The following is a 72,089-nucleotide window of genomic DNA, read 5'->3' as shown; positions in this document are numbered from 1 at the left end:
CATTACGGGTGCTCCAATCCTAAGAGACAGATTATGCTGAGGAATTCCTGGAGGATTCAAAGAATTTAAAAATTCAACAGGGTAATGAACAGCATTATCAGCATCAGGAACAGAGTCGACCGATTTATAGGGAGACTTCTTAACCATCAAATGAGTTTAGCAATAAATTATTAATAGTGGTTGCTCTTTCATTTTTCGTTGTCAAAATGGCGCGCTCAGATAGCCAATCTAAGCTTTTACATGATATGTTGGAAATGTCAGGAAATATTTTGGATGTATGGTCTTTAACGTTTTTGACTACATTTCCTAAGCGTGATGTTATAACTATTTTTCCATCAACTGTTGGATGGACGCCATTCCCAATTTTTAAAAGAGTTTCGGCAAAAATTCCTGCAGAACTGTCTGCTTTTAAGTGCACTCGCATATTTTTCGTGAGCGCTAGTTTTTTTTATCTGTGGCCATAAAAATTAAGATTTTAAACATGCCTTTATTTCGTCAGCTCTTGTACCTCTTGGCACAACAGGAAGGGTTTGGCGAAAGTCTCCAGCTAGCAGGACTGTAATACCACCCATCAACATAGTATTCTCATTAATATCTTGCAGGGTTCTATTTATGGCTTCAAGCCCACCTTTATGTGACATTGTGCACTCATCCCAAACAATTAACTTACAATCTTTAAACACCGCAGCTATATTACATTGCTTCGAAATAGAGCAATGAGGTGTTTCTAAATTAACTAAATCCAAAGGAAGTTTAAATGTAGAATGAGCAGTTCGACCTCCATTGAGCAGGGTAGCAGCTATACCGGAAGATGCTACAGCTAGGGCCATTTTTTTTGAACTTCGATCTTTTGCCAACAATAAGTTTGTCAAGAAGGTTTTACCTGTCCCTCCAGGTGCATCCAAAAAAATATTTCACCCATCTCAGCCCCAACGCTTTGTAAAATTGTATTGTATACGACTTTTTGCTCGTTCGCTTAATATTAGTTTAGAGTTAGGAAATTAGGTTGTCAGGACTTTCTTATTTCTTATTTGCGCGTTTTTTGAAAACCTTTGTGTTAACAACCTTTGTAGAAGATCCTTCAAGAGAGAGAATCAGAAGGATACTGGCAGAGCTATATAATAAATGAAAGTGATCCAAGTAAAAGTCGTGAGCTAGTATACTTTTTATCAGTTACAATGTTATCAATGCAATTTAAATTTGCGCACAAATATGTATACTTGTTTGTAAATTGGAATTTGTTGTTTTCAAATTTCTTGTTTTGAATGAAACGAAAACCTTTGTACACACAGTAAAAGATTGGCATCCAATACAAAAACAGCAAAGTAACGTATTATTTTCAAATTCCACATTTGATCGATAAACGGGTATAATAAATCATTTTATTTGTATTTAAGCACATTATCTACTTTCGAATAGAAACATACACACACATTGTATGTATGTACATGTATTAAAAGTACATAGTAAGCAAATCATTCTTAAACATATCCAAATATACATATGTAGGCATACGTATTTGGTCAAAAGTTCGTAATCATTAAGATTAATATTTAACTTGGAAACATTTTGGCTTTGCTTACAGAATTTGTAGTAATTGTCTATTTTCGTCTATGGTGGAAAGGCTCTTACTTCTGCTACAAAATGAAAAAAGTTTAAAACCTAAGCATTTGATCCACAGGACTGACTATTGATCGAAAATCCTATTGATCGGGCAGCAGTTTAAGTTTTGTAAAATCCAAAAAAGAAATTTAACTTCAAAATTGCCTCTTTCCCCTCCCCTTGCTTGGCTGTTCCTCTCTCGGCCGTCGCTCTCTTGGCTTCTGGGTTTCGTTCTCTACGACAGGACTCCCGCAAAATGCAACGCAATGACTTAGAAAGATCTAAATAAATTCGTTAAAAATACTTAAAAACAATGTTAAAAACTTGAAAAATTAAACTTAAGCATTTGGGCCATAGAATAACTATTGAGCGAAAAATCATCTTGATCGGAGCAGCGTTTAGATTTTTAAATCGAAAAGTTAATTTTAAGATGTAGGCGCCAGTATTAACCCAAAATCAATTGGCAATGGTCTTATTTTTGACTTCTAAAAGAGAACAATCGCGCTATGAAGTGAAGAGTGAAAAATAAACCTTTTTCGTAACGACTCTAGAGGTTATGTACCTTTCCAAAATTTAAGGCAAAGAGCCCCGGTAAAAACAAAGAAAAACTTTTAAGAAAGAGGAGGATTGTCTTAAAGGTTTGGGGCTATTTTTTCTAAAAATGACGTTGTAAACATCGCATAGCCGATATTATGACCCGACTTTGGATATAAAGATTTACTGGACTAACGTATATGCTACCATATATCTGTGAAAACATGACTTTAAGCACTTTGGGTTTCTTTCAAAAAAAACGACCTAAAACTCACCAATCAAAGCCATATCGATCAACTGTAATTCTGTTTACCGAAAACGAGAGTAAATCTTTATGAGTTGGCCTTATTCTCAGTTCTTACAAGTAAAATCCGATTGAGATCCTATGCGAAACACTTAAAACTTCGTATTGGTCCGTCAATGGGATTCGAAACCAGGCCGCAGGAGTGTCAAAGACATTTGAATCCAAAAACCTGGTAATGACATTCCAATGGATAGTAGCAAAGACTATATGCTGGGGCTTTGCCAAAACGAATCAAAGTTGGTACAAAAAAGGGTGGCTATAACTGGTTACTAGTTACAGACTAAGAAAATCAAGAAATGTTGAAAATAAATTTTCTAAGATTTGAGTTTTTATGTGTTTAAATATAATCAACCACAAACTTTATAAATAAAGGGAAAAATCCTTTAGTCGTGCTAACTATTTCTTATAATCTGATATATATCAAAAAAGCTATAAAAAAATTTAAGCTTTTCTTTATGACCATTAAAGAAGTTTCAGCGAAAGAACGTTAAAGAAACCGTACAAGGGTGTACTTATTATCTTGGCTAGTCAGTACAGGGATTAGTACAATTTTAAGGTCAAATTTAAAAATATCCAAATATACAAAATATGTACATACGTATTTGGTCAAAAGTTCGAATCTTAAGATTAATATTTAACTTGAAAATATTTGGCTATGCTTCAAGAAAATATTTCTAGTAATTTTAGAAAATTTTCTTCTATATTGAAGAAAGGTCTCTACTTCTTAGGGTTATCGAAAAATAAAACCTAAGCATTTGATCCACAGGACTGACTATTTGATCGAAAATCCTTTTGATCGGAGCAGCATTTTAAGTTTTTAAAATCCAAAACAAATTTAACTAAAATTGCCTTTTTCCCCTCCCTTTCTATGGCTGTTGCTCTCTTGGCCTCTCTTGGCTTCTGGGTTTCGTTCTCTCGACAGGCTCCAGTCAAATGCAACGCAATGACTTGAGTAAAAATCTAAATAAATTCGTTAAAAATACTTAAAAAAATGTTAAAAACTTGAAAAATTAAACTTAAGCATTTGGGCCATAGAATAACTATTGAGCGAAAAATCATCTTGATCGGAGCAGCGGTTTAGATTTTTTAAATCGAAAAGTTAATTTTAAATGTAGCCGCCAAATTATGGGGGATATCAAAATTTCTTTTAGATTTCTAATTAGGCCTTTTCAAAACCTAAAATTCGGAAAAAACCAAATATCGAAATTCCAACCAGTTTAGAAGTTAAGCTTAAATACATCAACTTTTTTTTGCTCAGAATAATGGATGTTGGAGCTGTTTGGGGCCACTGGGGGGCATATCGGATCTTAGTGGGCGCCCACGCCCCCAATGGAATACTGTGAAAAAATTTGGCTGCTCTTGCTCTTACGGTTTGGGCTGTGGCCGTATCCCCTTAAAAATCAGTCTTTCATTTTATAATCTTTAGGGATGTGTAAATTTTCGCCTTCTTTAGTTGGGACTGGGGCTTCCCCAATTGGAATTTTAATAGGGTGTCTGTTATATTTGTTCTCATTGCAAATTTTTTATATATTCTTTTAGTTTTACAAATAGATTGGGCCAATAATATAATCTACTGATTTGTTTATGATTTTCGTCTATTCCTAGTGTTTCCTCTATTATTATAGCTCTATCTACGGCGTTTTCTACGTCTTGTAGAAATAATCGCGTAAAAAGAAATTTGTTAGTAAAACTATTTCTTAAAGAAACTTGAATATGATATAAATCTTCTAAACTACAATGAATTCCAACCGTTATGTTAGGTGAAAGATACTCTCTTAATATGCTTATTAAATTCTTAACTGTATCATATTCGATTATGTGTCTTTTCTTGTCAAAAATGTCCAGTGACTCATGTATTGTATACCTCCCCGTTGTTAATAACAATTGTTGTTTAAATTGATTTAACGGTTTACGGGTCTCTTGTATTACACTTTCAAAACTACTTTCAGCTGAATGCTGTGTGTCTTGGTCTGAGTTTGACTGTTCAGAGACGTCTATGTCGCTGTTTGTAATATTATTTATTTGTATTCATGATAATGCATCGGCTACAACATTTGTTGTTCCGGGTTTGTATATAATTCTTGGGGTAAAACTTTCAATGAAAGAATACCATCTTTTCATCTCTACGTTTGGATTTGTATCCGAAATTTTTTTTTTTTGTTCTCGCGGAGTCCTACGACCCACTTACCCGCCCAACAGACCGAGGGGCGCAGCCGTGTATCGTACGGCACGATTCGCGATAGGATAGACGCGAGATAGGAAAATAAAGGTAAAGGTCCGGGGAAAAAAGTAATAGTTAGATCAATCTTGTGCCAATGAAGCAAGTATTAATCGTTTTAGGAGCGGCAGAGAGTCAAGATTTGATATTACAGGAAAAAGTCTATTATAGTCAGAACATAATACTCTGAAAGGCTCATGCAAGGCATAGTTAGATCTACAATGATTTAAAATTAGGGGAATATAATTTCTAGTTAATCTACTTGGCACAGAAAAGTTTAGCCGACTTAACAAGTCGGGGCAGTCAATATCACCATGTATAAGGTTATAAATAAAGATAGTACCAAGCATCGTTCTACGGTTGGCTAGGGATGGTAAATTAATCAAAAGAAGTCTACTAGAATAAGAAGGTAAGATAAGATTTGCATCCCAGTTTAGGCGCCGTAAAGCAAAAAGAGAAGGAAGTTTTTTTGTACAGATTCAATACGACCAATATGTATTCCGTATTGTGGACTCCAGACGGGAGACCCATACTCAGAATCGGACGGACTAGCGAAATAAATAAAGTTTTAGTCAAATAAGGATCATCGAATTCTTTTGACCACCTTTTAATAAATCCAAGCACTCCTCTGGCTTTATTAACCATGGACGAAATGTGATTAGAAAATTTTAGTTTAGGGTCCAAGAGAACGATAAGGATTGATGATCCGTTTGTATTTCTATGCCAATTACTCCATATAAATAATTCCGAAGATTTTTTAAAGCCCATACTATAGCTAACAATTCTTTTTTATTTGTGTTTCCGTTTTATTTAATGTTTTTGAAATAAACGTAATTGGCTTATTATCTTGTGTTAGTACTGCCCCGATAGCTACGTCTGATGCGTCTGTAGTTAAAACGAATTTCTTACTATAATCTGGCTGAATTAATTCGACTTGTGCTATTAGATTCTCTTTTAGCTGTATTGAAACTTTAGTAGACATTCTTTTAGAAACCTTTCAATTTTCCCCTCCTAGATATTTTGTTAATGGTTTAGCAATTTTTGCATAGTTACGGACAAATTTTCTGTAATACCCTGTTAAACCTAGAAAACTTCGGAGTTCTCTAATATTACGTGGAATTGGATATTTTTTAATTGTGGCAATTTTTTCGGGATCCGTTTTAATTACATTATGAGAAACAATGTACCCTAGAAATGTGGTTTCTAATTTAAAGAATTTAGATTTTTCGAGAGAAATTTTCATATTTGCTCTTTGTAAAATTTTAATTATTTTAATTAAATCAGCATAGTGTTGTTCAATAGTGTTTGAAAAAATAATTATATCGTCCATATAAACATGACAAGTTTTTCCTAATAATCTATGTTTGAGACTGCCATCTTCATTTTGACCTTTTTTGGGTACCACTAACACTGAAGAATTATAAGGACTTCTACTAGGTCTTATAATATTTTCCTTAAGCATTCTATTGATTTCCATATTAACGAAATCTGATACTGATAAGGCATAAGGATATTGTTTACTATAAATTGGCCTGTCATTTTCGGTGTTTATTTCACTCCGAATATCGGTACGAAATGGAATTTGTAAATTTATTTTTGAGTGTTCCTCCTCGATTATGTCAATTATTTTCTTCTCCAGTACTTCTATTCGATTTGTACTGGTTTATTTCGCTTGGGCTCTTTAGTTTTAATATTTTTTATTCTTTTTTTGACGGAAAAATCGACGTCGGGGTGTTTAGGATTTTTAGATCCTAAACCAATAATTTTTTTGTTGACGGAAACTACATTGTCGGCGTGCTCAGGATTTGTTGATCCCAAACTATGTAATTTTTTGTTGACGTTCAGGATTTATTGATCCCAAACTATTTAATTTTTTGTTGACGGAAATATCATCGTCGGCGCGTTCAGGATTTGTTGATCCCAAACTTTTCTCGATTCTTTCCACAAATATAGAATCTGTGTTTTCGAAACTTATATAATCAAAATATTTTTTTAAAATAAATTCTTTTAATGGAAGAGTATTATTGACTTCCATTAAACTTGTTTCATTTTTTTCCTCACTGTCGTAATATAATAATTTTTCTGTATTCGCTTTATACTCCAACACTCTCTTTTCAATATTTATAATTGCTCCGATTTTTCTTAATAAATTAAACCCAATTAATAGGTCAGATTCCAATCCTTCTATTTCATAGAAAAAATGTCTTGTTCCAAATATATTTATATAATGGTAATATTTAATAATTGAATACCCATGAACTGTAGATACTTTTTTGTAAATTGATAATTCATTATACCCGTTACTCGTAGAGAAAAAGGGTATATTGTATTCGTGCAAAAGTATGTAACAGCTAGAAGGAAGCGTTTCCGACCCTATAAAGTATATATATTCTTGATCAGGGTCACTAGCCGAGTCGATATAGCCATGTCCGTCTGTCCGTCTGTCTGTCCGTCTGTCTGTCCGTCTGTCTGTCCGTATGAACGCTGAGATCTCGGAAACTATAAAAGCTAGAAGATTGGCATTTTGCATGCAGATTCTAGGAGTTCCTACGCAGCGCAAGTTTGTTTCAAAAAGGTGCCACGCCCCCTTTAACGCCCACAATCGCTAATATACGATTTTAAAAATTTAAATATTTCGGAAAAGTAAAAATGCAGTTTTATTGTGTTTATCAATACCTATCGAAATGTAGAAGAACTTTTTCAAGTTGGACCATTCGTTAAAAAGTTATGCGTGATCAAAGTTTCTATCTCCATCTCCCTCGCACTCCCTTTACCTGAGTAACGGGTATCTGATAGTCGGGGCACCCGACTATAGCGTTCTCTCTTGTTTTTATTCTCAAAAAGTCCCTTCTTTATATAGCAAGTAGTAGCTCCCGTGTCTATTAAAATATTTAACTCTTTCTTAGTTTTTCTGTCCACTCTTTTTAGATAAGGCATTCCCCTGTAGGGGTCTGATCTAAAAAATGATCTTCATTGATATTATTTAATCTTGTTAATTATTAACATGCTGATTAACTGTTCCTTCTAGTTCCCTTTTTATACCCTTGCAGAGGGTATTATAATTTTGGTCAACAGTGTGCAACGCAGTGAAGGAGACATCTCCGACCCTATAAAGTATATATATTCTTGATCAGGATCACCTCCTGAGTTGATATAGCCATGTCCGTCTGTCTGTTTCTACGCAAACTAGTCTCTCAGTTTTAAAGCTATCGAATTGAAACTTTGCACACACCCTTCTTTCCTTTGCATGCAGTATATATGTCCGAACGGCTATATCCTATAGCTGCCATATAACTGATTGATCGGGAATGCCATAACTTTGGTGTTTGTAAAGTTAGAAAGTTGGGATTTTCTATGGGTTTTATATTTGGCCAATCAATCCGACCTACCAAATTTCATAAGGATCGGCCGACTATATCCTATAGCTGCCATATAACTGAACGATTGGAAATGCCATAACTTTGGTGTTTTTAAATTTAGGAAGTTGGGATTTTTTATGAGTATTAAGAATGCATCATATTGATAATTTTGGAGAATATAATTTACAGAGTATTCTGCAAGGGTATATCAACTTCGGCTCCGCCCGAAGTTAGCTTTCCTTTCTTGTTAGAGCTTGAGTTTGCTCTTTGGTTTGATTTGGACGACAATAGTTTGTGCGATTATTGTTTTGATAATAATTATTATTATATCTACCTCAAATATTATTTGACTGCCAATTATTTCTGGGCTTATTTTGAAATTGGAGCGATGAATCTACATCCATTGGCTCGACAGGTTGTTGTTTTTGATTGGTATTCTGATTATTATTCTTATTCTTATAATTCCAATTATTTCCCTTCCCTTTAGTATTAGTGCTTTGTTTAGAATTAAATCTTAAATTATTTCCCTGATTTTTATTTTCATTTTTAAAGCCATAGTATCTGTTTGCAAATTGAGCTCGAAAATTGTTTGACTCTAATTCCTGGACCTTTGCCAACGCATTGGCCAAGTCCGGTGGATTTAATGAGAAAAGGGTTTCTGCTATCGGACCATTTAATCCAGAGATAAAAATTCGTAGAGCATTGCTCCTTATTGTTTTGTTTGTTTCTTTGGTAATTACGTTATCCTTTCCGTATGTCATTATAGTTTTGTTTATTAGTAAAGTCCTTTTTTTATTAACTTCATTATAGTATTCAGTAACTGTCATTCTACCTTGTCTAAGGATACTTAATTCGGACTCAAGAATATGGATTGGTTGTTTATCACTATATATAAAATCCAATCTAGATAAAATTCCTTGAAAATTTAGAACAGTGCCATGATTGGTAAGAGCGTCGTGGGCTGATCCCATGATTTTATTTCGTAAAATTGTTAACGCGATAAAATACTGCTGACTCTGAATTTTATAAAGGCTCATTGCAGTTTCTGCAGCTTCTCTCCAACCTACGTATTGTATTGGTTCCCCGGTGAACTTCGGTAATGATTTGATTACTTCAAGAGTGGTTTCACATTTTATATTTGGGTCAACTTCTAGAATTTAATAGTCCTCTACTATGTTTGCGTCTGTAGCTAACTTTTCTTCCAAACCATCTATTTTTTTGCTTACTTCGCTCAATTGAACATTAATTAATCTGTTGATTAATTCCACAGTTAGGTTACCGGCTGTGGCTAAACCACCTGCAGAAAAATTAGCTGAACTTCCAGTTGCCATTGTTAAATTTAATTCACCGAAACTATCTATTAAATTTTCCAGATTGTTCTCTTTTATTCTCACTGTTATTTCATAAAAAATTTGCTTGTCTTAAATTAATTTTCTTTTCAACCCCTTATTTAAAATAAAATTATATTTATCCTCACGATACTGTCCGGTGGGGTCTTCTTTCTATTTATGCGATGTTCTTCTTGTTGTCGATAGAGATTACAAATTTTTCCAGTGTTGGCGAGGGATTGCCCTAATGTCCTTCCTTCCAACCAATTTATCTGATTATTTCCTTGTTGTTTTTGGTTGGTTTTGTAGTTTTATTTGTTTTAGCGGTTTTCGGATTTATTTTATTTTTATAGTGTTCTTGATGTTTGAGATTTAGATCTTCAGTCCACCAACTAATCAACTTAATGGATTATTTCATTTATTGATTTCCATTACACGATCACTGTTTGGTGTTGGATGTTTAAATTTTTTCAATAAAAATTTGAGTTCTTGGCTGCGCGAGTTCCGTTGTAAATTTAACTTTGTTATACCCTTGCAGAGGGTATTATAATTTTGGTCAAAAGTGTGCAACGCAGTGAAGGAGACATCTCCGACCATATAAAGTATATATATTCTTGATCAGGATCACCTCCTGAGTTGATATAAGCATGTCCGTCTGTCCGTCTGTCCGTCTGTCCGTCCGTCCGTCTGTCCGTCTGTCCGTCTGTCCGTCTGCGCGTCTGTCCGTCTGTCTGTTTCTACGCGAACTAGTCTCTCAGTTTTAAAGATATCGAATTGAAACTTTGCACACACCCTTCTTTCCTTTGCACGCAGTATATAAGTCGGAACGGCCGGGATCGGCCGACTATATCCTATAGCTGCCATATAACTGAACGATCGGAAATGCCATAACTTTGGTGTTTGTAAAGTTAGGAAGTTGGGATTTTCTATGGGTTTTATTTTTGGCCAATCAATCCGACCTACCAAACTTCATAAGGATCGACCGACTATATCCTATAGCTGCCATATAACTGAACGATTGGAAATGCCATAACTTTGGTGTTTTTAAAGTTACGAAGTTGGGATTTTTTATGAGTATTAAGAATGCATCATATGAATAATTTTGGAAAATATAATTTACAGAGTATTCTGCAAGGGTATATCAACTTCGGCTCCGCCCGAAGTTAGTTTTCTTTTCTTGTTTTTCATTAAATTTTTATTTTTGGAACTTTTTAATGACACAGCCCCACGTTGGGCGAAAATTAAATTTGATCGTATTGGTTGATTAAAAAATATATAATTTTTAATTTTTAATTTCACTTTATTGGTGCAGACCTTAATTCACTAACTCTTTATTACATCATGAGACTTTCAATTATTATTATTTCTTATGACCGATCCCGATTTCAATCCGTATAAGACTGACTCCTTAATTCTAAAATCTTCTCCAACAAACCTCGGCCAGAAGCTTTTCTTTTTTAAGCTTCTAGAACTTTGATTTTTGTTTAAAATAAAAGCTTATGCTGAAACTTTCGCATTTCGTTGTGAAATTAAATTATGCTGACCGATGCAATTTTGATTGAAAATTGGAACGCAATACTTTTGGCTTTGAACGTGAGAGTTTGGCTTCGAACGGAAGCTGTTGTTTACTTTACGATAGGTTTCTTTATCTTAGCAGAACGGTCAAGCGCGGCAGAATCATAAGCAAAGGCAATGTAGCTGAGATTGAATTTAAAAATTTGTTTATTAATTCCATAAGTGGAACCGTTTCAGGGGTTGGATAACTTGCACTCACTTTTGCTCGCCATATCTACGTACATTTTTGTTTAAGTATAATTTTTAAGATATTTAAGGGGATGCAAAGAGGCTATTAAAATATTTTTATGAATATATACGAAGATTGACAGTAGGGTTGTTGATAATATAATATATCAAAATATCAATATATCGATATATTTTCATAAAAATGATATATTTATATCATGATTTTTTATTTGCCCAAATATTGGAATTCCGATATTTTTTTATATTTTTTGATATTTTTGTCTTTGGTCACTCTGAATTCCAAAGCGACATCGACTGAAAGAATTCAGGCGCGAAATAAAAAATTGAGTGTAAAATCAAACTATACGGATAAAAAAAACGGCGTCCGCCATCAAATGTGTTGTGTGCGACTCAAGAAGCAGGTTGACTGACGCACACATAACGCAAAGGGTGTTTTTAAAATTCCTAAACCCTGCATACTGGTCATAAAATATGTATAATAAAATACTATTGTTTTTAAAAAACAAGTTATTGTCTTTTTATTGTGGGCGGTCAATAATTTCATTTAACACAAAAAATATCAAATATATCGACATTTTTATGCGATATTTTAAATATTATCATTTTTTTTTTGATAAAAAAAAATATTATCGATACGATATTTTTAAAATTTTCGACAACCTTAATTGACTGCCTCGACTTGGTATATCGGCTTAGCTTTTCTGTGCCAAACAGAAATTATATTCCCCCATGTTTAATTAATATATCTAATCATGTTCTGACTATAATAGACTTTTTCCTATAATCTCAAATCTCTACTCTCTGCCGTTCTTAAAATGAATAATACTTACTTTATTAGCACAAAATTGATCTTACTTTTTTCCCCGGACTTGTATCTATACTTTCATATCTCGCGTCTATCTTCTAGCCAGTCGTGCCGTACGATACACGTCTGCGCCTCTCGATCGGTTGGGCGGATGTTGGTCCGTGAAATTCCGTGTGTACAAAAAAAACAACAAAACTGAATACTTAAAACTTTTTTTTATCAATATATTAAATGTTAAAATATTTTTTTAAATATTACTTATTAAATTGTTATGAGCTGCAAATTAAATTTCTTGTTTGTCGATGATTTAAAAAATAATTTTTTATTATATTATTTTGGTGATATACCTTTTATTCCTAAACACTATGAATACAAGGCACTTTCTGTTTACTTTCGAATTTTTGTCAACCGATCGCAGTCACGATAAAAATAGGACTGCCTCTTCATTTTTAAATCTAATCCAATGAGCCTCGGCCAGGATCTTTTTTTTTTGAACTTTAGAACTTCAATTTATGTTTAGATTAAAAGCTTAGGATGAAATTGTTGCATCTGATTGTGAAATTCAATTATGCTGACCGATGCAATTTGGTGGGAACTTGAAACACAAAAGGGCGCAATTGATTGGGATTCAAACGGAAGCTGATGTTTACTTTAATTTTAATTTGCGCTTAAGATGAAACTGTGCGACAGTTTCATTGTGAAATTCAAGTAGCAATTGATTGGGTTTCGAACGGAAGCTGATGTTTACATTAATTTTGATTTGTTTAACTTACTTGGGGAACCAAGATCGGACCTCAAAGCCAAAGGCAAAGACAACGGCAAATGCAGAGTTGGAAAATATTGTTTATATAAACCATAAGTGGCCTGGTTTCACGGGCTTGATAACTCTCCCCCTTCTAAAATGGATCGTCACGGTTCAATATAAAATTCATTTAATTGATCTTTTAATTCTGTTAAAAAATTTTCTTGCTTAATAGACTTTTCTGGTTCTGGCCGTTGTTTTTTGGTTACAAATAGTATAGCATTTTTGTATTTAATAATAAGTAAAAAAATGAAATATATAATGATTAAAATGAATAATATAAAGGTAAGTGATATTTTAGTATTATTAATTTTAATAAAAGGATTTAAAATGTTTATATTTGATAATATATAATCGGATATTTCATAATTTTTGAAGTGGTTCGTAGTTATGTAGTCAAGAATTTTGTTTTCCAAATAGGTATATGAGATATTATTGTTATTAAAAATGAACCGTTTAAATGGAGTTGTTAACAATATTGTTACCATTTATAAAAATGGCACCATCTTGTATTTTTTTATTCTTTTCTCTTATTTTACAAGTCGTTTTCTCTCCATTTAATAATCGGGTAAAACAAGTTTTTTCCTTAATAAAAGAGCAATAATTATTAAAAAGTTCGCTCTTAAAGTTAGACATTTCATAAAACATATTTGCGCATTTTGCGACTTGATTGCTTAATACTAGTTTGCCATCGTTTTGGGAAATCGCTCGAGCGTGATAAATTTCGCATCTGTTCTTTATGCAGTGCGATTTTAAAAACAGAGATGTCCATTAAGTCAGCGATAATTACTGGTTTTTGTTCATGTTTTAATATTTCCATGATGTCATCATTGTTCAAAATTTTGGTATTAAAAACATCAACTTTTGCTAGTGTGATTGTGACAATTAAATTTTGCAGATCAAATGTTAGTAATCGTGAACGATGTTCACGATTAATATAATATCTATATTAGATTGCTTATTACTTTTTTCAATAAATTCATTGATTTTATTCTAAACTTTAATAAAATTAGCATGATCCGGGGTTCCAGCTAACCATTGTCATACAGTGCATAACTCATTTATACCTCATTATACCCGTTACTAAACGTAAAAGGGTATATTGTATTCGTGCAAAAGTATGTAACAGGTAGAAGGAATCGTTTCCGGCTAGTGAGCTGAGATTCAAGCGCGACGAGCAGGTCCGTATTTTTACGGCAGTTCCGGATTAATTAATTGATGCTATTATGAAAATTTTAATTGATATGTATTTGTTTCGTCAATACCTATCGATTGGCCTAATAAAAGTTTGCCACGCCCACTCTAACGCCCAAAAACTCATTAAACGCTTAAGCCTGGCTAGCGCCTACATTTCCGTCTTTCGAGGCGCCATCTAACGGATGACTTTGGAACAGCTGGCCAAGGTGCTCAACAGAGTCAACGTTAATTCTCGATAAGGATTTCTATTAAAGGAAATTGCGATGGTTTTCATTTGTCAATACCGAACTATATCCCAAGAACTATGCAAATCAAATCAAGTTAGCCAAATTGGAGGTCTGAGTCAAACAATGGCGTATGAGCAAAGACCAATATAAACACCAAGATGCGTAACGCCATACGATTTTTTTGCACACGAATTTTTTGTGCTGGCTTTTCAACTGGCTTTTCGCTCTCTGCCCAAAAGCCAGCGAGAGAGCGCTCAAAAGCCAGCCGCTCTTTGCACGCATACTGCGACAGTCAACGAATGTATGTGTGCACATGTATTCACAAGCGAAGAAATTCGCTGCAGCGCGCTGTCGAAATATACTCTTTATTTTAAAATTATAACATTATTAAAAATACTTATTTTGTATTGCCTTTATATTTACTTTAGTTACTAATTATTCGAATGTATAATACTTTTTAGTAATGACCAAATATATCTAAGTATGAAAAAAATAACATAATTTATTTCATACATGACTTCACATTGGAATAATTGTCATTAGGGTATTCAGCATGCGACTTGTGAACGATTTTTAGGAGCCTCAGAAATTTTGCGATTGAACAGGATGAATATTTTTATATTTATTGTATTTTAAATATATGGATTAAAAAATATGTGGTATTTTTATACCCTTGCAGAGGGTATTATAATTTTGGTCAAAAGTGTGCAACGCAGTGAAGGAGACATCTCCGACCATATAAAGTATATATATTCTTGATCAGGATCACCTCCTGAGTTGATATAAGCATGTCCGTCTGTCCGTCTGTCCGTCTGTCCGTCTGTCCGTCCGTCCGTCTGTCCGTCTGTCCGTCTGTCTGTCCGTCTGTCTGTTTCTACGCGAACTAGTCTCTCAGTTTTAAAGATATCGAATTGAAACTTTGCACACACCCTTCTTTCCTTTGCACGCAGTATATAAGTCGGAACGGCCGGGATCGGCCGACTATATCCTATAGCTGCCATATAACTGAACGATCGGAAATGCCATAACTTTGGTGTTTTTAAAGTTAGGAAGTTGGGATTTTCTATGGGTTTTACATTTGGCCAATCAATTTGACGTACCAAATTTTATAAGGATCGGCCCACTATATCCTATAGCTGCCATATAACTGAACGATCGGAAATGCCACAACTTTGGTGTTTGTAAAGTTAGGAAGTTGGGATTTTCTATGTGTTTTGTATTTGGCCAATCAATTTGACGTACCAAATTTTATAAGGATCGGCCGACTATATCCTATAGCTGCCATATAACTGATTGATCGGAAATGCCATAACTTTGGTGTTTGTAAAGTTAGGAAGTTGGGATTTTCTATGGGTTTTGTATTTGGCCAATCAATTTGACGTACCAATTTTTATAAGGATCGACCGACTATATCCTATAGCTGCCATATAACTGATTGATCGGAAATGCCATAACTTTGGTGTTTGTAAAGTTAGGAAGTTGGGATTTTCTATGGGTTTTATTTTTGGCCAATCAATCCGACCTACCAAACTTCATAAGGATCGACCGACTATATCCTATAGCTGCCATATAACTGAACGATTGGAAATGCCATAACTTTGGTGTTTTTAAAGTTACGAAGTTGGGATTTTTTATGAGTATTAAGAATGCATCATATGAATAATTTTGGAAAATATAATTTACAGAGTATTCTGCAAGGGTATATCAACTTCGGCTCCGCCCGAAGTTAGTTTTCTTTTCTTGTTATATTATAAAATGGCACCGAAAAAACATTCAAAAAAATATAACAAAACGCTTTCGACAACTTGGAAAAAAGTTATAAATATGTATGTACGTAATATTAAATATAAATAGGATATCTTGTAGCTTAGTTTTATAATTAAGCATTCAATTATAAATATTATAAATCGTTTAAATTTTTATAAAATAATAATATGAGCTTTAAATATTTATTAGGTATACAAAAAAAAAACGATGGATAAATAAAAATGAATATCTGAATATTAAATTAAATTTTTCGTTTTATATATTTAAATTAATTATACCTTTTAACACAAAACATATAAAACTGCTTGAGTAAATAAGAATAGATTTAAGTGCAGGTTGATAATATTAGATATGATGTTATTCGTATTTACTTTAAATATTTTAAGTCATTAGATCAAAGTTTAATATATTTGAATAAAAATTACATTTAATATTTCCATTTTAAAGTTAATAAAAACAGCCATGGATAAAAAGAAGCGAAATATATTTAATTAAATATCCTTTAAATATATTAAATTTAAATATAGTTCGCTTTGTTTTTGTTTAACAATCCTAGTATATTCAAATTTATAAAACTTTATTGAAATATTTTTAAATTTAATCAAGCAGTTTTATATTTTTTGTATTAAAAGTTATGTTTTTAGCTTTAATTTAAATATGTAAAACGAAACTTTGAATTAAATATGGAGATATTAATTTTTAAGTTATATAAAAAAGTTTTGCATCAAGCTTCATTGAATTTAAATAATCATCCTGTTCAATCATAGAAGTTCTTTTGACCCACAATTAGTTTCTTAGTCCAGAAATGATTTCTGGACGAAAATCGTCTTCTCAAACAAATACGCGCACATACGCACTTCCTTATTTGTGCAATTCTATTTTTAGATTTTTACGCTCTCAACTTTGTGCGAGCGGAGAGAGCGGAATTTTCGTCTCCACCAAAAAACGAGCTGCATATTGCAAAACCAATGCATGGGCGTTACGCATCTTAGTGATTATATTGGTCTTTGGTATGAGTGTATGCTGGTGCAGGACAAAAGCTGCCTGCGCTAAAGCAGCGCTGGTGCTGATGCTCGTGCTGTAAAGCTGCCAGCTCTAAGAGATCGCCGAATTCAAATTGATAATTTGAACTTTTTGTCCTTTTTTCCTGTGGTCACTCTAATTCACATTATGTTAATGCAAAATCTAAAGTTGTTTAGCTGAGTAACGGGTATCTAATAGTCGAGGCACTCGACTGTAGCGTTCTCTCTTGTTTTTATCTAGTTGATATTAATTGTGATAAAATTAATTCGATTACTTCTATGTCATATTTAAATTCCCATTGTGGCCGTTTATTAGTATCCCTTTTTATATTATCTGATTTCAGTCTTATTATTACTTTATAAAAACTTAAGTTAGTTACGTGGAATAAATCTGCGTATGAATCGTACTTCAATACGTCTTTATTGTCCTTGAATAAAAGATACACGTGACTTGTATAGTCAATTATTAAAGTGTAATATGAGCACCTGATAAAACATTTTCTGGAAAAGGTAAAAAAAGTAATATATAAATATTTAGAATTTTATATTATCTTTGTGAATAATTCTATTTCTATTGTTGATTATTATTTTGTTAGGTACATTTTCTTTAACTACTTCTTTTTTATATCTAGTTTTAAGTTTATTTCTTTCCCCGTGTTTCTTCTCATAAACTACCTGTCCTACATGATAATCTTTGTCTTTTCTGTTTTCATTATGTATTTCTAACATTTTTATACCCTTGCAGAGGGTATTATAATTTTGGCAACGCAGTGAAGGAGACATCTCCGACCCTATAAAGTATATATATTCTTGATCAGGATCACCTCCTGAGTTGATATAAGCATGTCCGTCTGTCCGTCTGTCCTTCTGTCTGTCCGTCTGTCTGTTTCTACGCAACTAGTCTCTCAGTTTTAAAGATATCGAATTAAAACTTTGCAAAAACCCTTCTTTCCTTTGCACGCAGTATATAAGTCGGAACGGCCGGGACCGGTCGACTATATCCTATAGCTGCATATAACTGATTGATTGGAAATGCCATAACTTTGGTGTTTGTAAAGTTAGGAAATTGGTATTTTCTATGGGTTTTATATTTGCCCAATTAATCCGACCTACCAAATTTCATAAGGATCGGCCAACTATATGCCATATAACTGAACGATTGGAAATGCCATAACTTTGGTGTTTGTAAAGTTAGGAAGTTGGGATTTTTATGAGTGTTAAGAATGCATAATATGAATAATTTTGGAGAATATAATTTACAGAATATTCTGCAAGGGTATTTCAACTTCGGCTCCGCCCGAAGTTAGCTTTCCTTTCTTGTTTCTAGTGTATTTTTTATAATTTGAGGAATGTTATCGTGCTCTATTTTATTATATAGTACGTCAAAAGGTTTTTGGTTCGTTGTTGAATGAATGCTCTGATTATATTCTTGCTCTTATTACTATTACTATTTCGGAATAGTCTGTTAAATTAAATTCTTCTTTAATGCATCGAGCTAATTCTGTTAATGTAGAATGTGCCCTTTCAACTTGTCCGTTTGAGGTACTGTGCCTCGGGTCTGCGTAATGTAAAGTTAAACCGCACCTTTGTGCAAAAGATTTAAATTGGGCCGAGGTAAAGCTCGGTTCGTTATCGGTCATTATTACTTTGGCTTGTGGAAATTGTTGAAGAAGTTCCATTACTTTGTTTTCGATATTTAATTTATTTTGGATTTCTTTTACTACTAGAAATTTTGAGTAAGCGTAAATATATATCAATGTGTAAATTCTCGCCTTATTTACTTGGGATTGGGGCTTCTCCAATTTTAATTTTAATTGGATGTCTGTTATATTGGTTTTCGTTGCAAATTTTACAATTTTTTATTTATTCTTTTAATTTTGTAAGAAAGTTTGGCCAATAATACAATGTACTGATTTGTTTATAATTTTCGTCTAGTCCCCTGTGCGCTCTACAATGTGTTTCTTCGATTATAAGAGATCTGTCTTCAGAATTTTCTACATCTTGGACAAATATTCTTGTATACAAAAACTTATTCATAAAATTATCTTTAAGTGGTTTTTGAATTCTATAAAAGTTCTCTAAAGTACAATGAATACCTACTGTTAAATTAGGAGGAATATATTCCCTTAAGATTGATATCAAATTTTCGGGATTGTCAAGTTCTATTATATGTCTGGTATTTCCGAATAAATTAACCGACTCATGTTTTGTATACCTTTTCGTTGCTAATAGCAATTGTTGCTGTTCGCGCCGCTTATTTAAATTAATTCTGTTAAATTTATTGAATTTAGTATATTTGTATATTCCTTGAATTGAAATGTTAGCATGATATTACGAACATGTTAAGGTTAAAACTATCGCTGTTTTGAAAACACTATCGACAAACGCCAAGTCGGCTTTGTCATCACTATTATTCGAGTAAAGACTTTAAGCTGAGCGACTGTGCATTTTTTCTGCTGGAGAAAACCAAAATTTGGATCCTCAAAATTAACGCTAGCTGGAAGGACTTTGGGCTCGATCAGTTGCTTAAACTGGTATAAGGGCTTACGGGTTTCTTGTATAACATTCTCAAAACTACTCTTTTCTAAATGCTTTGATCTGAGACCGATTCGTTACTGTCAGTTAAGTTGTTGATCTGAATCCTTGATAAGGCGTCTGCAACTACATTAGTTGTACCTGGCTTATAAATGACTTTTGGACTGAAACTTTCTATGAAGGAGTACCAGCGTTTCATTTCGGATTTTTATTAGAAATTGCGAAAGATAATGGTTGATGATCGGTTTGAATTTCAATTCCAATCACTCCGTATAAGTAATTTCTTAGATTTTTAAGGGCCCATACTATTGCTAAAAGTTCTTTTTTATTAGTTGCATAAACATGTTCTGTTTTAGTCAAGGTTTTTGAAATAAAAGAAATTGGTTTATCTTCTTGAGATAATACTGTACCAATTGCGACGTCCGAAGCGTCGGTGGTCAGGGTTAATTTTTTATTATAGTCCGGTTGAACTAGTTCTACTTGAGCAATGAGATTTTCTTTCAGCTCGTTAAAAGCTTTAATAGCTGAGACATCCAGCTGAATTAACATTTTTGTTGACATTCTTTTTGAAATTTTGCCATTATGACCTCCAAGATATTTGGTTAGAGGTTTCGTTATAAAGGCGTAATTTAAAACAAATTTTCCATAATAGCCCGTAAAGCCTAGGAAACTTCTTAGTTCCCGAATATTTTTTGGAAGCGGATATTTATTAATGGTGTCAGTTTTTTCTGCGTCTGTCTTGATGACGTTATAAGATACGATGTATCCTAGAAAACTGGTTTCGCGTTTAAGGAATTTTGATTTTTCTAAAGAGATTTTATTGTTTGCCCTTAATGATATGTTTATAATTTTGTTTAAGTCTTCATAATGTTGTTCAATCGAATTTGAGAATATTATTTGTTCTCTTAGGATGTCGTCCATTGCTCTCTGAAAAATTCTTGCTGCATTTGTTAGTCCGAATGGCATTCTTAAAAATTTGTATTTTCCATTATTTATTGAAAAAGATGTTTTTTCGACATCAGATTCTTTCATTAATATATGATGAAAACCTGATTTTAAATCTATTGTTGAAAAATATCTTGCTTTTCCCAATTTAGATAGAATTACTGATGGGTCTTGCATTGGGTACCTGTCAGGTATGGTACTTTCATTTAATTTTTTATAATCAATGACGAGTCTTAATTTACGGCTTCCGTCTTGATTTTCTCCTAGGTCTAATAATTTCTTCTGATAACATTCTACTGATTTCGCTATTCACGAAGTCCGTGACAGATAAAGCATACGGATATTGTTTCCCATATATTGGCCTGTCATAAATACGATTTATTTCCCCCTTTATGTCTGTTCTAAAAGAAATTTACATATTTATCTTTGAATGCTCTTCTTCAATATAGTGAAGTATTTTTTCCTTTAGTTCGTCTAAATGATTAGTACCTAAATTATTTATCTGTTGTTTGTCGGATTACTCCAACGACGGCGGGCTTGAAATTTTTACATTTCAAACGATTTTTATTTATTTGATTTTTTATGGTATTTACTTCGTCGGCACTCTCAGGATTTTTAATTCCCAAGATATTTTTATTTTTATTGACGGATATTTCTACGTCGGCGTTCTCAGGATTTTTAATACCCAAGATATTTGTATTTTTATTGACGGATATTTCGACGTCGGCGTTCTCAGGATTTTCGATTCCCAAGCTTTTCTCACTATTTTCCACAAGTAATGAATCTGTGTTTTCTCTTTATCATCGAAAAATTATTTTTTAAAAAATTTTTTTAACGGAAGAATATTATTTACTACAATTAAACTTATTTCATTTTTTCCTTATTATCATTGTTCGGAGCAGCCCGCCTAAACTAGTCTAGTGCGCATAGGTGTATGGCTGAACCTGTAGCGCTCTTGCGCTCTCCTCTTTATATCTGCCTTATCTCGCTAAGCTGTCGCGCTACGTATTCAGCGACTACATTGTAAAACCCAAATTAAAATATGAAGCCAGGCTTTCGGCTGCAGCAGTGCAGATTCGACTGGCAGAATAAACACGACACGTACATAAACTTATAATATTGAAAGCGTTATTATTACATAACCTAAGGGTGGCATTTTTGTTGTCTTCCCCCAAACATTTTGGTGACCCCGACGTGATCGCTGTTTTATTTGCCGTCTGCAACTCGGTTTTATTATTGTTTTATATCGTTTAAACAATATATTTTTGGTTTCGCTGTCGTTTGCGGGCATTCGGTCACAAACACACGGACTTACATACAAGTGCACACAGCTGGCCGTTTAAGTTTTACATTTCGCGCTGTGAAAAGCCGGCAGGCTGTTGATCTTTTTGTACATTTCGCGCTGTGAAAAAATCAAAGCAGTGTTGTGCTGCAAATTATAAACAAAAGGAGAATAACATTTAACTATTCTAAAAGTGCATAGTGCAGTGCATACATATACATAATTTCAAGTCCGCTGTTATAAGGCGGAACAACAACAACAAAGTTCCGTTGCGTTTTCGACGACGCTTGGTGTCGCGCATTTTTCGCGGCAAAAGTTAAAAGGTTATTCACCCCTCTTAACCGGTTCGGACATTTTTCTTTTATTTTTTTGTGTGCGACTAAGAAATGGCTGCTCCAGAAAACGCGGTTCGGCCTCAAAATGACGCGCCAAATGAAATAGAATTTTTTCGCGCCAAAGTGCAATCAATTCTGCGGCAAACAAACGCGATGAAATTTTATTTAACAACTGAGTCTATAGATCAGTTGGATGAAGCTGATCTTCTCGCGCGATTGGACTGGGTCAATTCCTTAAATTCGTCGTTTGACTCCGCACAGACATCGCTGGAACGGCTGGATTTAAAGGAGACTTCGAGTGATAGGCGATGGGAATTTTCGGAGGTTTTTATGGATGTGAAGGCGAAGCTCAATAGAGGCTTAGCGGCCCAGCGCAAATTGCAATTGTTGGGTAGCACAGCTGCCAACTCCACATCTATAGACATCAACCAACATTCTGATCTTTCTTTTCGGACACGGAAGCCTCGATTACCGAACCTGGAGATTGCTCGATTTCATGGATCTTATGCTGAGTGGCCGGACTTTCTCGCAACGTTCACCGCGGTCATTGGAAATGATGACGAGCTAAGCGACATTGAAAAGCTGCAATATTTACGGTCTAGTCTAGGCGGCGTGGCTCTGGAGACCATACGCTCGCTCGAACCTTCAAATGACAATTATAAAAAGGCTTTGAATCTGCTCATAAATCGATTTGATAATAAAGTTTTACATTTTCAGGCACACGTTCAAGCAATATTTGGTTTAAAAGGTGTCGAGAAGGGATCTGCCAAGGGTCTTCGTGAGCTCAGCGATTCTATGAACGCACATCTTCGGGCAATCCAAACGCTGGCCACTACTCAGCAAATTTTGGATGGATTACTGATTCATATCGTCGTTCACAAGCTGGATCAACGGACTCGGGAAAAATGGGAAGAGGATTTGCCAATCGCTGAGTTATCTTCATGGACTGCTATGGAGTCGTTTTTGGAGAGGAGATGCAGGATGATGGAAAATTTGGATCAAGCTTTGGTAACGCAAACACCAGGCCATCAGGTGGGAAAAAATGTGCATAAATATAACCCAAGTGCACTCATTGCGTCTTCTACTAACTTAAATCATCCAATATGCCTATTTTGCGATGCGAGAGATCATTATTTGCCAAAGTGCTCTAGATTTTTAAATTTGAGCCCTCATCTTCGATTTAGAGAAGCCAAGAAAATGCACCTTTGTCTAAACTGTTTGCGCAAGGGGCATAGTTTGCAGCAATGCAAATCAACTCATTGCAGATATTGTCGCATGAAGCACCACTCACTATTGCATATGACCCCTGACTCATCCGCACCACCTCCATCATCAGACCCACTCTCGAGCTCTCAGCCATCACCATCTACTTCATCAGCACTGGTGTCATGCTCACAACTTGATCGTCAGGTATCGCACCCTCCACCAAATGCTTCAAATACTGTGCCAATAAATTACGTGTTGCTGCCTACTGCTATTGTCTATGTAAAAAATAGGGTTGGTTCATTTATGCCCTGTCGAGCAATCTTAGATTCCGCTTCTCAATTGAACTTTATAACTACGCGCCTAGCTAGCCAGTTAAATTTGAAATATAGGCATTCGCATATACTAATTTCTGGGATCGGTGAGTCCTCTATGAACTCTGATAAATCAGTGGATATTTTTGCGCAATCACGGGATGCAGGCTATCGTGCGTCATTCACAGCTGTTGTGACTCACAGTATCACTGATTATCAGCCGAATTTCAACATAAATACATCAGGATGGAGGATTCCACAAAACATTTCGCTCGCTGACCCTTATTTCAACCAATCACAACGAATCGACTTGTTAATTGGCGCTGGTCTGTTTTTCGAAATAATTGCTATGGGGCAAATACATTTGGATAGCATGTTGCCAACACTCCAAAACACCAAACTTGGTTGGATCGTTTCTGGTGGGATGTCGACTACTCCAAATCATAAGTCTGTCTTAGCCGCCATTGTCAAGGATACTACGGATCATTCTGAGGATGACGCACTTGCTGCCATAGTAAAGCGATTTTGGGAAATTGAGGATTGTAATCCATCAAAGCCAGCACTGTTGCCTGAGGACTTGCAATGCGAACAACTGTTCAAGGAAAACTGCACTAGACTTGGGAATGGTCAATACTCTGTTCGTCTCTTATCCACTTCGGGATTCGAAAGTTTAGGTGATTCCTATTGCCTAGCTCGTCGTCGTTTTAGGAGTTTGGAAGCTAAGCTAGATAGAAACCCTGTTCTCAAAGCTCAGTATTCGGCCTTTCTCCAGGAATACATCAACTTAGGCCACATGTCTCTCGCACCAAAGGATCCAACAGTACCACAATTCTTCTTGCCCCACCATTGTGTGCATAAGCAGGAAAGTACGAGCACAAAGCTTCGGGTCGTCTTTGATGGGTCTGCTAGAACTACTTCTGGCAGCTCTCTGAACGACTTGCTTCTTGCAGGGCCAACAATTCAGCAAAAAATCTTTAACATTCTACTTCGCTTCCGATTTTTTAAAGTTGCCCTCTGTGGAGACATCTGCAAGATGTACCGCTGCGTGCGTGTGTCCCACCCGGATGACTTTTTGCAGTGTATTGTTTGGCGAGAGAAGTCCACGGATGAGTTGAGTGTTTACAAATTGAACACGGTGACTTATGGTACCAAGCCAGCTGCCTTTTTGGCTATAAGAGCCATGCATCAGCTCTCTTATGATGAGGAGGATTCGTTTCCAATTGGAGCAAAAATTGTTCGTAGGGACTTCTACGTGGATGATTTAATCTCTGGTGGCGAGTCAATTGAAGAGGTTAGGGAAATTCGTCGTCAGGTGAAGGATCTATTGTCGCGAGGCCATTTTCCAATCCGCAAATGGTGTTCTAATGATGGACGCGCCCTCGAAGGAGAGTCTGACTGCGATAAGGAGAAGCTAATTCAATTTCACGACGGATCAGCTGTTACCAAGGCGCTGGGATTAGCCTGGGATCCTTCTTCTGACCAACTTCTGTTCAACTTTTCTCAATTATCTGTAAATCATCGAGTCACCAAGCGTATTGCACTTTCAACAATAGCCAAATTCTATGATCCGCTCGGTTTAATAACACCGATTGTCACAAAGGCCAAGATCTTTTTGCAATCCCTATGGAATGCTAACGTGGATTGGGATGACACATTGCCAGAGCCTATCCTTTCGTTATGGCGGGAGTTGACCTCTCAATTATCGATCGTCCAAAACTTGAAATGTTCACGATTCGTAATGCAACCTCAGTCTTCCATCCAGTTGCATGGATTCTGCGATGCTAGCATAGCGGCTTATGGAGCGTGTTTATACTTGCGGTCGGAGGCCAATGGAGAAGCAAAGGTCCACTTGCTCTGCGCCAAGTCGAGAGTGTCCCCTTTAAAGGCTTTGACAATTCCAAGATTGGAGTTGTCGGCAGCGCTTTTATTGGCGGAGCTTATCGTAAGCGTCAAGGAAACCATCGATTTCGAATGCGACTTTTATTGCTGGTCCGACTCGTCTATCGTACTGGCGTGGATTCGGCAGCCTCCGAGGGATTTCAACGTATTTGTATCCAACAGAATCGCGAAAATTCAGGAGATGACAAAAGGCATGACTTGGCACCATGTTCCAACAAGCTTAAATCCGGCGGATGTCGTATCGCGAGGCTGTACCCCGAGAGAATTGCTGGAGCACTCCCTGTGGGCTAACGGGCCTCCATTCCTGCTGCAAAGCTCGTCAAAATGGCCCTCTCTTCCAAATGCAGTTAAGGATCTTCCAGAACGTCGTTCCGCAGCGCTAGTTGGAACTGTTTGCACTGACATTTCGATCAACTGCAAATTCCTTAACCCTTTTCATAAGTTGCAGCGTGTATTTGCGTACATTTATCGGTTCATTTCGAATTGCAGAGCAAAATCTTCACCTTCAAGGAACCGTATTACCGTTGAGGAGCTCAATTCGGGGACCGTACTTCTTCTGAGGAGCATCCAACAGGTTCACTTAGCCAAGGAGTATGGATGTCTTAGCCAGGGCAGGCCGTGTCCACAGAAGAGCAAGCTGATTTCGCTGAGACCAATAATCGGCTCCGATGGATTACTTCGCGTTGGTGGAAGACTTCAGAATGCAAATCTGGACTACGATACTCAGCATCCGATATTGTTACCCAAGGATCATCCAGTTACAAAGGCAATCATCGTATATTTTCATATAAAATACTTGCACGCAGGATCGCAAGCGTTACTTGCCACATTAAGGCAAAGGTATTGGCCAATTGGAGGACGAAAGTTCGTGGCTACCGTCATCAACAAATGCGTCAGATGTTTTCGGATGAAGCCTGTCACTTGGGAGCACGTTATGGGCAGCCTGCCAGCCAATCGAGTTCAGCCTAACCCAGCATTTCATACCACGGGAGTAGATTATTGTGGACCATTTTATCATAAGGCAGAGGCCCGCAACAAGGCGCCTCACAAGTGTTACATAGCCGTCTTTGTCTGCTTCTCTACGAAGGCCACGCATTTGGAAGTCGTCCAGGATCTCACAACGGATTCTTTCATCGCAGCGTTGAGAAGATTCACCAGCCTGAGAGGCACTCCGCGCACTATTTGGAGTGACAATGCGACGAATTTTGTCGGCGCTAAGAGCGAGCTAACCGAGCTGAAGAATCTATTTCTGAGCGAACCCCACACGGCTGCGATAGCTTCCTCTTGCTTAGCTGATGGGATTGATTGGAAGTTCATACCTCCGCGTGCCCCACATTTCGGTGGTTTATGGGAGGCGGCTGTTAAATCGGCCAAATTTCATTTTTATAGAGTCGTCGGTGCTTCCATCTTGGGCCTCGATGAATTGAGAACTCTCGCTTATGAGATTTCTGCCATTCTTAACTCCCGTCCACTCTGTCCAATTTCAGAAAACGCTGAAAGTCTTGACGTGTTAACGCCGGCCCATTTCCTGAAAGGCTCCAGCTACACAAGGTTTCCTGAGCCTGATATCACGCATCTCCGAGAAGGCCGCCTCAGCAGATGGCAAAGGGTGACACAGATGCAGCAGCAATTCTGGAAGCGGTGGAGCAGCGAGTACTTATCCTTGCTCCAAGAAAGGAGTAAGTGGCGCGTCGAAACATCCAACATCAAGGTCGGAAGCATCGTGTTGCTGAAGGAGGACAACCTTCCACCCTTGAAATGGCAGCTGGGGTGCATCCAAGGAGTCGTTCCAGGCGAGGACGGTGTCGTCAGAGTAGCTATGGTCCGTACAGCTACGGGTCTAGTCAAGAGAGCCGTCGCCAAGTTAGCCGTTCTGCCCATCGATTCCCATTTAGTTGGAGCCCTACTTCCTCCAACGGGGGGAGTATGTTCGGAGCAGCCCGCCTAAACTAGTCTAGTGCGCATAGGTGTATGGCTGAACCTGTAGCGCTCTTGCGCTCTCCTCTTTATATCTGCCTTATCTCGCTAAGCTGTCGCGCTACGTATTCAGCGACTACATTGTAAAACCCAAATTAAAATATGAAGCCAGGCTTTCGGCTGCAGCAGTGCAGATTCGACTGGCAGAATAAACACGACACGTACATAAACTTATAATATTGAAAGCGTTATTATTACATAACCTAAGGGTGGCATTTTTGTTGTCTTCCCCCAAACAATCATAATATTTTAACTTTTCTGATTTTCCTTTATATTCCAAGACTCCCTTTTCTATATTTATTATAGCTGCAATTTTTCTTAATAATATGAATCCAATTAGAAGATCAGATTCTAATCCTTCGATTTCATAAAATAAATGTCTTGTTTCAAATATATTTATAATATGATAATATTTAATAATTGAATACCCATGAACTGTAGTTGCCTTTTTGTATATTGATAACTCATTTTTATTTTCAAAATTTCACTTTTTTATATCACAAGCAGTGGCTCCTGTATCTATTAAAATATTTAACTGCGTCTTTGTTTTCCGGTCTATCCTATTTAAATAAGGCATTCCCTGTAGGGGGTCTGGTCTAAAAAATTATCTTCATTAATATTATTTAATCTGGTTATTTTATTAGCTGGTTGATTTACTGTTCCATTTGGTTCCCTTTTTTTAGCTTGAGTTGGCTCTCAATTTTGATTAGTGTGATAATAATTTGAACGATTATTATTTTGATAATAATTATTATTATATCTTACTTGATTATTATTTGCCTGCCAATTATTATTCGGCTGCCGATTGTTATAAGGTGTATTCTGGAGTTGAATCGATGGATCAACATCCATTGGCTCGACGGTTTGTTGCTTTTGATTGTTATTTTGACTATTGTTTTGCCAAAAATTTCCCCTTTGTGACCAATTATAATTTTGGCTATTACTTGCCAAAGCATTGGGCAAATCTGAGGGACTTAATGAAAAAAGAGTTTTTGGAGAGGAGATGCAGGATGATGGAAAATTTGGATCAAGCTTTGGTAACGCAAACACCAGGCCATCAGGTGGGAAAAAATGTGCATAAATATAACCCAAGTGCACTCATTGCGTCTTCTACTAACTTAAATCATCCAATATGCCTATTTTGCGATGCGAGAGATCATTATTTGCCAAAGTGCTCTAGATTTTTAAATTTGAGCCCTCATCTTCGATTTAGAGAAGCCAAGAAAATGCACCTTTGTCTAAACTGTTTGCGCAAGGGGCATAGTTTGCAGCAATGCAAATCAACTCATTGCAGATATTGTCGCATGAAGCACCACTCACTATTGCATATGACCCCTGACTCATCCGCACCACCTCCATCATCAGACCCACTCTCGAGCTCTCAGCCATCACCATCTACTTCATCAGCACTGGTGTCATGCTCACAACTTGATCGTCAGGTATCGCACCCTCCACCAAATGCTTCAAATACTGTGCCAATAAATAACGTGTTGCTGCCTACTGCTATTGTCTATGTAAAAAATAGGGTTGGTTCATTTATGCCCTGTCGAGCAATCTTAGATTCCGCTTCTCAATTGAACTTTATAACTACGCGCCTAGCTAGCCAGTTAAATTTGAAATATAGGCATTCGCATATACTAATTTCTGGGATCGGTGAGTCCTCTATGAACTCTGATAAATCAGTGGATATTTTTGCGCAATCACGGGATGCAGGCTATCGTGCGTCATTCACAGCTGTTGTGACTCACAGTATCACTGATTATCAGCCGAATTTCAACATAAATACATCAGGATGGAGGATTCCACAAAACATTTCGCTCGCTGACCCTTATTTCAACCAATCACAACGAATCGACTTGTTAATTGGCGCTGGTCTGTTTTTCGAAATAATTGCTATGGGGCAAATACATTTGGATAGCATGTTGCCAACACTCCAAAACACCAAACTTGGTTGGATCGTTTCTGGTGGGATGTCGACTACTCCAAATCATAAGTCTGTCTTACCCGCCATTGTCAAGGATACTACGGATCATTCTGAGGATGACGCACTTGCTGCCATAGTAAAGCGATTTTGGGAAATTGAGGATTGTAATCCATCAAAGCCAGCACTGTTGCCTGAGGACTTGCAATGCGAACAACTGTTCAAGGAAAACTGCACTAGACTTGGGAATGGTCAATACTCTGTTCGTCTCTTATCCACTTCGGGATTCGAAAGTTTAGGTGATTCCTATTGCCTAGCTCGTCGTCGTTTTAGGAGTTTGGAAGCTAAGCTAGATAGAAACCCTGTTCTCAAAGCTCAGTATTCGGCCTTTCTCCAGGAATACATCAACTTAGGCCACATGTCTCTCGCACCAAAGGATCCAACAGTACCACAATTCTTCTTGCCCCACCATTGTGTGCATAAGCAGGAAAGTACGAGCACAAAGCTTTGGGTCAGCTCTCTGAACGACTTGCTTCTTGCAGGGCCAACAATTCAGCAAAAAATCTTTAACATTCTACTTTGCTTCCGATTTTTTAAAGTTGCCCGCGGATGACTTTTGCAGTGTATTGTTTGGATGAGTTGAGGGTTTACAAGTTGAACACGGTGACTTATGGTACCAAGCCAGCTGCCTTTTTGGCTATAAGAGCCATGCATCAGCTCTCTTATGATGAGGAGGATTCGTTTCCAATTGGGGCAAAAATTGTTCGTATGGACTTCTACGTGGATGATTTAATCTCTGGTGGCGAGTCAATTGAAGAGGTTAGGGAAATTCGTCGTCAGGTTAAGGATCTATTGTCGCGAGGCCATTTTCCAATCCGCAAATAGTGTTCTAATGATGGACGCGCCCTCGAAGGAGAGTCTGACTGCGATAAGGAGAAGCTAATTCAATTTCACGACGGATCAGCTGTTACCAAGGCGCTGGGATTAGCCTGGGATCCTTCTTCTGACCAACTTCTGTTCAACTTTTCTCAATTATCTGTAAATCATCGAGTCACCAAGCGTATTGCACTTTCAACAATAGCCAAATTCTATGATCCGCTCGGTTTAATAACACCGATTGTCACAAAGGCCAAGATCTTTTTGCAATCCCTATGGAATGCTAACGTGGATTGGGATGACACATTACCAGAGCCTATTCTTTCGTCATGGGGGGAGTTGACCTCTCAGTTATCGATCGTCCAAAACTTGAAATTTTCACGATTCGTAATGCAACCTCAGTCTTCCATCCAGTTGCATGGATTCTGCGATGCTAGCATAGCGGCTTATGGAGCGTGTTTATACTTGCGGTCGGAGGCCAATGGAGAAGCAAAGGTCCACTTGCTCTGCGCCAAGTCGAGAGTGTCCCCTTTAAAGGCTTTGACAATTCCAAGATTGGAGTTGTCGGCAGCGCTTTTATTGGCGGAGCTTATCGTAAGCGTCAAGGAAACCATCGATTTCGAATGCGACTTTTATTGCTGGTCCGACTCGTCTATCGTACTGGCGTGGATTCGGCAGCCTCCGAGGGATTTTAACGTATTTGTATCCAACAGAATCGCGAAAATTCAGGAGATGACAAAAGGCATGACTTGGCACCATGTTCCAACAAGCTTAAATCCGGCGGATGTCGTATCGCGAGGCTGTACCCCGAGAGAATTGCTGGAGCACTCCCTGTGGGCTAACGGGCCTCCATTCCTGCTGCAAAGCTCGTCAAAATGGCCCTCTCTTCCAAATGCAGTTAAGGATCTTCCAGAACGTCGTTCCGCAGCGCTAGTTGGAACTGTTTGCACTGACATTTCGATCAACTGCAAATTCCTTAACCCTTTTCATAAGTTGCAGCGTGTATTTGCGTACATTTATCGGTTCATTTCGAATTGCAGAGCAAAATCTTCACCTTCAAGGAACCGTATTACCGTTGAGGAGCTCAATTCGGGGACCGTACTTCTTCTGAGGAGCATCCAACAGGTTCACTTAGCCAAGGAGTATGGATGTCTTAGCCAGGGCAGGCCGTGTCCACAGAAGAGCAAGCTGATTTCGCTGAGACCAATAATCGGCTCCGATGGATTACTTCGCGTTGGTGGAAGACTTCAGAATGCAAATCTGGACTACGATACTCAGCATCCGATATTGTTACCCAAGGATCATCCAGTTACAAAGGCAATCATCGTATATTTTCATATAAAATACTTGCACGCAGGATCGCAAGCGTTACTTGCCACATTAAGGCAAAGGTATTGGCCAATTGGAGGACGAAAGTTCGTGGCTACCGTCATCAACAAATGCGTCAGATGTTTTCGGATGAAGCCTGTCACTTGGGAGCACGTTATGGGCAGCCTGCCAGCCAATCGAGTTCAGCCTAACCCAGCATTTCATACCACGGGAGTAGATTATTGTGGACCATTTTATCATAAGGCAGAGGCCCGCAACAAGGCGCCTCACAAGTGTTACATAGCCGTCTTTGTCTGCTTCTCTACGAAGGCCACGCATTTGGAAGTCGTCCAGGATCTCACAACGGATTCTTTCATCGCAGCGTTGAGAAGATTCACCAGCCTGAGAGGCACTCCGCGCACTATTTGGAGTGACAATGCGACGAATTTTGTCGGCGCTAAGAGCGAGCTAACCGAGCTGAAGAATCTATTTCTGAGCGAACCCCACACGGCTGCGATAGCTTCCTCTTGCTTAGCTGATGGGATTGATTGGAAGTTCATACCTCCGCGTGCCCCACATTTCGGTGGTTTATTGGAGGCGGCTGTTAAATCGGCCAAATTTCATTTTTATAGAGTCGTCGGTGCTTCCATCTTGGGCCTCGATGAATTGAGAACTCTCGCTTATGAGATTTCTGCCATTCTTAACTCCCGTCCACTCTGTCCAATTTCAGAAAACGCTGAAAGTCTTGACGTGTTAACGCCGGCCCATTTCCTGAAAGGCTCCAGCTACACAAGGTTTCCTGAGCCTGATATCACGCATCTCCGAGAAGGCCGCCTCAGCAGATGGCAAAGGGTGACACAGATGCAGCAGCAATTCTGGAAGCGGTGGAGCAGCGAGTACTTATCCTTGCTCCAAGAAAGGAGTAAGTGGCGCGTCGAAACATCCAACATCAAGGTCGGAAGCATCGTGTTGCTGAAGGAGGACAAACTTCCACTCTTGAAATGGCAGCTGGGGTGCATCCAAGGAGTCGTTCCAGGCGAGGACGGTGTCGTCAGAGTAGCTATGGTCCGTACAGCTACGGGTCTAGTCAAGAGAGCCGTCGCCAAGTTAGCCGTTCTGCCCATCGATTCCCATTTAGTTGGAGCCCTACTTCCTCCAACGGGGGGAGTATGTTCGGAGCAGCCCGCCTAAACTAGTCTAGTGCGCATAGGTGTATGGCTGAACCTGTAGCGCTCTTGCGCTCTCCTCTTTATATCTGCCTTATCTCGCTAAGCTGTCGCGCTACGTATTCAGCGACTACATTGTAAAACCCAAATTAAAATATGAAGCCAGGCTTTCGGCTGCAGCAGTGCAGATTCGACTGGCAGAATAAACACGACACGTACAAAAACTTATAATATTGAAAGCGTTATTATTACATAACCTAAGGGTGGCATTTTTGTTGTCTTCCCCCAAACAATCATAATATTTTAACTTTTCTGATTTTCCTTTATATTCCAAGACTCCCTTTTCTATATTTATTATAGCTGCAATTTTTCTTAATAATATGAATCCAATTAGAAGATCAGATTCTAATCCTTCGATTTCATAAAATAAATGTCTTGTTTCAAATATATTTATAATATGATAATATTTAATAATTGAATACCCATGAACTGTAGTTGCCTTTTTGTATATTGATAACTCATTTTTATTTTCAAAATTTCACTTTTTTATATCACAAGCAGTGGCTCCTGTATCTATTAAAATATTTAACTGCGTCTTTGTTTTCCGGTCTATCCTATTTAAATAAGGCATTCCCCTGTAGGGGTCTGGTCTAAAAAATTATCTTCATTAATATTATTTAATCTGGTTATTTTATTAGCTGGTTGATTTACTGTTCCATTTGGTTCCCTTTTTTTAGCTTGAGTTGGCTCTCAATTTTGATTAGTGTGATAATAATTTGAACGATTATTATTTTGATAATAATTATTATTATATCTTACTTGATTATTATTTGCCTGCCAATTATTATTCGGCTGCCGATTGTTATAAGTTGAATCGATGGATCAACATCCATTGGCTCGACGGTTTGTTGCTTTTGATTGTTATTTTGACTATTGTTTTGCCAAAAATTTCCCCTTTGTGACCAATTATAATTTTGGCTATTACTTGCCAAAGCATTGGGCAAATCTGAGGGACTTAATGAAAAAAGAGTTTCTGAGATAGATCCATTTAGTCCGGATATAAATATTCGTAGAGCATTGCTCCTTATTATATTGTTTGTTTCCTTGGTAACTACGCTGTCCTTTCCGTATGTCATTTTGGGTTTGTTTATTAATAAAGTCATTTTTTTATTGACTTCATTACAATATTCTGTAACTGAGATTCGTCCCTGCCTGAGGATACTTAGTTCTGACTCGAGAATATGTATTGGTCGTTTATCGTTATATATAAAGTCCAATCTAGATAACATTGCTTGAAAATTTTAAACGGTGCCATGATTGGTAAGAGCATCATGGGCAGCTCCCATCATTTTATTTCGTAAAATAGTTAAGGCAATAAAATATTGTTCACTTTGAATTTTATAAAAACTCATTACAGTTTCTGCAGCTTCCCTCCATCCTACATATAGTGTTGGTTCCCCGGTGAATTTTGGTAAAGATTTTACCACTTCAAGTGTGGTATCGCATTTTATAGTTGGGTCAATTGCTTGAATTTTAAATTCCTCCATAGTGTTTGGATCTGTGGCTAACCTTCCTTCTAAACCTTCTATTTTTCTGGTCACTTCATTCAACTGAACATTTATTGATCTATTTATCAATTCTACTGTTAAGACGCCCGCTGTGACTATACTACCTGCAGAAAATTTTTTTAATTTTAAATTTAATTCACCAAAGCTTTTTATTAAATTTTCCAGATTGTTTCTTTATTATTTATATATATCTAGATTCGCGATTTAACTTACTATTTTTTATCAATGTTTAAATTTTTATATTTTTTCCAATTCCCTAATCTTGAATTATAATTTTTATTTATTTTTTTATATTATTGAAAATTAATTCCTCACAAAACGGTCCCGATGGGGTCTTCCTTCTATGATGTTGTGGGTTGATCTTCCTTCTTGGATTCAGCGAAGATTGATGGCGGGAGAATGGCCTTCTTTTCTTCTTTAATTTTATTGTTTCAGCGTGTTGTCTTTTTTTTGTTGTTGTAAGTTCTTGTTTGATTCAACAATTTTTTTATTTTAATGCGTTTTCGCTTTTTAATTGTTTTTTTTTATTTTTATTTAATTTGTATTGTATTTTTGTGTTCTTGTATTTTTTTTTTTAAGATTTCGGTACACCTTTATTTTAAATTGATTATTTCATTTATTAATTTCTATTTAATAGTTGTTAACGATCACTGCTACTCTGTTGTGCCGTATGGTGGATGTTTTAATTTTTTCACTAAAAATGTAGAGTTGTTGGCCACGCGAGCTCCGTTTATATTTTCATTAAATAATTTTTTGCAACTTTTTAAGACGCGGCCCCACGTTGGGTGCCAATTAAATTTCTTGTTAGTCGATGATTTAAAAAAATATAATTTTTTTATTATATTATTTTGGTGATAAACCTTTTATTCTTAAACACTTTAAATACAAGACACTTTCTGTTTACTTTCTAATTTTTGTCAACCGATCGCGGTCGCAATAAAAATAGGACTGCCTCTTCATTTCTAAATCTAATCCAATGAACCTCGGCCAGGAGCTTTTCTTTTTGAACTTTAGAACTTCAATTTATGTTTATATTAAAAGCTTAGGATGAAACTGTTGCATCTGATTGTGAAATTCAATTATGCTGACCGATGCAATTTGGTGGAAACTTGAAACACAAAAGGGCGCAATTGATTGGGATTCAAACGGAAGCTGATGTTTACTTTAATTTTAATTTGCGCTTAAGATGAAACTGTGCGACAGTTTCATTGTGAAATTCAAGTAGCAATTGATTGGGTTTCGAACGGAAGCGGATGTTTACATTAATTTTGATTTGTTTAACTTACTTGGGGAACCAAGATCGGACCTCAAAGCCAAAGGCAAAGACAACGGCAAATGCAGAGTTGGAAAATATTGTTTATATAAGCCATAAGTGGCCTGGTTTCACGGGTTGGATAACTGCACATGTTTATAAAAAAAGCTTGAGTTTATAACAAATCCTAAATAAAACAGGCAAGGGTATTTTGCAGTACGAAGTAAGTCATTTATATATAAAATTTTTAGTTCAAATTTAAATATATAATAGACGATCAGTGTTGAAGAATACATTTATAATTTAGCTTCTTTTAAAATAAGAATTTTTGTAAAAACCGAATTGGCAGCGCCGAGAGTAGAGGCGACCACTTGCGAAATAAAGTGTCTATGTGAACGACGTACAAATCTGAGACGCGCATTTTAAATTTGGTCTTTCGATCGGATATTAACTCTACAACCTCAGGTAAACCCTCAACATGGTCTTTCGATCGGATATTAACTCTACAACCTCAGGTAAACTCTCAACATGGTCCTTCGATGTCAACTGAACAGCAAATGGATTAAAAAATATTTTTCGCTTTTACTCAGAAATTCACATACACGCTCACATTGACGACGACTTGAGTTGTGTGTGTGTGTGTATTCGCGAAAGTTTACAATATATCGTAATATTGCGAAATTCGGAATCTACGACGCAATAAATGAATTCTCTACGATCTCTGTGAGGTGGAAACAAGACAAGAAATAATCATGGCACCAACAGGACATAAAAAGAAATCAGAAAAGGAGCTACGGGATCAACTGGCAAAACAGGAACAAGAGGCTAAAATTTCAACAGGAACAATTGGATCTCGAGCAGCAATTATACTTGGCCCAATTGGTCTCCGATGCAGGCAGCCAAATATATGACAACAATCTGGAACAATATGACGACGACAACAAAGATGTCCGTACGCGTGAGTGGGTCAATGGAGCTCAACGTAAGCTTAAGTTTCAAAACGATACTATGTCTGAAAACAAATTATCTAACCATAACGATATCGAAACATTCATGGCCAGGCAGACTATCAAACAAGATCTTCCGTCGTTTTCAGGGGACCCATTAGAGTGGCCCATATTATAACTAAAACTTGTAATTTCAATGACTATGAAAACTTAAGTGGACTCAGAAAAGCTTTATGGAGGACGTGCCAAAGAATGTGTTCAGACACTTTTAATTTTACCAGAAAATGTCGACACCATTATGGAAATCCTTAAAGAGCGTTTTGGAGACCCATGTTACATAATAAGATTGCTCCTTGACAAAATCAAACAGTTCCCAGTTATTAGAGACGACAAATTCTATGACATAATCACCAATCTGGTTCACACTTTGCTGAATATCGGTGATATAGATTGTGCCTTGGTAAATACCATTTACTTAAAGACTGCAAACGTAAAAGGCAATGTAACAGAAATAATTGTAGTTACAGTCATAATAGTTGGAAAATCAGAGAGTTTTCTAATTATTAACAACAACCGAAAAACGTGACGGTGGCTTAAATTATTAACAGCGAGAAAAACGAAAACGAAAAAAAAAAAAGAGTCGACGGCTCAAATCAATTTTAACGAATGCTTATTATATTATATTATTATATTCGCGGGACCATCGCCGCCAGAACATTTGCCTGACTGACGAGACAAGCCGACGGCCCGCCTGTCAGTAGGTGCCCGGGTGTCAGCGCCTCTCCGTCGCTTGGATCGCTGCTGATTGCTCCGAGCGGCCGGGAGTTCATAACCGCCTCGATTCCCACGAGGACTGTCCCCAGCTCTTCTGCGCTTAGGAGCGCGCTGCCCCCGCCCGTAGGAGTAGGCTCTTGGCAGTTTTGACACCTGCCTCCCATAGTCCGCCCATGTGCGGAGCCCGCGGTGGTGTGAAGACAAATTCGCATCCGCTTTTTGATGCGAATTCGCGTATCGCGTCGGCTTCGTCCTCTATCCTCTCTCGAAGGGCCCGGAATTGGCGACTCGCTCCGACGACGTTCGTCCCGTTGTCGCAATGGATGACTTGGGGACATCCTCGGCGCCCAACGAACCTTTGAAAATCCAATAAAAAGGAATCTGTGGTTAAATCTGAAACAACTTCTAGATGAACCGCTTTGGACGCAAAACAAACGCAGAGCGCAATATAGGACTTATACGGAGGCCTACCACGAATTTGGGTCTCCGAGCACCCATGACAGCAGTGTCAATTTGAAAACCACTTTCAGGTGAGTTTGAAAACCACTTTGTCAATTCAAAACCTGCAGTTTAAAGAACCTGAGATACTTCAGACTTAATAGTCTTTAACTCCTCTACGCAGGCAGCACCAGTCATGATATCATCGACATAAAAGTCGGATCCCATAACCTTAGCAGCTCTAGGAAAAGAAACTTTGGCAGACTCACTTAGCCTTTTTAAACACCGAATAGCCAAAAACGGGGCTGGTCCAGTACCATATGTTTCGGTGTTGAGCTTGTATAATCTCAAGGACTCAGAGGGGTCTCTTCTCCACACTATGAGTTGAAACTGCCTATCTGCTTCATTCACCATCACTTGACGATATATTTTCTTTACATCGGCGGTCAGGGAAAACTTATGCAGCCGGAAGCGCAGTATCGTTGAGTACAACTCATCTTGGATTGTCGGCCAAACCATCAAAATGTCATTTAGAGACTTCTGAGTTGACGATTTACAAGACGCATCGAAAACGATACGTAACTTGGTTGACGTACTTTGGGGTCTCAGAACACATTGATGTGGGATAACATAGTGTGGAGCAGAAGGAAGTTTATCTATAAGAGACTTATGACCTAAGGAAAGGTACTCCTCCATAAATTCTAGGCACATTTTCTTCATCTCAGGGTCTCGAGACAGCCTTCTTTCCAGCGACAAAAACCGCCGTTTTGCAACTTCAAAAGAGTTGCCTAACTCATTTGGATCCGATTTAAACGGCAGTCTTACTTCAAACCGACCTGATGGCAAAACCTGAGTAGTCTTCCGGTAGTGTTCTTCACATAACTTTTGCTCAGGTGACAGAATTTTCTTTAGAGATGGCATTTCTTCCAGTGACCAAAACTTCTGTAGTGTGCTGTCAATAGACACTAAAATCTCTTCACTACAACTGAAACTTTTCACAACTTCTGTAGGGGAAGATGCCTTTATCTACCCGATACAACCCAGCCGAAGAGGGTTTTCTGCAGAGTTGGAAAGTCAGGACCTTGTCTAATTTGTCCAACGGCTAATAATTCGAAAAATGATTCTGCTCCTATTAACATATCTATTCTTTGTGGCTTGTAGAAATAGGGGTCTGCTAGTGGTAGGTTCTTTGGAATTTTCCTGTCATTGATATTGACCGACTGGTCAGGATGATATCCTGATATTGATTTCAAAACCAAAAATCGAAGGAACTCACTACCATTTATACGCGACTTCACCATTGTGTGTACCTTTTTCTTAACTTAACAAGTAAGTTTATGCACGACTCCTCTTTACGGATCTGTAAGCGGTGAGCAAGGTCCTCTGTTATAAAATTCGTTTGGGACCCAGAGTCAAGAAAGGCTCGGGTTCAAATATATTCACCGTTTTAAGTTCTTACACTTACGATCGACGTTGTTAAATTCACTCTGTCCAATGATGTCGCATATAACATGTGACGTGGAAGGCTGATCTTGATTTAAAGAGGGAGAAAGAATCTCTTGGGATGGTGGCAACGCTAAACTATTTTCGGACACTGTATATCTATGCAGTAAAACGTGATGCGAGCGGCCACAAACTCGACATTTATTAAATTTGCATTTTGAAACAGTGTGACCCTTTCGCATACAATTGATGCATAAGGAAGCAGATTTTACAAAGTCAAACCTTTGCATTACCGAAAGGCGACCAAACGGACCACAGTTCGCTAGGATATGGTCTCCTGCATTGCAATAGCTACAACTTTGCTGGAATTTACTGTTGGACGAAGAACAAGAAAATGAGCTGCGATTATGTGGCTTGCTCGACATAACTTTATCTTGCTTTGGTTTCGTCGATTCTTCAGCGGATAAATGCTGGTATCGGCGGTTTAACATTTTTTCAAAATCGGACCAAAGCGGTAACCTTTCATAATCTAATTGTTCTTCCCATTTTTATTTGGTCACTGGGTCTACTCTGTTCAAAACAAGATAGATCAACATTGCATTTGAAATCTTGTTGTCGTCTCCTATCGATAACAAAGAACCGTATATAGCTGATACGGTGTCGATAATATTTCTTAAAGACGACGCTGACTGTTGCGTTATTTTCGGAAGACTAAACAATGTTGAAATATTATTCATAAAAATTAAACATTCGTTATCATACACTTTTTTCAGGCTGATCATAGCCTTTTCATAATTGCTCTCGGTGACTTGGTAGGCCTTTATAGTTCCCAAAGCTTCACCAGAAAGACAAGAAATTAAGTGATTGAAGAAAAGACTAATGAAATTCTTAAACTCCGAATATAATTAATTTCGGCAATGCCAAATTCGGAAGTCGAGCTCGAGTTGGGGCTACAGAAGCTGATCCAATTATTTTGGTTTCGCTTGCCGTCTTCAAGGCTGAGATAAGCGACATTATTTTTGCCTTGGTTATTATTGAAAGCTCTTCTAACTCTTCTCCGACTTCATCGCCATCATCTAAATCTTCAATCTGTTCTTGTATTTGAGTTGCCTTAATAATAGAAGCATTTAAAATCTCTAGCCGACAAGTTAGTTCTACTTCTGGCCGGCTTCTATTCGATCATTTAATTGGCGGATGCTCATCACTGGTTTTTTGAGCTTATTTTTAAGATCCGCAAGAAGTTCAAAAGATTTTGGCTTATCTGGACTCATTTTAATTTATTTTTTATTTTTTATATATAAACCACGAAAATAAATAAATATATATATATAAATAAATTATTTATCCAAGAATAATAATTAATAAATAAATAAGTTTTAAAAGAGGATAATTGTTAAGAACGACGACAAAATGTTAAATAAATTTTCGAAACAAAATACTAAGAGTAAATAACAATTTAATTTAATTATTAAATTTGTTCGAAAAAATTATTTTAATAATTATCCACAACGAAAACGACGAAAAAAATATTAAATTGAATATCGAGCCACGAGGTATCAAAATTAACAGTGGTTGCAAATGACGGCAAAAATCAGTATACCCGTCCGAATGCAGGGTAGCGCGTCACTTTGATCTTCAGCGCGCCAAACCAAAAGTCCAACAACAATTACAACGATGCTAACGGCAGACAAGCGAAGCGAAAAAGGAAAACGAAAAAGTTAACCGCTGCAGCTGCTTGTATATGAGGACTTATGTATGTATTGGTTATATATAGCGGCTGGGATAATTTTACCAACTATTAATTTTCGAGTTTCAATAATTAAATTGGGGCCGACAGTGATTGCAATAATATAACACAATTATGTAAATGTTGCGTCCAACGGAGGTTCAAATAGGTTATAATGTGTATGTGTATATGTATGTGTATACAATAAATTTTAATATAATTATACCCGTTACTCGTAGAGTAAAAGGGTATATTGTATTCGTGCAAAAGTATGTAACAGCTAGAAGGAAGCGTTTCCGACCCTATAAAGTATATATATTCTTGATCAGGGTCACTAGCCGAGTCGATATAGCCATGTCCGTCTGTCCGTCTGTCCGTCTGTCTGTCCGTCTGTCTGTCTGTCTGTCTGTCTGTCCGTATGAACGCTGAGATCTCGGAAACTATAAAAGCTAGAAGTTTGGCATTTTGCATGCAGATTCTAGGAGTTCCTACGCAGCGCAAGTTTGTTTCAAAAAGTGCCACGCCCTCTTTAACGCCCACAATAGCTTATATACGATTTTAAAAATTTAAATATTTCGGAAAAGTAAAAATGCAGTTTTATTGTGCTTATCAATACCTATCGAAATGTAGAAGAAATTTTTCAAATCGGACCATTCGTTAAAAAGTTATGTGTGATCAAAGTTTCTGTCTTCATCTTCCTCGCACTCCCTTTACCTGAGTAACGGGGTATCTGATAGTCGGGGCACTCGACTATAGCGTTCTCTCTTGTTTTTTATTTTTATTTATTATAAATAAATGCATGCACAACTAGCTCTATTATATCGATACGTCTGTGCCAAGAATTGAAAGCGAGGTGCAATTTTTCAGCACAAGACAATAAACAATTAAATTGTTTTTCTTATAAACTCAAGCTTTCAATTTTTTGCACAAATACCTCAGGTTCTGCTTTAGGGTCTTTCAGTCCAGCTGCCACTTTCCTTTTGCACATTGAGCAGTCGCAGGGCATCCCTCTGGCAGCAGTTCTTTTGTGGCGAACAGGGTATTTCGCGACCGGCACGATATTTTAAGCAGGAGCTGCTGTGTATTTTCTGTCCACACCGACACGCCGCGGGCAACAAAATCACTATGTATGTATGTAATTGAGTGCTTTGAACTCCACTTGCACTTGCACTTTATATTTTTGGTTTATGTGTCACTGTCACTAGTTTCCAAATATTAATAACTTTAACGTCCACCCGGGGGCGCCATAAAAAAATTAGACAGTTTTCTAATTATTAATTTCCGAAAAAAACTTGGCGGTGGCTAAAATTATTAATTGCGAGAAACGAAAACGAAAAGAAAAGGTGTCGACGGCTCAAATCAATTTCAACGAATGCTTATATATTTTTCGACAAAGTACTTAGAGCCTAGCTTAACGAAGGTTGGCGAAGACGGGGCGACTTCGCCGAGAGCGAGAGAAAACTTTATTGTGCTCCCGCCTTCGCCCTAAACTAACTTACACTTAACTTCAAGTTTTTATTTTTGACAAATTCAATATGATTCAAGTTTGAGCGAACAGCCACGGCGATCCAAAAAATGAGCGTATAAGCTCCGTAGACCAGAGAAACAGTTATATCTCAACAACTCCCACTTCATGGAGCTTGCAGTGTAGAAATCCACCCCCAGCTTCGACTCACAGCTCACCAGATCCGAGCACTGCGACCTCGTTAATTTCTGCAACCGCAGCCACTGCAACAACAACATCAACAGCGCCGAATAAAACTACAAGGCCAATTGTAACTACGAGTGCCAAAATCGGCAATATCAAACAACAACAACAAGTGGGTCCGGCTATACAGACTGGCATGGATCGTTACATCCAAATCAAACGGAAGCTAAGCCCGCAAAATAAAATGGTTGGAAATAAACCAAAACAAAATTGCCCTAATAAAGGCAGCGAAAAACCAGGGGCATCTAGTAACAACAGATTCGCTCTATAGTCGGAAATGGAAAATAATCAATCCGAAGCTAGACAAAAGAAACAAAAGCCCCCACCAATTTACATAAGGGAACAGAACTCAAATACCCTAGTAAAGAAAATTGTTGCGCTGGTCGGGAATGACAACTTTTATGTTACTCCTCTTGTTAGAGGGAATATTCATGAAACAAAGCTGCAAGCTAAAACTGAAGATCAATTCAGAGCTGTAACCAAATACCTAGAAGAGGCTAGGAAACCCTACTACACGTACCAGCTCAAGAGTAGCAAGGGCTTGCAAGTAGTGCTAAAGGGCATAGAGCCCGACGTAATAAAAAGGACTGAAAGAAAAAGGATTTTTCCCTAAAAATATTATTAATATTATCAACAGAAATAAAAAGCCGCAACCACTCTTTAAGGTCGAACTGGAGCCAGAAAGCAGAGCCTTGAAGAAAAATAAAGTGCACCCGATCTACAAACTGAAATTCCTGTTGCATAGAAGGATTACTGTTGAAGAACCGCATAAGCGAAATGGTCCGCTGCAATGCACAAACTGCCAAGAGTATGGACACACCAGAAACAACTGCGGGCTTCGATCAGTCTGCGTAGCTTGTGCTGGCTTCCACAACTCCGAACCTTGCCCTGCAAGCAAAGAAGACCCAAAGACGAAGAAATGCGCTAACTGTGGAGATAACCATACCGCAAACTACAGAGTCTGCCCGGTCTATAAAGAGCTGAAGAGTCAGTTTCAACAAGCAAAATACGCATGCTCCCAGAATGCACGAAATGCGTACGTTTAATCCCAAATATGATACGAACTTCGGCTGCGTGCAAACGTGTTTTTTTTATTAACGCTCCGGAAAAACAATAAGTCAAACAGTCGAAAACGTTCGAAAAATTAATAAACGCGAGGTTTTGCGTTTCACGATGCAAATCGCATATCGTAAGCTAAAGTTTTAATTAATTAAATAATTAATCTTTGCGCACTAACGATAAACAAATGAGTAAGAATGTGGATCAGCGCACTCAACGACAAAAAACAACAAGACGAAGCCAGTGAAAAAATTCAGAGAGAGCAAGACAAACGTCGTCTTTCTTTGGCCCGTAACAATGCTTATTTTACGGTGACGAGTAAAACTCTAGAACTGAAAGTGCTTGAAGGTGCCAGTTTACTGACCGCCGAAAACCAGAGAGCTAGCTCTTGCACTCCCGCACTGCTCTTCAGCGCTCAAACGCCATGGAGTAAGCAATGCAAGACTCCAACAGAGCTACAACCGCCTAGCGCAACAACAACAGCAACTACTACGACTACTACAACGGTCTCTGTCGCCAACAATGCAATAACGACTCCACCCTCTTCTTGTGCTGCGGGAAAGCAACAACACAACCAAGTGCAAAAATCGGTGCAAACGGCAAAAACAAAGCTATGGTAGAAGATGTGACAATTCTGCAAGCGGGTTCGGCCATGCAGACAAGCATGGATGGCTACATTAATATCTGCGAGCGCAAGCTAAGACCCCCAAAAAACTCGGACGGCAATAAGCCACAAATAAATCGTTCCAACAAAGGCCCTGAAAATCCCGGGCCATTAGATGAAAATAGATTTTCTATTCTGGCGGAGCCTGTAACAGAGTCTGAACAATTAGCCCCAAGGAAACTAAATCCCCCACCTATTTTTATTCGGGAGAAGATCTCGAATGCCCTATTCAACAAAATAGTTGAGCTTGTCGGAAAATATAACTTTCATGTTATTCTGCTTAAACTCTAATGCAGAGTTTGAAGTTAGGCATCCAATAATTTTAGAAAAGTGCCATTTAACAAACTTATTGGTCCAAAAGGCTCAAATCGTCTTTGACTTTCAAAGTGAACGGTCGTGTTTTTTTTCTGCGCTTCGAATTTTGTATTTTGTTTTCGTTTATTCCCATCGGTGGGTTTTATAAAAACAACATTAAATTTTCTTTCGGTTATTTAAACATAAATTTAAACTCCGTTCGCTTCGCGAGTGCACTTTGTATTGATACTAATAAATTGTTTTAGTTTTTCGTAATTCTTATCTGTGTTTTCTATCCTATTTATATCCACGCTGTTTCTCTTTTGTGCATGCACTTTAACTTATTTACGCTCCCGCTCTCTTGCTCTCTTTGCTTTTGAAAGTTCTAAGCGTGCAGTTTCTGCGCTCTTGCGGTACTTATAACTGCTCGCTTATAAATTTCAATTTCGCTTTCTTGGTACAGTGGTAAATAAATAAAATGAATAATAAAAATTTAGTCTGCTTCTGCAAAAAATGCAGCCTCGTAATCAGGGCTGACCAATCTAATATGACTTGCTGGCTGTGTGAAAATATGGTGCACACCAAGTGCGCCGGTTTTACTGGCCGGACAAGTGATGACCTTTCAAAGGGGCCCAATTTGCAGTTTTGTTGTGACGCTTGTGTCGAGGTTGCGAACGAGATGAAATCGTTCATGCGCCAAACTAAAGGCGGCCTGTTGGGACTGATTAGCTGTTTCGGAGTGGCTAGAGATAGTTTTCGCCGAGCTGATGATCTCCTATCTGCGCTGGACTCGCAGTTTAATAGTCGTAAGCTATTAGAAGAGTCCCCTAAGCGCAAAAAGGCCACTGGTGGTAAGGAGCAAAAGGGGAACACCCCGCAACCGAAATCAAAAGAACAACAGAGCATTCCGGCGGATCAGCAGCTGATTTCAGCAAACCCTCAAATGTTGCTAAGATCAGCAGCTAAAAAGATTCGGTATCCGAACAATCCGTTACAGAATGCATGCAACCAGGGACTTCTAAGAATTCCGATTTGTCCGTAGTGGTTTCACAATTAGTGGATCCACCTATCTCTCAGAATGTAGTATCACCACCACAAGGGACTACTGAGTCCGGACAACCGGCTCAAGTTGGTTTTGCAGAAACAATGTCTGCTCCACCAAAATCCCTTTTAGTGGTTCCACTAAAGAAACAAATTTTCGTTTCTCGGCTTTCCCCAGATCAAAAATCTTCTGATGTATTGTCTTATATAAAAGACAAAACAAAAGCCGATTGCAATAGTGTAAAGGTGGAAAAGTTTAAGTTTTCTTATGCTAGAGACATTTCATCTTTCAAGATAACTGTCCCTAACGAGCTTTTTGAAGCCATATGCTCGGGCGACTTTTGGCCGGATAATATGGTTGTAAAAGAGTTCGAGGCTAAGATAAAGAAGAAGGGGCCCGTAGGAGTAAAACTTCCTAGTCGAGGCCAAACCAGTGTACCAATTTCAAAAAACTAACTTCTAACCTCCTTCTTTCCTATCAGAATGCAAGAGGTTTGCGTAGCAAACTCACTAAATTGTATTCTGATAGCCTTTCCTTTGCATCTCATATTATTGTGTTCACAGAAACCTGGTTAAAGCCGGAGATCTTTAGCTCCGAAGTTTTTCCAGGTAAGTACACAATATATAGGTATGACCGTCCCTCTAGACGGGGAGGTGGAGTCTTAATTGGAGTTGATTCAAACCTCCCGTCTGAGGAGTTATTTTTTGATGAATTCAATACCATTGAATTTATTTGTGTAAAGTTATCGCTTCCTGGTAACTTTATATACCTAACTTGCTCTTATATTCCGCCGTTGTCTGAACTTCCTGATTATTTAAATCACCTATCCGTTATTAAGTCCGTTGCAAATAAGCTTTCCGATAGGGATCAGTTGATAGTTCTAGGTGATTTTAATATACCTGGAGTTACTTGGTCCACTGAGGATGGATCGAATGTCTTACTACCTATAGCACAACATGATTTTATTGATGGCCTGCTTGACATATCTCTATCTCAAGTAAACCATGTTCGAAATTCATTAGGTCGCCTACTTGATTTGTGTTTTGTATCGAATCCTGAAGGTGTGTTTCTGTCCAGAGTAGCACCACTCACGCAACCTGAAGATCCATATCACCCAACAATCGAACTTTCATTTGATACGGGTAGAGTTATAGAAGAAAAATCAGAAAAATCCAAACGAATACATTGTTTTCGCAAGGCAGACTTTCTGAGGCTTAATTATTTTATTTCTGGCTTTAATTGGTCTGATCTTTACTTATGCAATAATATGTCAGATGCAGTTAATGTTTTTTATACTGCAATAAACTCATTTTTTAATTCCTGTGTTCCGTGGTACTATCCGTCATCTTCCAATAAATCACCTTGGTTTAGCAAAGAGTTGACACACTTAAGAAATGTAAAGTCCAGACTTTTTAGGAAATATAAAAATACCGGTTCTCAATCTGTTTTTACTAGATATCTAAGTGCTCGGTCAAGATTTACCGTGCTTAATGCTCAGTGTTATAATAGTTACTTAAACCGTTGTAAGGTCCAGTTCTCTCAGGACCCGAAACAGTTTTATAATTTTGTTAACACCAAGCGTAAATCTAATTCTTTTCCTTCCTCGCTGTCGTTCGAAAACATGACGGGAACCACAGATCAGGCAATAGCCGATTTATTTGCCCAATTTTTTCAAACGACTTACTCTACTTTGGATTATTCATCTCAGCCTTATTCACCATGCCCAAGTCAAACCTCATATTCTGTCCCACTTTAACAGAAAGCTCTCTTCTTTTGGATCTTCTTCGTATTAAGCCTGTTTATTCGCCAGGGCCCGATGGTATTGCTTAGTGCTTAGGTATTGCGCTAGGCCCTGTGCAAACCTCTTCACAAGTTGTTTACCTTATCTCTAGAATTGTCCCAATTCCCAAATATTTGGAAGGAATCATTATTTATTCCTCTTTTCAAAAAAGGTAACAAGTTAGAAGCCAGTAACTACAGAGGTATTTCTAAGTTGTCAGCTATTCCTAAGCTTTTTGAAAAAATTATTACTCCTCATTTGCAGCACTTTTGCAGATCAATTATTTCTCCGTGTCAACACGGATTTATTAAACGTAGATCCACAATTACAAACCTTCTAGAGCTCACTACATTTGTGATAAAAGGCTTCAATAGTAGTTTTCAAACAGATGTCATTTACACTGACTTTAGTAAAGCATTTGACTCTGTAAATCACTTACTTCTTATTCATAAACTTGACCTTTTAGGTTTTCCAGTTGATCTGCTTAAATGGATTTCAAGTTATCTAAATGGCAGGTCACAAAGGGTCCTTTTTAAAAATTCAATTTCTGAAATTCTCCGTGTTACCTCCGGTGTCCCACAAGGGAGCCATCTGGGTCCGTTACTTTTTACATTATTTATCTCGATCTTCCCTCAATTATAAGTCATTCTCGCGTACTTATGTACGCAGATGATGTTAAGTTGTGCCTGCAGTATAAGGACATTTCCTGCCATTTAGACTTGCAATCCGATCTAGATAATTTTCAAAACTGGTGCCGAGATAATTTACTAAATTTAAACGGCTCCAAGTGCAAGCTGATGACTTTTTATCGGGCCAATCCGATATACGCGACTTACACGTTAAGTGGCAGCTCTTTGGATAGAATAACTCTTGTAAACGATCTTGGCGTTCTCTTGGACCCTAAACTAAAATTTTCTAATCACATTTCGTCCATGGTTAATAAAGCCAGAGGAGTGCTTGGATTTATTAAAAGGTGGTCAAAAGAATTCGATGATCCTTATTTGACTAAAACTTTATTTATTTCGCTAGTCCGTCCGATTCTGGAGTATGGGTCTCCCGTCTGGAGTCCACAATACGGAATACATATTGGTCGTATTGAATCTGTACAAAAAAACTTCCTTCTTTTTGCTTTGCGGCGCCTAAACTGGGATGCAAATCTTATCTTACCTTCTTATTCTAGTAGACTTCTTTTGATTAATTTACCATCCCTAGCCAACCGTAGAACGATGCTTGGTACTATCTTTATTTATAACCTTATACATGGTGATATTGACTGCCCCGACTTGTTAAGTCGGCTAAACTTTTCTGTGCCAAGTAGATTAACTAGAAATTATATTCCCCTAATTTTAAATCATTGTAGATCTAACTATGCCTTGCATGAGCCTTTCAGAGTATTATGTTCTGACTATAATAGACTTTTTCCTGTAATATCAAATCTTGACTCTCTGCCGCTCCTAAAACGATTAATACTTGCTTCATTGGCACAAGATTGATCTAACTATTACTTTTTTCCCCGGACTTTTACCTTTATTTTCCTATCTCGCGTCTATCCTATCGCGAATCGTGCCGTACGATACACGGCTGCGCCCTCGGTCGGTTGGGCGGGTAAGTGGTCCGTGGGACTCCGCGCAAAAAAAAAAAAAAATACAAAAAAAAAGAATCCGATACTTCTTAGTAACGACCATCCAATCACTTCGTTGCTGATCTTTTTTTACCATAAAGAAAATTGTCATATTTTTACTGAAACGGTCATTTCCAATCTTAGAATGAAATATTGGATAATTAGATGTAGAAATACGGAGAAGAAAATAATTCGTGAGTGTCAATTTTGTAAGAATAGACGTGCTAAGCTACAGACAGCTCTAATTGGACAGCTTCCTAAATGCAGAATTGAACCAATAGAAAGAGCTTTCCTTTAAGTTGGAATAGATTTCTTCGGTCCCATCGAGGTATTGGTAAATAGGAGTCATGTAAAAAGGTATGGTGTAATTTTTACTTGTTTGACCACTCGTGCAGTTCATTTAGAAATAGCAGAGGACTTGTCTTGTAATGCATTTATGCATGAGTTTCGTCAGTTTGGTTGCCGTCGTGGCTTTCCAATAGAACTATACTCAGACAATGGGACCAATTTTAAACGAGCAAGTAAGGATCTTAAGATAATAATTGACAATTGGTCAAATGACGAAATGACACAGTTCTTGGCACAAAAAAATTGTTACGGATATAAGCCGTAATATCCAGTGATGAGAGGTCTGGGGCGAGCCGTGAAACAAATACATGTTTTAGCTGGGGCACCTGAACACAAGTAACCGTTTTTGGTACAACACATGCAACCCTTTTTGGTACTACAGAATTTGTATCTGTACTACCAGTATCGGCCGGTAATCCAGACGTTAAGTCTACAAGAGGTGTTGGGGCCACTACTTTATTTTGATCGGACAGAGCGGAAGTACCTAGCGGAGCCACATCGATTCCAGCAACTTCGGATACCGAATCACTTTTTGCCCCCGATCTTAGTACCATTTGAGTGGCGCCTAAGATTGGCAGCTGAGCTGGAGTCGAATCGCGGGCAGCAGGTTGCACAGCACCTGCCATAGAATGCCCACCGACCGCGACTTTTTTGCGCTTTGGGGAATCGGGCTCAGCTAGCATGCGGCTAGTGAGCTGAGATTCAAGCGCCACGAGCAGGTCCGTATTTTTACGGCAGTTCCGGATTAATTCCGTAACACTGCTTTTTGTGAGCCTCCTAATAGTTATTGCCTGGTTCTCGTATACAATGCATTCATCGCAGTAGTAGCGTAGGCCACTCCTCTTATCGATGGCATCACGAACCAGGCCAGAATAGCCAAGACCCTTTGCGTGATAAATTTTATCACATGTATGGCAGGGAATACTTTGCTGTCCAGCCGAGATAACTTTCTTGCAATTCTTTAATGAACAGAAAGCCATTTTCGCTGACCGCGGACCACTGTGCACTATAGCGGACAAAAAAATCGAAAGCGCTCAAGAACTTTTTAATGAGAGATCAAGCAGAGCGACAGAGCGGGAGCGAAACACCGAATAACTTTGATGTTAGGCACCACGAAACGATATAGAAACGAAAAGAGAGTGAGAGCGGGATTATGAACCGATTAACTCCGGTATAAAACACCTCTGAGAGATATGACCGTTGGAGTGCGTGCCGTTCCAACAGCGCTCAACGACGAAGAGAAAGACTGAAAAGAGGGGCAATAGAAAACAATAACAACAAACCAGCACCGAATTAAATTATGATAAAAACTTTTTGTTTACTAAACACAAGTTAATCACGATGCACTCGCGAAGCGAACGAAAAGTTGTTAGAAAACACTTAAAGGTGTAGAAACGTTAAAGAGATTTAAGTAAACCCCGGTGGTTTCAATAAGAAAAATGAAAATTCGGAGCGCAAAACAAAAACACAACCGTTCTCTGTGAAGTCGCACAAATATAGCCGCAAATGGGTTAAAAAATTTGATAATTTAAAGGAAGGAGATATTGTGCTGGTTATGGATGCAGATTTACCAAGAAACGTTTGGCCAAAGGGTATTATTGTAAAAACTTATCCTGCCAAAGATAACACTGTTCGAATTGTAGACGTTAAGATAAAAGGAAACATCTACAAGAGACCCATTGTTAAGTTAATTAGAGCTTAAGTATTACCAACTTAATAATGCAATACTCGGGAGGAGAATATTGAACATTTATATATTTTTAGTTCAAATTTAAATATTTAACAGACGATCAGTGTTGAAGAATACATTTATAATTTAGCTCCTTTTAAAATAAGAATGATGAACGACGTACAAATCTGAGACGCGCATTTTAAATTTGGTCTTTCGATCGGATATTAACTCTGCAACCTGAGGTAAGCCCTCAACACATAGTAACCTTTAACAAACTCTTCGTCAGGATCTCATTCGCATATAGTAAAATATGCTTTTTTCGATAACCTTATTATCGGATTTTCAAGCGAAATCTGTTTGGTATTTTTAAGCCAGAAAAACGGAAAGTAAATAATTTTTCAAAAAATCGAATTTTTTTTATACCCGTTACTCGTAGAGTAAAAGGGTATATTGTATTCGTGCAAAAGTATGTAACAGGTAGAAGGAAGCGTTTCCGACCCTATAAAGTATATATATTCTTGTTCAGGATCACTAACCGAGTCGATCTAGCCATGTCCGCTTGTCCGTCTGTCCGTCTGTCTGTCTGTCTGTCTGTCCGTATGAACGCTGAGATCTCGGAAACTATAAAAGCTAGAAGATTGGCATTTTGCATGTAGATTTTAGGAGTTCCTAAGCAGCACAAGTTTGTTTCAAAATGGTGCCACACCCCCTCTGACGCCCACAAGCCACAAGCTGTGGCCACAGTTTTGATGCTATTATGAAAATTTTAATTGATATGTATTTGTTTCGTCAATACCTATCGATTGGCCTAAGAAAAGTTTGCCACGCCCACTCTAACGCCCAAAAACCCATTAAAAGCGTGGCTAGCGCCTACATTTCCGCCTTTCATGGCCCGTGGTACCAATGTCTTGAGGTAGATGGCGCAATACAATAGCGCCATCTAACGGATGACTTTGGAACAGCTGGCCAAGGTGCTCAACAGAGTCAACGTTAATTCTCGATAAGGATTTCTATTAAAGGAAATTCCGATGGTTTTCATTTGTCAAGAACTATGCAAATCAAATCAAGTTGGCGGCGAAAAACATACAAGAAGGCATATTTATATTAAGTTGTTTAGCTGAGTAACGGGTATCTAATAGTCGAGGCACTCGACTATAGCGTTCTCTCTTGTTTTTAATGCAATTCTGGTGAAATATTATATTGTCGGTATCGATCATTGGAACGTGTGGTTTTCGAAAATGATAGTTTAGAAATTTCCATTTCGAAGACATGGAACTTGACGCTTAACCCTACATGTGGATCAAACCCAAAATTTGCGACAATAAAATATTATGCTTTGGATACCTCTAAATTTGTTGAAGATTACATATGACTTACATATATCCACAAATATTGAGAATAATGTTTATGTTAAATGTAAGCAATTAGATTTAAAAGGAGCTTCCATTACTTTCATTCTTATGAAGAGTACTCTTCTTTTGCAACACAAAATTGAAAGTAAATTTAAAATTAATTTAGATACTATGAACTATTCTATACTGAAATAGTTATATATCTTTAAGCAATGTAAAATTATATTAAGTAATAATAAATATACATATATTTTTTTAATAATAGTAGGGACGCAGCTCTCAAAGTTATTTGTATTCATTTACCTATATCGCTAGCTGTATAGCTTTTGCGCTGGTTTTGCTACATTTAGGTTTTGCCCAAAGATGCCTGACGATGAAACCAAAAATTTGTCTTAATTCGCTGGTCTCGAGTTGCAGCGAATCACATTCGAGAAACATATCCGCAACTTGCACCAAAAGTTAGTTCAACAGGAGAACTGGAAGATGCTAATATGTTAAACTACAGACTCCAAATCCTCGAATCACATTATCGCCAGCTGACTTAAGTGCAAACGCAAATTGAATCCATGGACAGCTCTGACGACGAGCGCGGTCGGTTTGAAGACGATTTCATTGTCAAGACTAGAGGCACGTTACTACAACGATGTCCTAATCTTCCTGGAGTGCATTTCAAATATCTTCAAGTTGCGAGGGGTATTCAAAAACTCATCGACAACGCATCTGCTATACGTGGCTCACTCTGCTTTTTAGAATCAGCTGAGTATGACTCCGATACAAAAAGCAAGTACGACGAAAAGCAGAGTTTCGATAAGCTCTCAACATGGGAGGAGTTCTGTAATATCCTCCCTCGACGCTGCCAGTTCCTTGCAAGCCAAGCAACAGGTCAACTGGTCCAGCCCAAGGCGCTACAACCTGGGAAGCGCTCTTCTTCATCCCAGACCTTAACACGGACTCCAACCTCGACCTCATGGTAAAAACAAAAAGTTGGTGTTAAAAAACATCGCTAACGTATCCTTGACGTTTGTGGAACTTCTGACGGTGTTTCTGGATGTTTAAGCCATTCTGAACTTAACTCCAATAGCACCAGCTTCCGATGATTTCAAAGACTTAAATGATTTAACTCCAGCCCATTTGCTAATTGGAACTGAGTTAACATCGTCACCTCAGGCGTTGCTGCATAACTCATCGGATCCTCCAGAAAAGGAAATGCGGTATCTGGACAGGTGGCAACGGGTGACCTACCTCAAACAAGAGATTTGGTCACTTTGGCATCGGTACTATGTTCACAACCTTCAACAACGCACCCAGGCTGTCGGACAACTAGTCACCGTCCACGAGAACAATATCCAAGCGCAACATTGCCTGTTAGCAAGAGTTGTGTCCGTAACTGAAGGACACGATGGAAAGGTTCGCGATGCCGAAATCAAGACAGTCAAAGGACTTTTTAAGAGACCTGTTCATAAGCTGGCGCGTCTTCCAGAATAAATATTTGAAACTTACACATTTCATTGCGTGGAGAATGTTGGAGGAGAACACCTTCGCCAGAGACAAATTATTAAATGAATCTCCCTAATCATTGTTTATACAACTAGCTAAAATCAACTTGTTAAAATAACTTTGTTAAAATCACAATATCTTTATCTTTGGTACTGTCTTTCCTTCACGACCTTCCAAAGTTTTAGAGGTTTTTTCCCTGTGAATTAAGGAAACGACTGAGCAAGACGCAAATAAAGGAGAAAAGTAAAACAAAAACCACGCTTATGCTAACTTGGGCAGCAGGAACTACACTTCGGCAAAACCTTTAGACAAACGAAGTTCCAAAAGGAGGAAATTTTAACTGGCCGAGAAAGCGGCCAACAAATACCTATGGTTTTTAAATAATTTGTAGTTTTTTTGTTTAAGTAGATTAATATTAAAACCTTTTGTTATTTTAATAAAATTAAGTCATTTTGTTAAACATATAACACAATTCATCACCCCGCATTTTAATTTTGTCAATATAGATTTTAGTTCAATAGTTATACACATTTATTTATGAAAATATCTGGTGGGTCGAATAAGCTGTGAGCCACTGTATGTTTTTATTGACCGTCTTTACAACTGTTGCCAATACCAGGGCGTTTTAAAAAGAAATTATAAATAATGAGAAAACAAGAAAATAAGCAAGAAGTCGAATTTTATCTGCTCCACAAACACAAAACTTTTCTGCGCCTGGATGTTTTCATTTCTCTTTCCCACGATACAAATTGGTAACTAATATCTATCTTTCTCTGTCTGTTCGCCCGCTCTAACCCGCAAGTACTATTATCTAAACAGTAACACCTTATCAATATAAGGTTATACATACGAGGTGTGTTCAAAAAGTAAGGTGACTTTGTATTTTCAAGAAAAACTATTAATTTATTTATCAATATTTATGTTGTCCCCTTCAAAGTAATCCCCCTCAGATACAATACACTTATGCCAACGGTTTTTCCAATCCTCAAAGCACTTCCCATAAGCACTTTTCGGTATAGCCTTGAGCTCTTGCAGCGATGCAGTCTTTATCTCTTCAATCGTTGCAAATCTCCGTCCTTTCATAGGTCTCTTCAGTTTTGGGAACAAGAAAAAGTCACATGGGGCCAAATCCGGTGAATATGGTGGCTGAGGCATTATTGTGGTGTTGTTTTTGGCCAAAAAATCTCTCACAAGCAAAGATGAGTGAGCAGGGGCATTATCGTGATGCAAAAGCCATGAATTGTTTTTCCACAATTCTGGACGTTTCTTTCGTATTGCTTCTCGCAAACGGCGCATAACTTCCAGATAATACTGTTTATTGACCTTACGACCATATGGTAAGAACTCCTGATGCACCACGCCATGGTAATCGAAGAAAACAGTGATCAAAACATTGACATTTGATCGAACTTGGCGTGCTTTTTTCGGTCTTGGCTCGCCTGGGCTCTTCCATTGGGACGATTGGGCTTTGGTTTCGATATCATAACCATATACCCATGATTCGTCACCAGTTATGACCCTTTTGAGTAAATCTGGGTCGTCGTTGACGTCATTCAACAGCTCTTGAGCGATGCTCATGCGACGGTTCTTTTGGTCAAAATTCAGCAATTTCGGAACAAACTTCGCTGACACACGACTCATACCCAAAACGTTTGAAAAAATTTCATGGCACGAGCCAAGCGATATACCGACATCTTCAGCAACTTCTCTGATAGTGATTCGACGATTTTCCAAAACAATTTTCGTCACTGCTTGAACGTTTTCATCAGTTGTTGACGTGCTTGGGCGTCCAGAGCGAGGCTGGTCATTGGCATCTTCCCGGCCATCTTGGAAGAGTTTGTACCACTTGTACACATTTTTTTACTCAGAACAGTTTCACCGTATGCCACTGTCAACATTTCAAGTGTTTCAGAGCACTTAATTTTATTTTTTACACAAAATTTGATGCAAATCCTTTGATCCATATTTTTCGATAGCAAAAAATCGCCGAGCTCGCAAAATAACTTGTAACTTTACGCCTCTCACAACCAAACAAAAGAGGATGTTCCATTGAAACTTGGTACAGATGTTAGGGAAGAGTGTACCAATATAACAAAACAAAAAAATCGATAATCGAAAATATGTTGCCCGCGAAATTTGAAAAGTCACCTTACTTTTTGAACACACCTCGTATATTGAGCTTACTTTATTTACTCAAATAAATGGTACATGAAGTTATCCGATATCATAAAATTTTCAGTACCCAAAAACAGACAAGGAAATATATATAATTAAATGTTTTCCTTTTAGTTTGTCTAAAAAATGGATTTTTTATTTAAAATAGAAAAATAAAAAAATAAAATAGAATAATAAATAGAATAGCCGGGTTCGATCCGTGCATGCTTAAGAAGGAACTGTTTTATTGAAGAAGGAGGTTATCCATTTACTTTTAATGAACAGTTTGTTATTTTTATTTATTATAATTACTATTATATCCTTATATTATGGTTTCATTTTTCGTGCACTTTCAGTTCGATACTAACATAGGTAAATTCAAAGTTAATAAATAGTTGGTTCAATATAATTTATTTGAAAATTTTTTTTACTGATTTTGTGTATTTACATTCTGTGGGTTTAAAATACGTATATACAATTATTATTTATTACTCCAGGTTGAAGTTTTAATATTTAGTAATTTTTCTGATGTTTTATTTTTATTTTTTTATATAAAGTCATGTTTTAATAATTTGCGGTCGAAAACACATAAGCTTGTGAGCTGCATTTCTATCTCAAAGAAAATTTGCCATTTTAATTTCCTTTCCTGTTGGTTTTGTAATTTAATTACATCCATTACTGTTATTTCTTGATTGACTGTTTCTATTACATGATTCAATTTATTTGCTTGGACGCTGACTGGTGCTAAATTGTTTGTATATATTTTTTAATTACTTAAATTACTTTTTGTATCTGTAATATGTGGTTAAAGTCTTTAGCTTAATCCAATAAATTTGTACATGTTTCTTATGTTTTTGTTATGCTTACTATTAAAAAGTGGTATTCGTATACTATAGTTATTTCTACAGTACCTGTCATAAATATTAATTAGCTATTCTTTGCCTGAATCAGGTTTACCTCGATGGTTATTCCACGATTTAAATTAGAACCGGGGCACCGTGGTACGTTCGGAATGAAAACATTCACAGGGACCTTCACATATCACTCGTCAGAGAAGAGATAGCACAAATCATAACAAAGTACTACAACAGGCTATCAGTACATCCAAATCATCTCGCGAGAACACTCACGCGAGTTTCCAGCAGTTCTCATAAAGAGAAGATCCAATAAGGAAAAAAAAAGCCAATAAAAAAAAAAAAAAAATTAAAAAGATTTATAATAAAGTGACCGCTTAGTTGGTCAAGAAAATTAATTTTACTGGAAATCATTGAAATAAAAAATATTTTTGATTGGCTATCAGTGCAATATATATATCATGGCAAATGCAAGACGAATCGGTAATTGGAAACGTTTAAATTCAAATGGCATGTCATAAGGAATCATTGTTAACCCTTGTACTTTCCTTTCAAAATCGTCGCTTCGTCACGTTTCGCTGTAATCCTCTCACTACTAATCTGGTAACGTTACAAAGTTTGGGTTGATTAATATCACATTCCATGACCCTTAAAATTGATGAGTTTATTGCGTTGACATCGTTATTTTTTTTCCTACCAATGTTGCTCCCTCCCTCAGTTGTTCTTTTGATTGTACAATATTACAAAAATCAGTGATATCAACCCGGTCAAATTATCAATTGGGACTCTGCCATTTCCGACATATGTGAAAATAAATCTGCTCATGGGTCGTTTTGCAATTGAACACGAACATCTGTGTTTTTTAACATGGCGGTTTAGATAAGACGATTTCAAACACGCGTTGTCGGAAATCACCTGCTAACAGAATTAGGGCACCACAAATTATTTGGCCATTTTTGCGGAGATCCTTTAATGTGCGATCCAATGAGCCATTGTGTATTCATTCCATATCATTAAAGCACCTCGTTGCAGAACTTTGTTACATGTAGGTGCTTCATTAGCCTGCACATTTAATGGCGGAAGCTGAAAAGCAAGCAATCTAACCCTGCGACTTGAGCAGCACATACCTGGCGTTTCATATTTAAACTTGAATGCGAGGCAAAGCCGGCAAATTGATTCCATTCTACCATTCTTATGTTAATTTTTAGCAGTGAGCTGTAATCGAGGGCAGAGTTATATACAAATGCTGTGCCTTGCAAATTCTCGCGAGCGTAAGGCCAAATTCGACTGTGCATGTCACGTTCGTCGACCAATAAATAAATATATCGGGGACTCGTTTGGTGACGGATTCATTTTTATTTAATTTTCAAAGCACAGCAAGTTCTGCTCGTCTCTATGCCGCAAATCGATTTGACCTCCAAGAACGCAGAGCTCAATTTAACCAATTCCTTTTTTGCTCCTGCCTCTGTTCTCATTCAGTTCGCGGAATGCGATCAGACCTCACTCAGTAGCAGACACTCAATTTCCGCTACTATGCTTCTTTCCCGCTAACTGCGCATTTACAATCCAAAGTTCCAAAATATGTCTCGCCTATGCGTCGCCTACTTTAAATGACGTTCTAGGAAATGACCTACACACTGATCTCCGACAAATACAATACTTTGTTTTAGCCTGAAGCACTGCAAAACAAGTGACAAACAATTTTTATAAAAAACAAGAAAGAAAGCTAACTTCGGGCGGAGCCGAAGTTGATATACCCTTGCAGAATATTCTGTAAATTATATTCTCCAAAACCCGATCGGTTATTCATATGATGCATTCTTAATACTCATAAAAAATCCCAACTTCCTAACTTTAAAAACACCAAAGTTATGTCATTTCCAATCGTTTATATGGCAGCTATATGATATAGTGTCCCGATCCGGCTCGTTCCGACTTATATACTACTTGCAATAGAAAGACAACTTTTGGGAAAGTTTCAAGCAGAAAGCTTTAAAACTGAGGGACTAGTTTGCGTAGAAACGGACGGACGGACAGACGGACGGACAGACGGACATGGCTAGATCGACTCTCCTGGTGATGCTGATCAAGAATATATATACTTTATAGGGTCGGAAATGTCTCCTTCACTGCGTTGCAAACTTTTGACTGAAATTATAATACCCTCTGCAAGGGTATAAAAAGAAAGGAAAGCTAACTTCGGGCGGAGCCGAAGTTCATATACCCTTGCAGAATATTCTGTAAATTATATTCTCCAAAATTATTCATATGATGCATTCTTAATATTCATAGAAAATCCCAACTTCCTAAATTTACAAACACCAAAGTTATGGCATTTCCGATCAATCAGTTATATAGCGGCTATAGGATATAGTCGGCCGATCCTTATGAATTTTGGTAGGTCGGATTAATTGGTCAAAAATAAAACCCATAGAAAATCACATCTTCCCAACTTTATAAACACCAAAGTTATGGCATTTCCGATCGTTCATTTATATGGCAGCTATAGGATATAGTCGGCCGATCCCTGTGTACAAAGGAAAGAAGGGTGTCTGCAAAGTTTCAATTCGATATCTTTAAAAGTGAATTTACTAAAGTGAGAGACTAGTTTGCGTAGAAACAGACAGGCGGACATGCTTATATCAACTAGGGCGCGATCCTGATCAAGAATATATATACTTTATAGGGTCGGAGATGCTCTTTAACTGCGTTGCACACTTTTGACCAAAATTATTAAACCCCCTGCAAGGATAAAAAAGAACTTAATTCTCTTATGTTAAAAGTTAATTTTTTAAAACAAAGACAAATTTATGGATCCAGAATTTTATTCGTTGGCCTTGTGAACAGTTTTGTTGAAAATCAAAACTCGATTTTACACGACATTTAAAAATATTGAAAATTGTAATTGAAGTTTTTTTTAAATAAATGAATTTATTGGAATGGCGATAGCGCCGTCTTTAAAAAATGTGTCATACTAATATATAAACTGTAACGACCTGATTCTTTATTTCTGCTCGCTACGTAAACGTGCGGCTAGCTCAGAGAGGTTGTGAGTTCGTTCCACCAAATTTATATTGAGTGACCGCCCGTGACCAAAGGATAACGCCAGAAATGATTAGGTTGGTGCTGGTTTATTGACTCTCTAAAATATAGCCTTATTGCTATTATTCTGCTGCCCGTTGTCGCTGTCTCCGGCTGCGTTGCTCCTGGCTCGCTGCTGCTCTGCCCCTGGCGTGCTGCTGCGTCGCTCCTGGCTTACCGCTGTGTTGCTTCGGCTTGCTGCTCCGGGTGACTGAGATCGGTACGACTCCACCAAAACCCTGGATGTTATGCGAGCTTCCCTACCGGGGCCGGCAAGGTGTATCGCCTAGCAGGTGAACCGAAGTTACGCCTTATCGCCTAGCCACCTTTATCGCCTGGCTTCCGGAGTTCAGCCTGGACTTTGTCGGCAAGGTGTATCGCCTAGCAGGTAGAACAAAGTTCTCCCTTATCGCCTAGCCACCTTTATCGCCTGACACCGCGCAAGGACTCCCTAAGCTTGACTTTACCACGACCTAGCACCGTTGGATCTCAGCGTTGTAGCCTCAGCCTTGTAGACTTTCCGTCGTTCGGCGTCTCGACTTTGCGATCTTGATCCTTGGGCACTTCGGTTTCGATGTTTACTTATTCCGCGTTCACGCACTCGCTCTGATTCTCGCACTCGTACTGTCCCGAGCTGCGCTTGCGCCGTCCTTTTTATAGGCGCTGTATGTGCCGTTATTTCCCTCGGGTCCAAGGTCCACTGAGGTACCGTTAATTCACGGTGTGTCCTCTTTGGGCGGGTCCGAAGTCCGCCAATTTACCGTATGACCCCGTTGCCCTTGCCGGGCGCGTGTCCAAGGTCCATCGAGGTACCGTTAATTCACGGTGTGTCCTCTTTAGGCGGGTCCAAAGTCCGCCCAATTCACCGTTTGACCTCGTTGCCCTTGCCATATGAGGGTCCAAGGTCCGAATGTTTCCCGTTTGACCTGGATGCCCTTCATTTCTCCGGTTTTCTCGCCTCTCCCGCTGCTGCTAGGCCGATCTCCTGCATCGAGATTTGTGGGGAGTTTATGACTCCTCACATTTCCCCCTTCCTTCGGAAACGTAATGAAAGTGGTGACTTTCCCCGCCCTTTATGTTTAGACTACTCGAATTCCCCGCCTGACTTGCGTGTTAGATGTTCCCCAGACAGTTCCCCGAAAGACTTAACCTTTCCCCAGACTGTTCTCCTAAAAGACTTTACCCGTACAGCTCCTTGAAAGACTTGAACTTTCCCCCGCCTGTTTCACTAAAAGACTTTTCCATGCAGTTCCTTGAAAGATTATTTCCCCAGACTGTTTCCCTGTTCCCCAGACAGTTCCCCGTTCCCCAGACAGTTCCCAGTTCCCCAGATAGTTCCCAGTTCCCATTTCCCAGACAGTTCCCAGTTCCTAAGACAGTTCCCAGTTCCCCTGCGTGGAATTCGAATTTTCCCGCCCAGACATTTCCCCAAACTAAAAGTCACCATTTCGCTTTCCCTCGGTCCGGCAACTCCCTGGAATCTCACCACGATCGCGATTATCGATTGTGGGTTCCAGTGTTGCCATCGTCGTTGCCTTTTCGTTGTCTTAAGTTGCCATTTGAATTCTTGAACATAGAAATAACCAATTTTGTTAACCCATCAATCGCAACTATCGATCGACCGCCTAGGGCGTGTACGGGGCCGTGAACTGGTGTCGGACGCCTAATTCACCCAGGAACTTTTTAAACGCCCTGCTGGTGAACTGAACGCCATTGTCTGTAATCAGTACCTTGGGCACGCCGTATCTTGCGAGGATCCGCTCGCGGATCGCCTTTTCCAGAGTTTCCGTCGTTGCCCTGCGCATTGGCACCATTTCGGTTCACTTGGAGAACCTATCTACCAGCACTAGCAGCATAGAATTCCCGTGTTTGGAGCGGGGCAGTGGTCCGACGAAATCTGCGCACACAGTGGCCCACGGCTCTTCCGGAACTTGGGTCAGCATTTTTCCGGCCGCCTGTAGTTGGCTTGGCTTATATCGTAGGCAGCTCTCGCAGTTTTGCACATATTTCCTTATGTCGCGGTGCATTCCCGGCCAATGATATCTTGCGGCGACTCTGGCAATTGTTTTCCGACTGCCCATGTGGCCGGCTGTCGGTGAGTTGTGGTTCTCCGACATTACCCGCCGCCTGGACCCCGTTGGCACGCATAGCTTCCAAGACGTGACATCCTCGTTGCCTGCTCTGTGCGGTATGTGGCGATATAGCTGGTCGGCTTCTGTCATGTAGTCTGGATATTTTTGGGGATTTTGGGAAATCTTGCTCCGCATATCCCTTATCCAGTTACACTCTCCGGTTTGCTTGTGCTGTTCCTGTGTTTTTACCCGTCGACACGTTTCTGGCAGTGGCTGTCGTGATAGTGCGTCTGCGACTATATTCAGCTGGCCCTTTCTGTACGCGATCTCGAAGTCATATTGCTGCAGTTCCAGCGCCCATCGTGCGATTCTTCCGGTTGGTTCTCGATGCTATTCAACCACTTCAGTGCCATATGATCCGTGATCACTTTGAAGTGGTAGCCCTCCAAGTATGGCCTTAACTTGCGTATGGCCCACACAATTGCCAGGCATTCCTTCTCAGTCGCTGAGAAATTTCTCTCAGAACCATTTAGGGACCTACTGGAATACGAGATCACCCTCTCGCCTTGGTCGGAATTCTGTGTGAGAATAGCACCGAGCCCGTAATCGCTGGCGTCGGTCTGCAGCACAAATGTCTTTGTGAAATCTGGGCATGCTAAGATTGGGTCTGCTATTAGCCTGGCCTTGACAGCTTCAAACGCCTGTTGATGGTCATCTGTCCATTCCCATTTTGTGCTTTTCCGGAGCAGGCTATTCAACGGATGCACCAACGTTGCAAAATCTGGCCAAAATCTGGTACCACGACGCCACTCCCAAATATTGTCGTAACTCCTTAACGTTGGCCGGTGGTTTTATTAAGGCAATTGCCGACACCTTTTCTGGGTCTGTTCCGATGCCTTGGTCTGTTATGCGATGCCCCAAGTATTGCAGTTCCTTTCTAAAAAATTTGCATTTTTCCGCATTTACTTTCAGGTTGGCGGCCCTTAGTCTCCTAAACACTTCCTTCAGGTTTTCCATATGCTCTTCGAGCGTTCGTCCGATGACGATAATGTCGTCCTGATACGCGAAGGCATGCGGCATCATTTCTGGTCCAATGACTTGATCCAATGCCCGCTGGAATGTTGCCGACGCGGAGTGTAGGCCAAATGGCATCACCTTCCATTGGAACAGGCCCTTCCCTGGTACAGTAAACGCCGTATACTGCCTGCTGTCTGCCTCCAAGGGGATCTGCCAGTAACCGTCCTTTAGATCGAGACTGCTGATGTACTTCGCCTCTCGCAGCTGGTCCAGGATGTAATTTATCATTGGCATCGGGTATGCGTCCTTTATGGACCTCGCATATATCTGCCGGAAATCCACACACAGCCTCCACTTTCCAGTCTTCTTTCTCACCATGACTATTGGTGAGCTGTAGGGACTCCTGGACGGCTCGATGCATCCTTTTTCCAGCAGCTCGTCTACCTTGGCATTTATCTCACCCTGCATTTTTGGATTTTTAGGGTAGTACCGTTGTTTGACTGGTTGGTCGTCCTTCATGGTGATCCTATGTACGGCCACGTTGGATGTACCATTTATTCCTTCCAGTTCGTCCAACTCGGCTTTTAAAAATCCCTCCACATCCTTTTCCGCAAATCTTTTGGGTGTTTCAACTATTGCCACTGACAGTTTTTCCTCCAGCCATCCTCCTCGTCTATTCTTTGCCGGTATCGACGCGCTGTGTCCTGCGCACTCGACTTCGGCCCCGATTCTGGTGAGGAAATTCCATCCCAATACCAGGGCGTCTATCAGTCCTGGTAAAATCAGCAGCTCCATTGAAATTGTTTTCGTTCCCAGTCCAATTCTGGTCTCCAGCTGTGATCTTATTTCCCCACAGCGACCGTCTGCCATCCGTACTTGCCTTCTCGTGGGTCCGACCCTTCCTGCTGCCTGCAGCCTGTCCGCCAGCTCTTCGCTGATGAAACTCGCCGTGGCGCCGGTATCCACCGTGGCCTTAATCTTACTTTCACCTATGAGCACCGTGGCGGACAGTTGCATTTCTTCCGCCTGCAGGTCGCCCATTAATTTCGAGAGGCAGCACCTTGCGATCCCTGGCCGCCCCTCGGAGGCTGGGGTCGCTGGGCGTTTCCCGACTCGGAACAGCATTGAACCGTCCGAACTCCTATTTTTCCGCATCGCCAGCAGAACGTAAGACGTTGGTTTCGGCAACGGACCCCCGCATCTGCGGCAGGCCTGGGTAGGATTTGCCACGTATCCGCCGCGATTGTTTGCCGGTTCGTGGCCGCGCGGCGTACTTCGTGGTTGTGCGTCCGGGTCCTCCTGGCACCGCCTGCACACCGCACCCTGGTCTGGTCTTGGCCTTGGCACTGGGTGGCTCTGCCCTTGCTGCTTGCGGGGATTGTTTTCCAGCTCGAATTTCTCCCGCTGCTGGTCGAGCTCCTCAAATTCGTCAGCCAGCGCCATCAATGTCTCCAAATTTCGACATTCGTATGGGCGAACGAACATTCTGAGTGCCGCCGTGCTGTTCTCTTTTATCCTCTCCAGCGTTTCCTTGGTCGACATATTCAGTGGGCGCATCAGGGTCTGCATATCCACCATAAAGTCTTTGAAGCTCTCCTCATAGGCTTGCTTCCTCTGTCTGACCTGATCCGCCAGCTTCGCCATGTATCCTCGGGGCAGAAAGAAATTTTGGAAGCTGTAGATGAAGTCTCCCCAGGTTTCCCAGTGCCGATTGTTGGCGATGAACCACTTCAAGGCTCTGCCTTGGAGCAGCTCCGGCATTGCTCGTGGGATCTGATTTATGTCGAGACCGTAAGTCACGACTGACCACTCTACTTGCTCCAAGAATTCCAGCGGCTTGTCGTTTCCGTCGTAGCGGAAATTCCACTCCCGGACCTGCTTGGCCACCTTCGCGTAGTCCTGCGTGTGCGTCCTGGAATTCTCCTTTCTTTCCCGGCTATTTTCCCGCTGCCGACTTGCGTGGCTTGCGATGCTCGACACATCCAAGCTCGCTATGAGGCCCTCGGCCTGCGGTTGTGATTTTAAATTTTGGCGTGGGCATTTTCCGGAATTTCTTTTCCAGGCCCGTTACCAAATCGGCGATGTCCGGCTCCTCAGCAGTCTGGTCGACGAAGTCTCCCAGCGTCTTCCTCATCGAATCGACTGAGCCCTCCAGTTCTATTCCCAGAACTTGACTCACCACGTCGAAGTGCTCCTTCCTGAGATTATAAATCCAGGACTTCCCCATCTCGGAACTTTTGTTTCCTTGGTCAGGACAATCACTCTTGGGCGCCAGATGTGCGGCTAGCTCAGAGAGGTTGTGAGTTCGTTCCACCAAATTTATATTGAGTGACCGCCCGTGACCAAAGGATAACGCCAGAAATGATTAGGTTGGTGCTGGTTTATTGACTCTCAAAATATAGCCTTATTGCTATTATTCTGCTGCCCGTTGTCGCTGTCTCCGGCTGCGTTGCTCCTGGCTCGCTGCTGCTCTGCTCCTGGCGTGCTGCTGCGTCGCTCCTGGCTTACCGCTGTGTTGCTTCGGCTTGCTGCTCCGGGTGACTGAGATCGGTACGACTCCACCAAAACCCTGGATGTTATGCGAGCTTCCCTACCGGGGCCGGCAAGGTGTATCGCGAGGTGAACCGAAGTTACGCCTTATCGCCTAGCCACCTTTATCGCCTGGCTTCCGGAGTTCAGCCTGGACTTTGTCGGCAAGGTGTATCGCCTAGCAGGTAGAACAAAGTTCTCCCTTATCGCCTAGCCACCTTTATCGCCTGACACCGCGCAAGGACTCCCTAAGCTTGACTTTACCACGACCTAGCACCGTTGGATCTCAGCGTTGTAGCCTCAGCCTTGTAGACTTTCCGTCGTTCGGCGTCTCGACTTTGCGATCTTGATCCTTGGGCACTTCGGTTTCGATGTTTACTTATTCCGCGTTCACGCACTCGCTCTGATTCTCGCACTCGTACTGTCCCGAGCTGCGCTTGCGCCGTCCTTTTTATAGGCGCTGTAGGTGCCGTTATTTCCCTCGGGTCCAAGGTCCACTGAGGTACCGTTAATTCACGGTGTGTCCTCTTTGGGCGGGTCCGAAGTCCGCCAATTTACCGTATGACCCCGTTGCCCTTGCCGGGCGCGGGTCCAAGGTCCATCGAGGTACCGTTAATTCACGGTGTGTCCTCTTTAGGCGGGTCCAAAGTCCGCCCAATTCACCGTTTGACCTCGTTGCCCTTGCCATATGAGGGTCCAAGGTCCGAATGTTTCCCGTTTGACCTGGATGCCCTTCATTTCTCCGGTTTTCTCGCCTCTCCCGCTGCTGCTAGGCCGATCTCCTGCATCGAGATTTGTGGGGAGTTTATGACTCCTCACAAAACCTTCTCTATTAATTATAAATAAATATAAAATAAAAGTTGATTTGAAGTTTATTTATTATTTTTTTCTTTTTATATTTGAATTTACAGTGGGTTATTTCATTCATTATCATTATACATAAATATATACACACAAATTAATTTGTTGGAATGGCGGTTCTAGCATAAATTAAGGTGTCAGCGTGTGTGCTTTCGTGTGTATTATGTTTATTCTTGTGATTATACGTGTAGAGTATTGTTTCAAATTTTATCAATTTTTTTCCGTGTGTTTTCTTGATTTTTCGTTTATTGTTTTATGAAGTTTCGTTTTGAAACGTCAGAAATTAGTGATTAAGACATTTTCTGATTTTAACCAGAGGTTGAAAATTGAGCTCATAAATTCGGAATTTTTCATCTTATAGTATGTCAATAAAGTGGAAAAAAATGCGATATTTCATATTTCTCTGCTATAAAAAGTAGGTTACCACCGTCTTGAAATTTTTTTAAAATTTTATTATGATTATGTTTTTATCTAAGAACTAATATTTAAAAAAAAATTCTTTAGTTTATTTATATTGTACTAACAAAAAACAAAAAAGAAATACCACTCAATTTACACACTGTCAAGAAAGTGTTTTGACATTAACGGAAAATAAAGTATTATATTGCTTTAGTACAGATCCCGTTAGAATTGACCTTTGCTGTTCAGCTCTGCTCTTTGCCCAATGCGTCCGTTGTCATTTTTGTAGTAATTTTCGGCGCGACAAGTTTTAACTGAATAAAAGAAAATGCCTGGCAAAATAATTTCTCTCGATGTCGTTCAGATGATTTATTATAACCACCAGATCGGCAAAACCGTCCAGGAACTATCTGAATTATTTTCCATTTCTAAACAAACTATTTACAACGTAATAAATAGAGCGAACAAGGAGATAGACTGGGTCCCAAGTCAGCAACAGAGATGAGCGAAAAGTATTGAAGCAGGTTGCCAAAAACCCTCAAGTTTCACTCAGATCCATTCCAAGCGGTCTCAAGGAGACTATTAATGTCGAAGTTTCCCATGAAACCGTCGGAGAGCTGCTTAAACGGAACGATTACACATCCCGCGTAGCCCGTAAGAAACCATTGCTCTCGAAAGTTAACATCGAAAGAGACTTTGCCAAAATGCACGAAGAGAACCCAATGGATTTTTGGAATAATGTCATATTCTGTGACTGTTCATCATGGTGTGGGGCTGCATTTCGAGCAAAGGGATGGGAGAGTTGACTTTCATTGAAAACACAATGGATGCTAAGCAGTATTTGGAGATTTAAAAGTTACATCTTTGGAGCAGTGCAACAAAAATTTGGATTTTTTGATGGAAACCAACCGAAATTGACATTTTTCTGTGAGAATGTGGTTGTTATATAATTGCGGAAAAGTGCTAGACACACCAGCGCAGAGTCTAGACTTAAATCTATGTTTGGGCATATTTATGTTTGGGCATATTTAAAGAAGAAAGTGGCAAAACGAAGCCCCAAAAACAAAAATGAACTCAAAACTGCCATACTGGAGGAATCGGCGAAGATTCCGGAGAAATTGGATATGGAAACTCTTATATGTATATTCGATTAAATCGCGATTGGATGATGTTTGCGCTGCCAAAAGTGGCCACACAAAATATTAACATGTTTCTCTTAAGAAAAAAGAACAATTTAAAGTTTTGTCAAAACACTTTCTTGACAGTATGAAAACTGAATGTTATTTGTTTTCTTTTATTTTTAAGAAAGTTAACTGAAGAAATTAGTTCAAAAATCAGCTCTAAGATATCACTATAATCATAATAAAATAATATGCAAACTAACTTTTTATAGCATAGAAATTTGAAAAAATTCATTTTTTCCTATGTCAAAACACTTTATTGACATACTGTATATTTCTTTACGTTTACCCATTTCTTTAAAAATTCTAAATAGAGCTATATTTGCTCCTTCCCAGTTTTTGCTGTGAAATTATATGCTGCATACTTAGAATAAACGTCAATATATGACAGGAATTGTTTGTTATCGATCATATAAAATCAATAATGAATTTATCTTTTGGATTAAATGTTTCTGGGGTAACTTCGAATGATAGTTTGGTTTTTTTTATTCTTACTCTTAAAATAACATCTCCTATATGGTTTTCTGTACCAAGTAGATACTTTTTTTTACGTCATATTTATTTAGTTTTATTTTCAATCTCTGGAGTTTCATGTTAGGTTCTTTAAGATTGTGGAGCTACTGCAGCGTTTGAAGTTGAGGATTTCGAAAATTCACTGAGGATTTCGAATTTTCTGTCAAAAAGATGAGACCTGAAATATTTTGTGGCCCAGACTATTGCTTGCAATTTTTTTTTAGTTGTACAATAGTTATTTTCATGTTGAATTAAGGTTCTGCTGGCAAATCAGACTGGTTTTTAATTTTTTAACAATACAGCACCAATTGCAATTTTGCTCGCATCTGTAGTGAGTGAAAAAGATATTTCAAAATTCAGGTAGATCAAAATGGTATCTGAAATAATTAGAAGCTTTAGTTTTATAATATGATTTTCTTTTGGACTGACTCCTTTTTTTTAATTTTCGATCATTGGTTTTGCAATTTTTAAAAAGTTTTTGATGAATTTCCTGTAGACACCGCAAAGAGAGGGCCACCGCCTTTATTTTGAGAGGGCTTGCATTTATACCTTCATTGTTAATGATGGCCCAAGTAATTATATTTCCTTTTCCATAAGCTCGCATTTGTCGAGCTGATGCTTATGCTTGGTTTCACCTAATTTATCGAATACTTTTCGGAAGGTCTGCGCATTCGATCTTCAGCAACAAATTTAAGAAGTCAGTCTTAATATTTCGTGCCGAGCGGATTTGGAAGTGTTATGTATTACAGCCAAGTCGTTTCTTATGTAAGCTTGCACTCGATCAGATTCAGATAAGGACCAATTCCGCTCTTCTCAAAAGTCGAAACATGAAATCGCCAAATTTTAATGACAACTATGGCGATTTCAAAAACCTTATGGGTCTCATTCCTTATCTTAGTTGACACGGATCTACATTGTCAAATGTATAAATTTTTAGCCACCTCCTGTCGTGATTAAAAAAGGAAGTCCTGGGCACGGTCAAGGCGAAACAGGTATCAGATCATAGCTATCTAAAAGCACTAGGAAATCTAAGTCGAGCTTATGACAACCCTTGCCTAATATTCGTTTAAAATTTTTTTAATTTCTCATTCCTCCGCCACTTTATTGATTTCTTTTATTGATACGTTCTCTCCAATCTATGAGTCTCTACAATCTCTGGGCAATTATATAACAATTGCAAACGCTATGATCATCCAAATTTTACCCAAAAAATCGATCTAGGTGGGAGCACAAAATGGATTATCACTCGATTCAAAGTTTCAAATAAAGGGTAATAGTAGAAGAATCGACCTACGGTAGGGTAAAGCAATTTGTCCATTCACGGTCAAAGTGAGAACCAAAAATACCTTTTCTGCTAGTCAAAAAAAAATTTGTCGATATAATCTCGTTTTAAATTTGCAATAAGCTCACCGCTCTGCATAAATTGTTTGCGAAAAGGACATGGCGTTTCACAACATAAGTCCTCGAATTGTCGCGTCTGCCATAAGCCTCATTATACACTTTGCATAGATACAATTTGGTGCATCAGCAGTAATCTGGCAATGTGGACACAGCCAAAGTCTGCTCATCCCTGAGCCATTATCAACAAGAAGGAGGTAATGAAGTACAGTAGCTACTGCCCTTGTAAGTGTCAAAAATCACGGGGGACAAAAGCAGATAGAAAGGGCTCTAATAGATTCGGGCTCGCAGATAAACTTCATAACCGAAGAATTGGGAAAAACTCTAAGATGATATCGAAACAAAACAAAGTTATCAGGTATTGAAAACTTTTCTTTCGCTGTCATGCCATGCAACCCAAACCGTTATCTGCTTTCGTATAAATGCCTTCAAAATAGTGGTTGAATTCATTGTTTAAAAACCCATTTCATCGTATCAGCCAGTACTGTCCGAAAAACTTACTAATTGGATTCCCGAAAGCCTGGCAGATCTAATATTAAAGAAAGCTTCGGGAAGCTGGAAGCCTTTGCGACCATCGAAGTCAACAGCCTGCTGCATGCTAGGAACGATTGACGAATCACAGCCATTATACTCCCTACTACGTAGGGACATCGAACAAGCCCCTTTATTGACAAAGTCCTGAACAGGCGTTATGGGAGAAGGCATTGGCTAATAAATTAACTTGAGACAGTAATCTTTACCATACAGGAGATGTATCTCGAATTCATGCTGAAATATTTATCACTGGGAAACATGTCAAAAACAGACAATCGTGTTCCAAGCAAGCCTCATTACTTTATCCCATGCCTACTTAAAGCACAAAGTTCCTCACATAGGTGAATGTCGTATTCGATGCCTCTTTAAAAACAACCTCACAACTCTAGTTGAATGATCTTCTTATGGTCGGTCCAACTATCCAGCTATATGTGTACCCCACCTTGTTAAAATGTCGGTTTCATCCATTCGCTATGACCGCCGACATCACAAAAATGGACCGCCAAGTCATGTTGGAAGAGGCTCATCGAGAATACCAAATTATCGTCCGGCGACGAAGCCCAGACGAGACCCTGCAACTATACCGAATATGCCTACTAGGTACAATCCGGCAGAACTTCCATCGCGAGGCTGCACGGTCAAGGAGCATGTCCTTGTTGTTCAACGGCACATGAATCCTGCGATTGGATTCTAGCACATGGTCAAACCCTCTGCCAGACGCACCATCTGAAATTCGAGCCCAAGCTGCAACTCACATAGCCACAGAGTCTGATTCCAATCCAACTTTGGAAATTGTAAACAACTCAGCACCATATCTGAAAGTTATCAGAATCGTTGGATTCGTCATTGGTTTTGTAAATGGTGGAAATTGGATGGACAAGCTGGAATCCCTAAGTCTCTTTATTTGCCTTTTCCTTTTTAACTATTGTTCAGGCTGTTAAACGCGTATCATTTGCTATTGAATTTGATAAACTATCTAATAAGGGAACTTAATTCGTTAGATTATACTGGCAGCACCTCCACCTTACAAATTGTCATGTTGGACCTCTCGCTCATGTCCGCCTTCTTCGTCAAAGTATTTGGCTTATTACCGCTTGTCGCGAATGCACTGCTGTTGTTCTTCAATGCACACACTGGTTTCGATACAAGCACTAGTTCTTGTCACAAATAATGGACTATCAGCAGCGGGAGCATATAAAACATATACATAACGCGGCCGCTCCGCTGCCGGGCTTTAGCTAAGTAGACTTTTAGAAATATATTTTTTGACTTTCAATAATAGAGAACCAAAACGAAAACACAAGATGTTTTATAAATTTATCAACAAAGAATTGACAGCATGGTGGCATGGCGATCGAATCTTCTACCATCGATCATAGACAATATATTAATTACGTACACAAAAAAATCACTAAAAACAAGTTCAACAACAAAGATGATTTCAAACAACTGCTTGTCTTACTTTTGGTACTGCCTATTGTCACTATTCTACAATTTCTTGTAATAAAGGTTAGATAAGGTAAAAGAGTTGACTTTTCGAAAACCAAACAAAAACGAATAAATATAAATAAAAATTTAAATACCAATTTTAAAAGCAATTATGACTACACTAGAAGTGATT

General features: G+C 38.8%; 2 protein-coding genes across 2 annotated transcripts; both read left to right on the top strand.

Moving 5' to 3' along the window:
* Positions 1-22,179: 22,179 nt before the first annotated feature.
* On the top strand, positions 22,180-27,390 carry LOC123037191. The gene is made up of 3 exons (XM_044456813.1): positions 22,180-23,058; positions 24,316-24,409; positions 24,551-27,390. The coding sequence occupies exons 1-3, from the start codon at positions 22,180-22,182 to the stop codon at positions 27,388-27,390; spliced, it is 3,813 nt and encodes a 1,270-aa protein (XP_044312748.1).
* A 2,658-nt stretch (positions 27,391-30,048) lies between these two features.
* Positions 30,049-53,863, top strand: LOC123037190. The gene is made up of 4 exons (XM_044456812.1): positions 30,049-30,159; positions 30,226-32,691; positions 36,276-36,492; positions 53,460-53,863. Exons 1-4 carry the CDS (start codon positions 30,049-30,051, stop codon positions 53,861-53,863), a joined length of 3,198 nt encoding a protein of 1,065 aa, XP_044312747.1.
* The last annotated feature ends 18,226 nt before the right edge of the window (positions 53,864-72,089 follow it).

This window comes from Drosophila rhopaloa, unplaced genomic scaffold, assembly GCF_018152115.1.
Source record: "Drosophila rhopaloa isolate 14029-0021.01 unplaced genomic scaffold, ASM1815211v1 contig_153, whole genome shotgun sequence".
Lineage (NCBI taxonomy): Eukaryota > Metazoa > Arthropoda > Insecta > Diptera > Drosophilidae > Drosophila > Drosophila rhopaloa.
This window is presented reverse-complemented; position numbering and strand designations above follow the sequence as displayed.

Excerpts from the sequence above, each read along its gene's own strand:
- LOC123037191 (XM_044456813.1), top strand. The coding sequence starts at position 22,180 with ATGAAATTTTATTTAACAACTGAGTCTATAGATCAGTTGGATGAAGCT. Across the intron at positions 23,059-24,315 it reads CGCAAACACCAGGCCATCAG|GAATACATCAACTTAGGCCA; the intron begins GTGGGAAAAAAT and ends GCCTTTCTCCAG. Across the intron at positions 24,410-24,550 it reads TTGTGTGCATAAGCAGGAAA|TTGCCCTCTGTGGAGACATC; the intron begins GTACGAGCACAA and ends GATTTTTTAAAG.
- LOC123037190 (XM_044456812.1), top strand. The coding sequence starts at position 30,049 with ATGCATCAGCTCTCTTATGATGAGGAGGATTCGTTTCCAATTGGGGCA. Across the intron at positions 30,160-30,225 it reads GTGGCGAGTCAATTGAAGAG|TGTTCTAATGATGGACGCGC; the intron begins GTTAGGGAAATT and ends ATCCGCAAATAG. Across the intron at positions 32,692-36,275 it reads TACTTCCTCCAACGGGGGGA|GACATAAAAAGAAATCAGAA; the intron begins GTATGTTCGGAG and ends TGGCACCAACAG.